This window comes from Ambystoma mexicanum, chromosome 5q (genome assembly GCF_040938575.1).
Source record: "Ambystoma mexicanum isolate Mex_15411 chromosome 5q, UKY_AmexF1_1, whole genome shotgun sequence".
Lineage (NCBI taxonomy): Eukaryota > Metazoa > Chordata > Amphibia > Caudata > Ambystomatidae > Ambystoma > Ambystoma mexicanum.
Window position 1 is genome coordinate 562,654,576 of NC_090933.1, and position 72,089 is coordinate 562,726,664.

Here is a 72,089-nt window from a genome sequence, read left to right on the forward strand (position 1 = left end):
GAATTTATATGAGAGCATCATAATTCAAACAGTGCACCCATTTCAAGCAATAATACGCCTCCAACCAAAAATAGCAAAATTACCTCCCTCTGAATTAGTCAAAGGCATTTGTGGGAAAGTAGTTTATTTGCCATTAGATCTCACAGAAAATGTACACACTCTACGAGTGCAACGGCCGATAGATCAATCTTTAATTGTCTTAGTAAATGGCATACCTACAAAAGACAAAAAAATGTGGCAACAACTCGTGGACTTACAAAAAGTTAGACAAGCCCTGCAATATCTAAAAAACAAGAATGAATACTACAAAAATAATTCAAGAATCAGCACAAACTGGCCAATTTGAACTTCTAAATCCTACTAGAGAATCCAATATTTTAGACCATTTTACAATTCATGCTTTACACTCTAAAGACGCTATAGATGATGCACTTCAAACGTACCAAATGCGACAAGCCAAAGGATCTCAAATCAGCATATGGGAAAAAAGTATAGGAGTACGGGCCTTTCCACTACTCTTTCCTACTGGAAAAGGAGGAAGGTACGATGATAGACCCACACAGATAACAGCATCAGAATATCGCTCTCTACGAATGTATTCTGTCGACCCCAGATTCAGACAAATTGTGCAATACATATTCCACCGTTTCTTTGAAAGTGAACTAGCAACTCTATGCTACGGAGTTGCACACACATTAAAATCAGGTACCCATTTCCAAAATATGTCAGCTATGCAATTATTACAAAAAGTGCAAGAAAAAGATGAGGTTTTACAGTCAAGTATTACAAATCTTTTAGCAAACATGAGTGATACAAAAGAATACTGTTCCAACGTCATGGAGAGATACGCTGTATGATAAGAAACCTTGGCCCACCCACTTGGTTTGTAACATTAAGTTGTGTAGAATATGCATGGGAAGATTTACACGATTTCCTACACATAGCAAACAAAAATAAAACAAACATAGATAGAAAAACACCGGGAGAACTCTACTCTCTAGATCCTGTAAATGTATCAAGCTATTTCCATCATCGCTTCATTGCTATGCTACACTTTATTTGTAATAGGACTGTTCCTCCCCTCTGAGAAGTTTAACACTTCTTTTGGAGAAAAGAATACCAAGTCAGAGGAGCACCACACATCCACATGCTATTATGGATTAAAGATGCTCCTAAATTTGGTCAGGACAGTGATGCCACTGTTCTGCAGTTCATCCAAAAATATGTCACTTGTGAAATCCCTTCACAAACAACACATAGTGACCTTCATGCACACATTTTACAATTTCAAAGACACAAATGTGGGAAATATTGCTGTCTCAAATATATATAAAAAAAGGGAAATACTACACCAAATGCCGCTTTGGTTTCCCTAGACCAGTTTCAGCAACAGGTCAAGTAAACAACTTCATGTCTTCAGTCAGACATAGTGTCAAAGGTAAATCACCTACGAACACATTACATAAAAAGAACAGAAGAATCAAAATACATCACTGATTACAATGCAATCATTGCCCTCCTATGGAATGCACGCATAGATGTGCAGTACATTGCAGACAATTCCATTGCAGTTGCACAATATATCACAGCCTACTTAACCAAAGCAGAGAAAACAGAGCTTCAGGACCTCAGGGATGACATATCATCTGACAAAACACTATCACAGAAATTGTACAGCTTAGGCATAAAAATGCTCTCTCATAGAGAATGTGGCTGCTATGAAGCTTCATACCGTTTAACGGGTACTGCCTTGTATGGAAAATCTGACAATATAGTATGGCTAAGTCTTGGTCCTGCTAAATCTAGAAAAAGAGTTCTCAAATTATATGAGGACATAGAAACAATAGCCAAAAATGATCCCAACAGCCAATACATTTTGAAAAATAATTTACTGGACACATACTACCCAAACAGGAGTACCACTTTGGAAACCATGTGTCTCTACCATGTAGCCCAAAACTCCACATACAAAAATAATGTTATACCAGATAAAAAGAAAGGTAGATACAGAGTGGTAAATTGAGAAGGCAGCTTAGTGAAACTTACCAAAAGCAGCTTAATTAATCATATCAAATTGTCATTAAAAACTCCTCAACATACAGAACTGTATTACATGTCCCTCCTACAACTTTTTAAACCATGGAGAAAAGAAGAAAAGTTATTGGATACATATGACTCCAATGAAGACGCTTTCAAAGCAAATGAAAGTACTATAACAGACATAAACTTTACACAGTACCAAACAATGTTGCACAATGAACAGCAACACGAAGAAGAACTCCAGGCCCAACTACAAATGGACACTCCCGACAGAAGTCAACCTTCTGTAACAGGAAGCCATGAACCACTTGGACAGCCACTAATAGCAAATGAGGCAGAATTAGCCATGACAGAAGTAGAAAATACCATGTATCAGTATGAACAAGCTACAGAAGACTTTGCTGTACTGAAATCACAAATGAACAATGAGCAGCTTAGTATTTTCCAAGAAATAACAAAACAAATTGAACATGGTGTGGAACATGTAAAGAAAAACTGTACCTGCCAAGACTACAAACCTATACTGCTATTCGTGAGTGGTGAAGCTGTTTCAGGCAAAACATTCTTAATCAAAATCATCAGCAAGTTCCTTCAACAATTGACAAACAACCAACTGTCAGCTGTTGTAACTGCCCCCACAGGTTTAGCTGCCTACAACATAGGCAGTGTCACTTTACACCGATTACTACTCCTTCCAGTAGAACACCAAAACAAATTACACTATTACAAACTTTCCACAGAAGCTTCAATGGAACTACGCAGAGTTTTCAAGCAAATGAAAATGCTGCTAATAGATGAGGTGAGCATGGTCTCCAACCTAATGTTGACTTTGATTCACCTTAGATTACAAGAGGTCCTCAAAACAGACTACGACCAGCTCTTTGCAGGAATACACATTATTGTTTTCAGAGATCTTCTTCAATTGACACGAGTGAAAGCTGAACCTATTTTTAAAACCTTAGGGCAGCATAGGAAATGTCAAACATTGGCAGCATTTCCAATACAGAGAATTAACTGAAAACATGTGCCAGTCTGCAGACCTCACATACGCCAACATTTTAAAAAGTATTAGAGTTGGTGTACTATCTCAAGAAGCAAATCAATATTAAAAACCAGGCACATCCATACACTCTATGGCCAAAATTCATGTGCTACTGATGTCATGCAACAATTAGCACACAGAAATGTCAATTGCATGTCCTTGAAGCCAACTCTTGCAAGCTGTTCCAAATTCAATGAACAAATGTTGAAAAAAGAAATGCAACCAATAATTGAAATTTGCTCCACAGATAAACTGGACATACATGGTAAGACACTACCAATGTGTCAACAAGCCACAACAAGACTAAATACCCTAGGAAACTCTATATCCAACACAGCTGGTTTGGCGAAAATATTAATATTATCTTTAAACTGTAGAGTAATGCTTAAACGTAACCTTGACGTGGAGCAAGGACTAGTTAATGGAGCACTTGGTACAGTTGTTGGCTTTCAAATATACCCACGTGACAGCAACATTCAATTTGTCAATATTCTCTTTGACAAACTATCAGAAGTTAAAAGGATAGGATGCTCAACAGCCCGCTTCCTTCTTTTGAAAGACATGTATGTACGCAGAGAACAATTTTCACTAACTCTAGCATAAGCAGTGACCATTCACAAATCACAAGGTCTTACCCTAGATAAAGCATTAATAGATATTGGTATCACAGTCTTTAAAGAAGGCATGAGCTACGTAGCACTATCACACTTACGTACACTTGACAGGCTATTTCTAATCAACTTTGATGCAAGTAAAGTAAATGCTTATGTTCCTGTTCACTCCACACCCCATCTGAAAACCTATCCTGTTCCTCCTGTTCCACAACAAGCAAAACGTTGTAAAAGAAAACTACTTTAAACTGAAATGATACAGGATATCACTACAATTCCTCCAAAGGAAAAAAAGGAAACTAATACTTCATCAAGTACCACAATCAAACAAGAATCTAGTGGTCAAAGTAACTCAACTACTTCTTCAAAGAAGCAGCACACACTCTAAACAAATGACTTCCACACAGAACTATCAGGTCCATTCAAATTTTCAAATGTAACTACTGTAAATTGCTATGCAAATGTAGCAATACATATTCTATTCCAATTGCCACCAATTATTGAGAACATTTACTTACACAGTACAGACCAATTGTGTTTGCAAATGTTAGTCCTTCATAGAAATGCAACCAAAAATCCTGACAACACTTACAGTGTTTATGGAATAAGACAGGAATTGAACTACTGTGCTGGAATTGTCAAATTCACTATAAACTCACAAGAAGATCCACAAGAATTTCTAATGTACTGGAAAACAAAAACATACCTATAAATGAAATCTTTCAGATTTCATACATGTGGAAACATACATGAACTCTCTGCAACCATGTGCCACAGGAAGAAGTCCCTATGAACGCTGTGTGTATGTATCCATACCTAACTGTGAATCCATTCCATTTCAGCAACTTGTACAAAATGCAAACCATGGCAGATTATGTACTACCTGCAATTCAGATAATCGCTCCACCTTACAAATACAGACACATAGTAAATACGCAATAGTAATGCTTTTATGTTACAATGCAGATGGTACCAAAAACAACTGTAAGATGACTGGATTCACACATGGTCAAGTATCACTTGGTAAGAAAACCTTCACAACAATAGGTATAGTCTACAACGCAGGAGCCACAACCAATGCAGGTCACTACACTGCATATACAAAAAAGAATTGTGGATAGTTCGAATGTAATAGTACCATTACTCTAAAGCAGAGATTGCCAGCAAATTTTATAAATGCTTACTTAATATTCTTAAAACCAAAATTTAATACGTAATCTGTGTATGAACATAAGCAAAACCTCAACTTCAAAACTGTGCAGTACAGCAACATGTATCTAACTGCCCCAAGATTCTGCAACAAGCAAACAGATAAATAAGTAGCACTAAAATGTAACAAGAAATACAGTTAGAATACACCAACAGGTATCTAACTGCCCCAAGATTCTGCAACAAGCAAACACATAAATACGACTAAAATCAAACAAGGAATATACAGTTAAAATAAACCAACAGGTTTCTAACTGCCCCAAAAATCTGCAACAAGCAAACGAATAAACAAATACTACTAAATTCAAACAAGAAATATAGAGTTAACACACACCAACAGATACCTAACTGCCCCAAAAAATCTGCAACAACCCAAAAGATAGATGAATAGCATAAAAGTAGAAATAAACTATTAGAATATGCCAACAGGTATCTAGTTGCCCCAACAATCTGCAACAGGCCAACAGATAGAAGACTACAAAGAAACAAGAAATAAACAGTAAAACAATGGAAGAAATATATTGTACCACAACATAGAAGTTTTAATCCAGCATGGATTTTTTTTACCACAGACCCAATGATTTAGAAAACAAACACAGAAATGGAGCAAATTTGTGCAGCACACTGGTTTGAAGCAAAATACTTGTAAAGTACTAAATATGAGGGTAAAAAAATACAGAAATTTCCATTATGCATTGCAACAACTCATTATGAACTACCTGCTCTAACATTTGATCTTTTCTTTTATCACAGAGATCGAAAAAGTATGTCTGGTCCAGTTACCCATGTCATGAAAAAACTGCATACAACCTTCCGCCATGCACCCAAGACTCTAGGTCCTGGCCACAACCACTGCAGCATAACAAACCTATAATACCAAACAGTTTGACTGTGGTATATGGGCTGCTTATAGATCATATCAATAATAATCAATGCTGTACTAACAACCCAAAACCAACATCATACTAAAGTAAAATAGCTAGTAGTGCATCCATTATATCCGCGGACAGCCGCTACGACCACGGGTATGGTGAACACATCAAGGCCACCTGCCACCTAAACAAATACCGTATTTTACCCATCTCTTTCTCCTCAACCCTCCCCAAGCACTCCTGCACACCAACACACTCCCCAAAATTGCATTTTGCCTCTGTTCGCCGCCACGCTGTCGGCAGATCCAAGATGGCGGGCGCATCAAAAGAATGTGACGCGCCTCACGCCTCGCCCCAGCCAATCGGCGAACACCTTGCATGTCTGCGGACATGACGTAAGCCGACTAGTGTAATAAAGTCTCTTATTAGTCACAAGGGACACACAGACCAGCTGTGGAGACTGATGTTGGTCCAGGTATGCTTTATTGGTACTTTATATACAGTTCCAGTTACTCTCAGGTATTTACAGTAGTCTGGATGACAGGACAAGGACAGGGACAGGTAGTACAGTACACATGAAGGAGAAGACCCACCGGCCATCCACTCACTCCAGCTCAGGCCCCCAACTGACTCACTCAGAACATTCATACACTGATGCACTCAACATTCTCCTAGCTGCATCATACATCACATTCTATGGCAATCACTCCAGGCCAGTGACAATGTACAAGACTATATATAACAACTAGCCAATCGGTGTCCTGTCCGTGAAGCGAACAGGGAAGTATATCCACGGAGCGGACATAGATATCACTAATATTTTTGCCTTACATTTTGGCCATTTGAAAAAAACTACTGGACAGATTTACACCAAATTAACAAAAGCACGCTTTTGGGACAAAACTGCTGCGCCTGCCGCAAATTTGGTGGAAATCCGTCCAGCGGTTTGAGCTGTAGGCATGCACAAAATGTTTTCCCATTATGTCTATGGGAAAAAAAAATATTTGGGACCCCCTCTATAACTTTCCCCCAGACCAAACCTCACTAAAATTTGCAAAACAATTCAGAGTGGGCCATATACTTTTTTTTGCAAATTTTGGTGAGGATTCGTCCAGGGGGAGCAAAGTTATAAGCCGCCCAAGATGTGCTCTTCCTATGGGATTAGCAACTTAACCATAACAACACAGACACTGCTGTGGCTGTGTAATGTGAGTAACATATTGATTTGTGTTATAGTTGAAAACATTGTCATATTTTGGAGCACAAGAGGAATTTGTATATGACCTTAGAGGAATATAGTGTAGTAATACAGTTGGAAGGAACACCATAAGAAAAGGTAAGTACTATTGGATGAAATAGGGAGATGAACCAAGAAAGGTTAGGTACCCGTGGACATGAGGAGTGTGTGAATCTCCTCATTGATTATTATCAAAGGAAAGAGGACCTAGTTGAGTACAAGTGAAAGGTAGTGAGGGATACAGTGGCTTAAAAATGATAGCATTTCTCCTAAGTAGAGCCTCGTAGGTATAGGTAAAGTATAGTATATGTATAAGTATGGGCATATCCATTGAAGAAGATAAAGGAGATCCCTAGATAAAAGAAGGTAGATTAACATGTTTATGATTATATCAATGTAAAGTATTGAAAATGTATATATGTTTAATGAGTGAAAAATATGTATTGGTTATGTGATATGTTTTAGTAAAGGATCAGAGAAATATCGTATTGTAAAAGAAAAGTGATAGGCAAAAACTCTATATACATATGTCACACTTGCCTGCACTTATTCAGAACATGCACTTATTTTAGCATCAAGCGTAGGTATATTAGAGTAGGAAGGGCAACAGAAAGTGTTAATTATAATTTGTCAGGATAAACACAGTAAAGAAAGAAGAGAGCATGGTCTGGCAACATCAGAAGAAGGACTACAAAATTAAAACACAAAGAAGATTTGCACCAAAATAAAGAAAGCTAAAAGCAGCCCTGCCCTCACGTTTACACAAAAAAGAAAAAGAACAGCACACCACAGCCACCATTTTAAAATGTTGAGGTAATGCTCTACCTGGCCAGGGACAAACACAGATGACACCAGCACTGTCACGTCAAGGAAATACACAGCGACACGGCCTATGATCTACATGCAAAAGAGGAAAAGAAAGATTTACTAAAAGGAAAGTGCGGTTACATTTGTTAGTATATCATGGCCTTTTCCTTCATTTGGTCTCTACAGGAAGCGAATAACATTTATCTATGGATGTGCCAAGAAGAAAGAAAAAGAGCAGCGGAAGTAGAAAAGAAAATTGTTCCTTTTTTATTGTTGTTTTCATCTTGTTATATGTTTTGTTTTTTATTTTATGGTTACAAAAGAAAGGGGATACTTTATCCCTAGTAGTATTAACAATGTAATAATTCACAATGAGTTTTATCAAAAGACAAAGGAGAGACCTTTCCTTTTCCAATTAATCAAAGCACTTGGAGAGGACCTTTGAGCTTAACACAACACCAAGTAGGACAAAGTGTGGTATGAACACGTGAAAGGGGGTGGCAGAAGAGGGCAAAGCAACATGTGTTGGGTTTGCTCTCTTGTCTCACGTCCCGAGGCACACCAGGTACAGCATAAATCAACAAAGTTGACACTAAAGTAGGCCAAGAAGGAGGAGGAGCAGCGATTCAATTAAATGAAAAAAGAAGAAATGTTAGTAGTAAGTGTTTAGGGTAGTAATATTTCAAAGAAACAATACCATTGACATAGTAATGTTCAGATTTTAGGAGGGAGTGATGATAATAAAATGTACTTATTTTTCAAGAAACTCGCCCAGTTTTTCTTATGTAACAGCTGGAGAGGGAATACCTATACTTCAAGTGACCCATGCACTCGAGCCTAGGAGCAGGGATGAAGGCCCTAACTGTCATAAAAGGGCTTAGGGAACCCAGCCAGATGCCCAGTTCCCACCGAACTGAAAGAAACAAACAAACAAGCCTCTTTATGTACCCCCCCGTCCTTGTGTCCCCAATTACAACAATGTCCCCTTGCCTGACTATCCTGCTCAAGAAGATAAAGAGTTCCAAAGCAGGGCCTTTTGTATGAGCTAAGTTCTGGGGGAAAGCAGCAAGAAAGATAATGGACTGGTGAAAGGTCCTTGGACTTGATGTGGAGAAAAACAAAGAAGCAGATGGAAGATGTGTCAACGAAAGTTGAGCAAGCTGATTGCCAGTCAGTTGATGAAAAGCAGCTGGAGAATGCGACAGGGGCAAGGAAACGTGGGGTTGAGAGAGAACAAAATATGCCTGTATGCATTGTTGATTAACTACTATTTAGAGGAAGAAAAGAAGAGAGTGAAAGTAAAAATGGGCTGATTGGTTCTCTCAAAGAGTATATAAATGTCATTTAACAATATAACCCAATTCTAGCAGTGTCAGGGTCACTCATTGTGCATGCTAATTAACATTTAGTTGGGTAAGAAGGGTAGGAACAAGATAGAAGTAAACAATTACACTTTCCGGGGATACATATATACACATAAATAATAAAAGAGGGCAAAATCTGCCACACCTCTGACAAAAAAGATACATATACTAAGAACAATACAACATGGTTGGAGACACTATTGGTCCTCTAGGAGTGTTTTCCATGACACTTCCCATATTGAGAAGAGCACTGAGTTGAGGGGGTTAACTGAGATAGAGATGTATAAGTATACCTCAGGTGCGGGATTGTAAACAATGAGGGTATGGTCGATATCTCGATCAGAGAGGGGAATGAAGGGGAGTAGACCAAAAGCGACTACATTTCCCCCTCAGGTGTTGGACAGGTGAAAATGTCACTGAAGGCCCATGCCCTGCCCTCCTGTCCAACATTGTAAAAATGAGAAGCATTATTCATAAGAGGCAGCCATGAAAGTGGCAGGAATAGGTCAAAGGAGTACATATGTACCCGTTTAAGAGATATGAAGAATAATACACTGCACTCATTCATGTATGAAAACACATATATAAAGAAATGCATACATTTGCATACAACATGATTAACATTTGGATATATTTTATTAACATACAAATGCTACAGCAAAAGGTATCCATCTTATTTAAAATGAGCACCATAGCATGCATTACAAATTAATCAGGCAGAGATGAGAAAGTAGAGAAAGGAAGGGTCTGCTCAAGCAGAGCCAGGCACATGAATTTGGCAATATTAAATAGTAGAATAAAGAGTTTTAGCAGTGTTGCTAAAGAGTTATTTTAATAAAGGAAATTGACATTAAAGTAGGAAATATATAAACTAGATAAATTGGCCAATGAGAATGCGACAGGAAGCGGTATGTCCTTGGCAGAGTCTGCTAGCGCCTGCATCATCTCAGAACCGCTTCCATCCAGCCTCTAAGTTGCAAAATGAGTTCTGTGATTCATTGACAATGGGAAAAAGATGTGTTATGCTGGTCAGCAGAGTATGAGGGCTTTGGAATAGGAAATAATGATGCATTTCAGGAAGCATTTGTACCCAATAAGAAAGGGCTATGTATTTACTCATAGAAACCTGACCAATTAGGTTTTAAGATTCATGTTAGAACAGAACTGATGTATGATGCTTTTCTTTCTATAAATATTTGTTAGATATAGGAGGACTTTGAGACTTTCCTCTGTTCAGCATATACTATAGTTGATTGAACAAACGCTGCTGGCTGGTTATGGGAAGACAAATAAATGTATCTTTTTTGTACATTGTGTGTTTACTTCCAAGGCTGGATACATTGTGTTATGTCTGAGGAATGACCCTATATCTACATACTCACATTGGAAGCCTTTGTTTTTGGCGCACAGGAAAGTCAGCGAGGCTCCTCTTTTGGGTAGCACAGGGGTCTGGTCAAATACTTCAGTCAAAGATAATCATCAGCATCCATCCTTCCTCTGGCTCTCCTTAATAATAGGGCCCAGTCAGCTTTTGACTTTCCCAGTTTTTGTCTCCCATGCAAGGTTAAGTCTCCCTCAATTGGAGGCCTTTACACCCCGGTAATATCAGGCAGCTGTGTCAGGAATCATCCAGATGGATTAGGGCAAGTCCCCTTCAAGATGTTTTGGCAGCTCTTCCTTAGATTTCTTTTTAGGCAAGTTCTGTCTCCTTCCCCATAGAGCAAGGGCTTTTTACCTTATAGGCCACACCTCCAAATATTACAATTAGAGGGTGCAAGTTTATTGTTTATGACTTTGCATTGGAAGTTAATCCCCTCTTCCTCGTCAAAAGGTCCAACCCCTCTTTGCCAATAGGCCCTTGGAGTTCTATGACGAGATACACACCTTCTGCTGTTTAAACTTTACTTGCATTTCAGCATTTGCACTCAAAATGTCCTGCATAGCAAAAATGTGTGATTTACCAATAAATGCCCCACTACACAGATATGAATGTTCCCCTTATCATGACAGATATGTGAAACATTTGTTCATTTCAGCAGGGTTTTTGCACGTACAAACTGTCCAACTTTCATAGTCATAACATTTTTGGGGAAGCTTGAAACACATTTTAGGTTGTAACTGTAATTCCCCTGATTGCATTTCAATCAGAATTACATCAATAGATGGGCCTGTTCAGCAGCTTTTTGGTGATACCTGAACCATTACGACGCGACTGATGATTCTTGAGAAAATGAATAAAATGTGGTTGCACAATACAACTCTACAGCAACCTAATCCCATATATATTTCAATGTTCACATTACATCTCTTCAAGCTTTAATTAGTGGTGCTAGGTTAGTGTTCCTGCCATACAGTCCATAAGCATTCTTGTAAGGTCATAGATGAGGGTGTAGTTCTGCTTATCTGAGAGGTCAGAGCAGAGGTCCAACCACCATACTCAGGTAAAATTCCTCCGGGAGCAAGCCTGCGATTGGTTTCTCTGAGCTGGCCACAATTTGAATTTAGAATCTTGAATTTTTAAAAGTGTTCAAAGTTCACCCCATTTAAGGGCTGGATGTCTGTTGACTCAGCTACCCCCAATAAAGCATACGTGAATGCAGCTCTTTGCTCTAATCCTGAATTCAAAGGAATGGTTTTTCAGATAGTCAGTAGAGCATAGCATGCAATGGGAAAGGTGGCTTTGAATCTTTGTGTTGAAGTCAGCCTCACTGACCAAAATACAGTACTTTGCATGTCACAATATTTAGCTTTAGATCTGAGGTCTTCCTATTATATGTTTGCACCTCACTGTTCATTTTATCATCCTGATGATTTCATTCTTAGCAACATTTTTCCCCATTTCCAAAATGCACACACCTTTCCATTTAACATGATTTCAGTTTCTGTGTTGAAAATTGGGCCTTAGTCACATGACATGAAAAATACTAACATGGATTTGAATTTTGCCTGCAAGGCCCAGTTTGTACTCTTAATTTTCAGGGTGCGTGGTATTTTGATGTGTGGCAGTTTCAATGAAAAATGCTGCATTTTGTCTCTCAACCAACAATGTTATGTGCCTTTCCCTTCTCCAATCTTTTTTTTACTTTTCAGCATACCCTTTGTTTCAACTGCAGAAGTATATGTATTTGAATTCACTATTGGCTATGTTAAGGTTTTGAGGCTGGCTTGTCACTTATCCAGTGTGCCTTTTCCATAGGAACAATGTATTTTGCATTACAGGTCTAACCTGGCCTTTCAATTATGACATTCTGGGACTGTCATTAAACACCACAGATCCCCTCTGTTATCTGGATCACTCATGGAAAAGAGCAGGGGAGAGTGAGGTTTTCCTCATGAGTCCTTTTTCGTTAAAGCATATTCTGCTCATTTTCATTTCTTAGAGAGCGTGCACACCAGCCTCCTCTTCAGTGTTTTTGTCGTTCCGGGGTATGGTCATGGAACCCCTTCCTTTCTTTGGTTTCCTTTTCCTTGGTCCCTGGGGTCCACCCAGGACTGCATTCCTCCTGTTCCCTGGACTGGTTGGGTAGAAGATTATTGTTCTATAGATAGGAATAAAAAGAGAGGTTCAGGATTTTGTACAAGACGTATTACCCCAGAAACGTTACAGAAAATTGGAGAAACAACTTTTAAGTGCAACATGGAACAATATTGAATAGAATTATAATACATGAATTACATTTTAAATAGACATTGTCAAGACCATTGTTTTATTTTTTATGCTTTTCATGGGTGTTAATTAAATTACTCCCTGTTATATATATTTTAGTCTCCATCTGGGGTTGTCATGCCTACCTCTCATTCCTCAGATGGTTCTTCAGCTCAAAATTCATTGGGCTCCTCAATCAATTGTAAAACTTGTCTGGGATGACAGCTTTTCAACTTATTGATATGGACCCACTCTCTTCCATCTGTTCTCCTTTTGGGATGTGGATCTTGTAGGCAACAGGTGGGATTTTATCTACAATATCAAAGCTATCACATCAAGACGGAAGACATTTCTGTTCCTTGGTCTGATTCCTCTGAAAATTGTACAGGTACACCTTGTCACCTACCTCGTACTCCTTCGTTGTGGTCTTTAGATCACAATATGTTTTCATTCCTTCAGCTCACTTTTCTAAATTTTGATGAGCATACGCAAAAGCATGCTGGCGGTGCTTCCTTACATTTTGAATGCACTCATAAGTGGTGGATGTATTTGTCAGTGTCTGCTCCTGAGTTCTATAGAGATGATGCCAAGGTAACACCATTTATTGTCCGGTCATAAGCTCAAATGGAGACATTTTAGTTTCAGAAGATGGTGTGCATATTATGGGCATCAGGACAAGCGGTATTCGAATGTCCCAACTCAGTTCAGAGTTGACCACAAATATCTTTAAGATGCTCACAACTGTCTTGTTGTATTTATCAACACCCACGCTCGAGGATGGGTGGTATGCAATGTGGAGCTTTCGTTTTACCCCTAGAATCACCTCACTGGTAAATGAATTCCTATGTCTGACTCTATCCTCTGTGGGAGGTCAAAATGAGAGAAGATGTGGTTGATCATTAGTTCGGCAGCTGTCTCCGCCTTACAATTCAGGGCAGGAAGACATTCTACCCACTTTGTGAACAAGCATGTTACAGTCAAAATGTACTTGTTTCCTCTAGAGGAGTGAATCACTGGCACGATGAAATTGACTTGCAAATTTGACTAAGGCAGTGGCATTCCCCTTTTCTGTAGGGGAGCTCTGTATGTGAGTGAACTGGGTTGAAATTGAGCACACACAAGATACCCCTTTAAATAAATGTCAAGGTCCTGGCCTGTGTGCGACCCATGTGCAATCTTAAACAAGGTTTCCAATGTTGTATGAAACCCCCTATTACCGGTAGGGCCGCGTCATGGGCGTGGTTCAACATCAGGCTTCGGAATGAGGTAGTTATCATCCATTGATCACATCCACATTGGGATCTCTGTACCAACAAACCGTCTTGGATTCTTGGAAAACTTCATCAACACCCAGAGATCCTCATTACTGGTACAATCCGATTCTGTTAGGGAAACTCATGTGGTCTACAATGTGTTGATGGAATTTTCCAATAACCGGGTCCTCTTTCTATGCAGTGATCAAATCTGCATCTGGGGTATATTCACTCCACTGGGCAGTCGAGAGTTCACTGTTGGCATGAATTTGTGACCTGGTGACAGCTGTGACTTGGATTTCACCCAGCAGGGATTCTGTATTTCTGCCCCTGCAGAGCTCTGGTTTTAGCCAACTGGTCAGTCAGGTCTTTCCCAGTTTTATCTGGCCCCTCTATTTTGGAATGACCTCTAATTTTATTCCAATAGATGGTCATCCCATTAGCAGTCACCAGATCATCAATTGACTCGATGAGTTTGCCATGATTTAAGGGTTTGTTTTTGGCACAAAGCATGTGTCTATTCTTCCAGTTAATATGGTGTTTGACTAACCCATTCCTGAAATAATCGGAGTCAGTGATTAGGACCAGTTCTTTGAGTTGGCGGTATACTGCAGTGAGGATAACTTGATAAACTTCAGGGACCTATCTTGTAACCAGCACAGGGCTCTGGGGTATCATTCACCCAGGCATTCGCTATGCCAGCCACTAGCAATTGTTCCCCATTATTACCAACATGGTAGAAGCATCCCTCCACATAAACTGTGGGTATCTCCTAGCACATGTCTTCTTCATAGACCCTGTTCAGGGAAGTTAAGTATGCCTCCATATTGCTTTTGGTCATTAGATTTTTGTCCTCAAGACAGTTTTCTTGAGCACAATCATGCAAGTCTGCTAATCCTTTCACTTGAGGTCTCTTCTTGTTTTGCCACATCTGACCTCCACAGGAAAGCTTTGCATGGACAGAATCCAGGAACTAATTATGGAATTACTGACATTCCCCACCTGGATTCTGTCAGTTTGAAAGAATTGAAAGGGTTGATGAGCAGTCTCTTTGATGTTGTGCTCCCCTGGGTAAACTGATGGTAGTTTTTCAATGCCCACAACATTGCCAGGGGTGCCTTTTCACAGTCATTACATTTTTCCTTCAAAGAGGACAAAGTTGTGTTTGTGTATGAGATATCTTTGTGAACCTTGTTGTGCTTTTGGTACAACACTGCTGTTATGCAGGTATCTGAGAACACTGTCTCCAAGAAGAACTCCTTATTCTTGATGGGGTAAGCCAAACAAGGAGCCTGCCACTATAATTAGTTAGTCCAGGAAGGCTTCTTAATTCTCGCAGAGTAGTAGGGTCTTTTGATTTCAATAAGGCTTCCACCTTCTTTGCCTGGGCATTGAGACCCTCAGGGGAGATTTTGCAGCCTGAGAAGTGCACTTGAGTCTTACACCATTGGGCCTTCTGAAAGGACAGTTTCACTCCGGCTTCCTGCAACTGGATCAGAACATTGCACATTTCTGCTATATGTTCCTCCACAGTTGAGCTCTTGATCAGAAGATCATCTAGATAGACCCAGTTTCCCCTTTCTCCCAAATTGGGCATGGCCTTATGCAGAAAGATGTTGAAGTCTTCTGGAGTTTATGGATCAAAAAGGGGTTAATGTCCACATGTTTTGCTGCTGCCCGAAGGTAAAGGCAAGTGTGCATTGCTCTTCTCTACTCATGGGTACTGTGCAGTAGCAGTTAGTCAAATCAATACTGGTGTATACCTTTGACCATTGGATCTGTGCCAGCCCTTGATCAATGTATGGAAGGGGCCAGCTTGACATATGGTCCTGTTTGTTCTACTCCCTCAGGTCTGCACATAGTCTCCATTGGCCGTCTGGTTTTAGTATCCCAACCACCAGGTTGTTAAAGGTACTGAGGACCTGATGAATTATCCCACGGGATTCTATGTTCTTAACAATCTCTGTGAGTGATTCCATGGACGTGAGAGGTAACCGGTATTGTTTCACAAATGCTGGAGCCATCTCTGGATCCGTGGGTGTGGCGGTTGAATGAATAGTTTTGTGTCCAAAATCATATGAGTTCACTGAAACGATATCCTGGTAGTCAAGGAATACCTCTTTCAGTTTTTGTTTTTGCTCCTCTGCCTCACCGGCATCAGCAAGGTTGATTTTTTGTTTGGCCATCTGCTTCAAACCAGAAAAGACCTTGGACTTGGTGTTAACCTGGACAGGAGGTTCCAGGGAATTGATATAGGTGTGCTTGACTCTGAATACTACCTCATCCTTCCTGATGTCACAGGTTACCTCTTCCACCAAGAAATTTCCCCCATGCCTGGTAAAAGTCTTTTCTGGAGGAATGCCATTGCTAGTGTTAAAAAAGTTGTTACATTGAGGGTGGCTTGTATACACCAATATTCAAATGGTGTTATGTTCTAGATCTAGGTGTCAGATTTAAATACAAACCTTTTTGTTGGAGATGGAAATTCATTTTATATATACGTCCTGATGTTTGAGGTTCTGTTCTTGCTTAATTTTGAGGGGAATTGTGAATTGTCGCACATGTCCTAAGATGATAACCTCTTCTCACACTTGAACTTCAACTGCATAGGGTATCAATAGCACTGACTGTAGTGCTTTTTCGGTGTAGTCAAAGCCCAAGGGGCTACCCCCCAGTCGTGACCAGACTTTATTATGAAAAAGGTCCAAATTGATTGTGAATCAGTTGAGAATGTCACAACCAAAATAAAAGGCGGAAGGGGTATCTCTCACGACCAAACAATTATGTTCTATGTTTTTGTTGCCAATGGACATTTTTAGGATACACCTGCTAGGCAGGAAATGTTTGGAAGTTGGGGTTTTTCCAAATCTATTTCCTAGTTATCAATCCATTTAAATGTGTGAATGTTCTGATCTTTTGGGGGTTGACTGAGTAATACTTAGCTGAATAAGTTTTTGCCATTATTAAGGCATGCTCTAGTGAGCACAGGCTCCTCCTCCTCATTTATCTGAATGGGTAAAAAAACAGTTTGTCCTTTTTCTGAATGTCCATCAGACTCTGAGCTAGTTCTTCATCGTCTCTTTTCATGGCGCTCAGTGTTTCTTCTGACTTTGGACTAGTGTAACATTTCAGTGTCGAATGACACTGAAACTGGGAAGAAAGTTGATTCTCAAGAATGGAGAAGGGTTCCCATCACCAACCTGTTCTCCTACAGAGATGACAGTGATGTCTGGGATTTTATTATTCAGGAAATGGAATTCCACTTTCTCGGACCGCCGTTCAATCAAATGGCAGGTAACATTCAAGCTGACATAATTAGTACTCATTTTTAGTTTTATAGGCCCGTTAGCCTCGGCCCAGAGGACCTTGTTTACACAGTCGATCAGAGGAAATCATTCCCAAGTAAACAAGGTGTGCCCTCTGGAGTCACAACTATCAACAGAGGTTTTTGTCACCCAATTATTATTTCCAGATCCGCAGTCCCTTCGACAGGAATGTCATTCCCGTCGAGATGTTGGTGTTGTCTGGGAAGAGATGTGGGGGGAATTTGGTGACCCTCCTAACTTCCTGATTTAAGTTGGTCAAAGGCCTTTTTGGACAGCAGTGCGGCTTGGGATCCACTATCCACCATCCACCTAGCTGATAATTCAGACTGACCCTGCACCTTGACCAGGGCATAAAATCTGCCTTCTTTCTCCTCAGCAGTGCAAAGAAAGTGTGAGTTATTTGCCAGCACAAAGGTAATTTAACTGCTATTGAACTCTGACACCATGTGATCTTGTCAATTTTCCATGTCGGAGATCAGGAATCTGTACGAAAATGTTTACATTTGGAATTATGTGGCATTGGGGGTTCTTTTCTGTCCCCATTTACCTGGAGACAGTTCTCAGGCCCTGTTCGGGGAGGAGACCTCCTCATTTTCAGTATTATCTGTATCATACGGTTGGGGTCTAAGAATCTCTTGATCTGGATAAATCTCCATACTTACCGTATCCAACTCAGGGTCGTTTGGGAATCCTTTTTCTTTAGGAGGTATCCCCTCATTCCAGAATGAGAAGATTTGCTTCCCTGAATCCTCCAGGGACTCTTCTATTTCAAAGGGGATTATCTTGAGTTCCTCCCAAAGCAGGTTCTTATTTGAGCTCTCCTACTTATTCTTTGCACTTTGGGTTCTAACTTCCTGGGGTTAGCAGAGTCGCTTTCAGGCTGAGAGGTGTCCAGGCGGTCTGTCCTGGTGAGAAAGTAAGCCTCCGCTAGGGCTAAGCATCTCCCCTCCACCCGGGCCCCCTCCTCAGGAACCTGTGGCTTGTCAGATGTTTCCTCCTGTCATTTCCCCCCTTTGGCATTAGACCTGGGTGTTGGGGAATTCTGGGAATCAGGGTTATGTTGAGGGTTTGACTGAGCCCTCAGCATGTGTTCCAGGTTGTTGGTCAGTTGCTGGACCTGTCGCTCCAGCTGTGAGACTTGTTATGTTTTGTAGGGAGGTCTCGATTCCTACCTCTGCTGCTCCTGAGAAGGGTAACTGTCCCTTCTCCCAGAGTAGCTTGGGTACTGGACATTTCCCCAATCCTGAGTCTCCCTCTTACCTGGTTCAGGGATCTATTGTCCTGGAACCGGGGAGAAAGAAGAGAATTATTCTGGAAGTTCTGAATCAGGGAGTACTTATGGAAAAGTTCAGGTTCGGAGGTGGAGTAGTACTTCTCTCCTGAAGTTTGCCAGGGAAGTATGATATGATATGATATGATGAGTCATTTATAACGCGCCTGTACACAAGTGTTTCTAGACATGACAATAGAAAGGAGGGGAGACAAAGGGAGGATGAAACAAACAATCGTACTAGGCCTTGTGTCATTCAGATTGTGCAAGTGCGATAATGCAAAGTGCAGGGGGCGAGAAGGGGGACGTGGCAGGGAGAGGGGGGAGTGCAATCAGGGTAACGTTGATCTGAGTACATGCAGCCAGGGCAGGGTGTCTCTGGGTAAGTGCAAGGAGGCTGGGGCATGTAGGGGTACAGCCCCTAGGTGTGCAATAGGCCAGGAGGCAGTACAGGGTTGACTGGTCATGGAGGAGCCTGGTATCCAGGGAGACTCTGAGGGTAGCCAGTTCACCAGTCAGCCAGGTAGGTCAGCAGGGGAGAGAGAGAGAGAGAGAGAGAGAAAGCAGAGGAGAAAAGGTCTTGAGCTGTTTCTGGAACATCAGGTGGTCCGGATCAAGTCTGCCATTCCAGAGGGAGGCACCTGCATAGGAGAGAGATCTACCCCCGATCTCTGTCTGGAGAAGCGTCTGGCCCTCATGAGCGAAGGGCTCGAGAAAAAAGGTGTTTTGGAAGACAGAGTTTAATGTAGTGCGGGCCCTGGCCCCAGAAGGCCTTGTGGATGAAGCAGAGGGTCTTGAACCCGATTCTTGCAGCCACTGGCAGAGAGTGCAGAGATTTCAGGGCAGGAGAGATACGGTCCCTCGACTTGAGGCCAAGGACAAGTCTTGCAGTCCTGTTCTGGATTAGTTGTAGAGGGCAGAGTGTAGAGGAAGCCAGATTGAGAAAGAGGCTGTTGCAGTAGTCCAGAGAACCAGGGCTCTGGAGACAGTAAACTTCTTGGGAAAAGTGAGAAAAGAAGAATCCCTCTGGGGAGGTGCAGCTGGTAGTGGGCATACTTGGACAGGTCTGTGATGTGAGGAAAGGAGAGAGTGGAGTTGAAGATGACACCAAGGTTTTTTGCCTCACAGGAAGGTGAAGGAAGAGGTCCCAAGGAAGGTGGCCAGAGTGAGAGAGGAAAAGCAGGAGCAGAGGTCCCAATGAGAAGAATCTCGGTCTTAGTGGCATTAAGGCATAGATTGTTGGAGGCACACCAACCCTGAATTGCGGATAGACAATCAGGAATGAGCGATAGAGGTGAGGAGGCTGAGGGGAGCCTGAAAGAGAGCTGAGAGTCATCCAGATAACACTGAAAGTTAGAGGAGAAGGTGGAGATCAGGTGGGCCAACAGGGTCACTCAGACATTGAAGAGCTAAGGTGAGAGGTTAGAGCTCTGGGGAACACATATGGAGAAAGAGGTGGTTGACAGAAATGACCCAAGTTGGACCTGGCAGGGTCGGTCCAGGAGGAAGGAGGTCATCCACTCCAGGGCCTGATCCGTGATGCCCAGGTTCTCACAGAGCCAATTGATCAGGATGGCCTGATTGACTGTGTCCAAAGCAGAAGAATGGTCAAGGAGGTTAAGGACTGAAGAAAGGCTTGAATCGAGATTAGTGAGTAGATATTCATGGGTGTTCAGGCGAGCAGTTTCTGTGCCTCTGGTTACGCTGAAGCCAGACTGATGGTCATGGAGACAACCAACAGATTCAGTGTGGAGAGTAAGCTGGGAGATGGACCGCTTTTCCCAGATTTTGGCCAGGAAAGGAGTGATCGAGATTGGGCAATAGTTTGCCGGACAGGTAGGATTGGCAGAAAGCTTTTTAAGGAGGGGTTGCACAAAGGAGTGCTTGAGGAGAGAGGGGAAAGTTCCAGTGGCAAAAAAGTGATTACAAGGGTGTCAATGTGGTCCTTGATGGTTCTGCAGGAGCAGGGAGCAGCTGTTTGGATGACACTTTCATAGATTGGACTTGTTTAGAGACATCATCAGGTGTAGTAGGCGAGAAAGAGGAGAAAGCAGGAGGAGAGCGAGTGGCGGCCAGAGGGGGGTCGAGAGAGATAGAGGGAGTGGAAGAGGAGAGAAAGGATAGGATGTACTTAGTTTTAGTGGTGAAATGAGAAGCCAGTGCCTTGAAAAGGGCCTGAGAGGGGTCAGGAGAGGTGGAGACTGCTGATGGATTGGGCGCTCCTTGAAGATTTTAAAGAGTTCGGCCATGTTGTTAGAGGCCGCAGAGACACAGGCTTGTATGTGGGCCCTCTTCTTTGACAGGACAGAGAGTCTGTGCTGCCCTTCGAGCAGGCAGCAGCCCAGTTTGTCAGAGGATGCACCCAAAGCCCTCCACTTCCTCTCATCAACCCTACACTTGTGTTTCAGTACGGCGACGTCAGAGTCATACCAAGAGTTGCACTTGGAGGTAGGCTTCAGATGGATTTTCATGACAGGGGCAAGGACATCCAGAGTGTTGGAGGTAGAAAAGTGCAGGTTAGAGAGGACTGTGTCAGAGTGGGAGGCAGCCACAGGCATAGGGGGGGCAGAGAAATTAGCGGCAAAGGCATCCACTAACACATGCTTCATGTGCTGGATGACAGAGAAGGCAAGTGGCAGAGCTGGGGTAGACTTAGCCTGGGGGACAGTGAGCTTCAAGTGAGAGGAGAGCAGAAAGTGCTCTTTCCAAGAGAGAGGAGTAATGGGAGGGTTCGGAAGGGGGATGTCTGTGGAGATGAGAACATCCAAGGTATGGTCAGCAGAGTGTGTTGGACCAGAGTGTAGAATGGAAAGAGAGACCATGTTGCAGAGGTTACGTAAGAGCCCTGTGGGGGGAATAGAAACATCCAGGTGGATGTTGAGGTCTTAGAGGAGGAGGAGTTGAGAGGTAAAGGCAAAGAGAGAAGAGGAGAGAGGTCCGCCCACTCTGAGAGGAAGAGGGTAACCTGGCCAGGTGACCTGTAGATGGTGGCCAAAGTCAGAGAGAGGCCATGAGAGATAGAGAGCCTGCAGACCATACAGTCAAAGGTGGAGTAGGTTGTGTAGGAATGACAGAAGCAGGGACCCACTCTGGAAAGATCAGAGCTTTTCCACCTATGGGACGGTTGGTTCTGGGTTCAGCGAGGATCTTGTAGCCATTAGGGAGGAGAGTGTCAAAACTTGTGACAGATCTGGCCGTGAACCATGTCTTGGTGAGTACGAGGACATCCAGGCCAAGATCCTGTAGCAGTTAAATAAGAAGGGAGAGATGGAAAGCACCATAGAGGGTGTGAGGAGGAAGCAGGAGGAGGAGGGAGCGAAAGAGAGAGAGGGACGCACAGCCCAGGATGCACATAGGGGGGTCAGCCATTGGGGAACACAAAGAAGGAGCAGACAGGTACACTCAACAGTACAACGCTGTAAAGACTGGTAGGGGGTGTCTGTACTTCTGCTCTCAATATGGTAGAGGAGAGGCACAGAGGACCCCAGCCAAGAGTCTCTATTATTGGTAACGTAGTCGAGCAATCAAGGCCTAGCTTCTCAGGAGGTGATGCAGGCTGGTTCTTAAGTACAGTGTAGTCCCCGAACCCCCACAAAGGAATGTCCACACACTGTATTACTGAAAACACAGTCTTTACATAATTAATATTCAAAGGTATGTACACAATCACAATAACGCAGTTTGTACTCGGAAGTCAATAATGATAAATATATACAATTCTAAAGTGGTACCACTAATGTTATCAAATCTCATTAAAGTGCATCAACTGTACGGTTAAAATGTCACACAGATCAATAACGAGTAAACCAGCAATAGAGATAGGCAGGAACGGAAGATGGTTGGAACAATAGGCAGAACACTGGCCCCTACCTCTAGGCGCAGTTCTGTGTGGAGATCCCCCCCACCTGGGCAACCTGTAAATAAAGATATATAGCACAAGCCCAGTCCATATAATGTTTGATAGTTTTACTTCTTCCTATTCAGATTTTACCCCCCCAATGTACCTGGGGGAGTAGAGATCTCCGATGATGCGTCGACCGATCCTTCTTGAGTGCCTCCTTTTAAGGCAGGAGTCACGGGTCGTCGAACGTCCGACGTTGAACAGGGTGAACTATAGCAGGGAAGTGGCCGCTTCGTTCCTAGCGGTGCTCGTTGACGACAAAGCGTTGGCATCCTGCAAGGAAGAGGCGTGCGGGGCACCTCAGTGACAATAGTTCTGGACCGCAAAGAGATGATGAAGAACTGTGGCCCAGCAAGGGCGTCGAGTCGTCAGCGTCTCTGCGGTCTGTAGGTGGCGGGAAACCCACCGGTGGATGCTCCTCGGCACGTTGATGGTCGGGCCTTCTCCGGCGGGAGACAAGCGGATGACGATGCAGACGAGAGCGTCCGATGATCAATGGAAGTTCTTAGGCAAACGGGAGCACGGCGGGTCCGGTCGGCGACGGCGGTCGTCGACAGTGGTGGAAAACAGTCCGAGTGCTTCTCCTTGGAGTTCCGCAGCAGTCCCCGTATCGGGTCGGCAGCCTGTCGTAGGTCTGTCTACCAGGGAGCGTTGGCAAAGATCAGCTGTGCACGATGGTCCCTGGTAGCTCGGGAAGAGGGCGCCTTACCAGGTCCTCTCTGGGTCAGTCCTTGGAGGCACAGCAGCTTTCAGATTGTGAAGGAGAGCAACAGCAATTTTTCTTGTCCAGCAGGGCTTCAAGGTCAAGCGTCAGTTAATCCAGTTACTCGTCGTAGTGGACTTCAGCTTCTGAACACGATTCCTAGCAGTGAGAGGTCCCCAGATATACTGTTGATCTCCCATTCATTCCGCTCGGTCACACTCAAGCATCCAATCACGACTACGGGCATTCATGCAGGCAGGCAGCCAATCAGGCACACGAGGTATTCAGGCCATTCACTTCTCTCTAGACACTCACAACAAGTTATGTGTATTGGGACAAGTACCGAGACATTCAACACTCCAAGCTGCATTCATACCGGTTTCGGGCAGGGTTGTCTCAGTCATTGGCCCTCATTACGACCCTTGCGGAAAGCGACTGACCGGAGCGCCACAGCGTAAATAGCGTTTCCGCCATTGTACGAAGGAGCAAAGTGCGGCCCATTCCGACCCATCGGGCACGAGCACCACGCCACGGCGGAAGTGCAAAGTCCGCGATGGCGGAAATGACCCCAAAACGGCCCACACCGCCGCCGTACGGCGCCCTAGGTGCAATACCGCCACCCCTCTTAGCGGTCACCGCAGTGTGCGCCTACCGGAAAGTACGGTGCCCGGAAATATACGGAAACGGAAGTTAAAACATGGGCCCGGAACGGGAAACATCCCGGCGTACACCTATAAAAACACCAAAACAACACAACCACTAAAACCACTACCCTGAAACACACCCCAACCCGTCAACCACCCTAGCGAAACCAAGAAAAATGGGAAAAGTAGCGAAGAAAGCGTGCGACCGCAAGCGGCAGGTCCACTTCTCCCGTGAGGAACTCACCGTGCTAACAGAGACCCTCCAGGAGAATGCTGCCGTCGTCTTCTCCACGCAAATGACCAGGACGGCACTTGCAAACAAGAAGGCCATATGGGCTCTGGTGGCACAGCGGGTAAGTGCGGTGGGGACCGCACCCCGCACCCCACAGCAATGCCGCAAGCGATGGGACGACCTGCGGATACGCGTCCGCAGCATACTCTCTGCCAACCGCAACATTGCCACAGCCACCGGGGGAGGTCCTGAATCACCCATCAAGTTGACCCCCTGGGAAGAAATCTGTGCCTCCACCATCGGAATGGAGAGCATAGAGGGAGTCGGAGGGATGGAGAAAGGAGTGCAGACATCCGAAGATTCAGGTAGGTGGGCCAGATAAAACAATGCCAAATCCACACAGTCCATCCATGTGAAGTACCATGCGTCCACATAGTGCAACAGAAACACATGTCCAGGAGAACGCCCACACACATCGGCCTGATAGCGCACGTTAAAACCCACAATAAATACATAAATAATTAAAAACCCCTAATACACGCACTACACGTGCAGCAGGCACACCCTAACTGCAGGCTGCCAAACAACTGCACCCTCACTCCACACACAAATCAAAGCACCTCCAAGACCCCGACCCAAATCACCCTCAGGTACCACCCCAATGCATGTGATACAATGCCATTCCAATTCCCACTGACCCATCAATAACCCTCGCCCTCCTTTACTCCACCACAGGGTCCGATCCAAACGACGAGCTACAGGACACCCCTACCAGCACACCTGCAAAGAGGGCCAAGACCAACGGCCAGAGACCCTCCACCTCAGCTGCACGCATCAAGACACGGCAGCAGCACAAATCAGGTGGCAGCACAGAGGAGGGAACATCAACAGGCACCCCAGCAGCCAGCATGGCCACAACACCACCACCACAGGTCCCCCCAATGGATGCCACAGAAGGCACTGCCTCTGGTGGCAGCAGCACCATAGGTGACACCCCATTGATGGCAGCATGCTCGGACACAGAAGACGGGGATGTCGAGGTCAGATCCATCCATGACCTGTCCCAATCCCCCTGTCTGTCCCCTCCCGTACAACATGAGGATACCACGCAGGTGCAGCCACAAGACGACGACTGGCCATCCCCCACAAGCCCTGTGGCAAGGCAACATGAGGACAACAGCCCCTCTGTGACACCACCGCAAATGGCCATGGCCCAGCAGAGGCAACAGTCCCTCGACAAGTTAATCGTCCAACAGCAGCAAATGGCCACACTCCTCAAGGGCCATGCCGATGAATGTGGGGGCACCAAGGCAGACATAGAAACATCAACAGAGACACTTAGGGCAGAAATGGAGAGAGGTACAGAGACGCTAAGGGCACAAATTGAGAGTAGCACCGAGAGCCTGAGAGTCCAAATGGAGAGTAGCACCGAGAGCCTGAGGGGGGAACTGCATGCGACGTCCAAAGACGTATGTGCCGAACTTGCCGCAGTGCGCCGTGTGCTCACTGAGCTCTCGCAAACCCTTAGGGACATGCATGGACGTGAGCAGGCAGACACATCATCCGTTGCAAGTTCCGTCCAGGGCAGCCCCCAACGTAGATCTGGAAGGAACCTGCGCTCCACAGGCAGGGGTGCCCCTGATACCCGCAGAGGGGGCATGCAATAGCGACAGCCCACTGACAATGAGCATCTTTGGACACTGGTGTTCGGGGGGGAGGTAGGAGGGTGGAGGGGGTGTGTTGGGCTCACTTGGGTGGCGGGTCGATAGGGTGTTCAACATGATATCACATATGCCATAAAAAGTGCACGATCAACCAATGAGAAGTGTGGACATTGATCTTTGTGTACTAGGCCATCATAGGCGTACAGTCCATATTGTGCATGTCCCAGACACACGCAGTGCCACGAGTCCCGTGTCCATGTATCAGCCACCAGGCGTGAGTGCTAGAAGCATACATCAATGAGATGCTGACGAATGTCACGGGCCTCCGGTGCCTCGCAGACTCCATGAGGTGCTGCCACATCCCCACCCTCATCATGACCATCATCAGGTGCTTGCAGTTCTGCGTCAGGGGGCATGGGCACATTTCTACGTACGCACATGTTGTGGAGCATGACACATGCCATCACCATCTTTGCAACCTTCTCATGGCGGTACAGGAGTGCCCCGCCAGACCTGCTGAGGCAGCGGAAACGGGTCTTCAGTAGGCCGAATGCCTGTTCAATGACTACACGGGTACGTGAGTGGGCATGGTTGTAGTCCTCCTCATGCTGGTCCCGTGGGTTCCGGACTGGTGTGAGGAGCCATCTCTTCAGTGGATATCCAGCATCACCTGTATGTGGACGAGAAACGTATGATGTGGAATGCCATTGATACGTACGCACACCCCCCCCCCCCTCCCTGGCAGGTCATTGACAATTCACATACCCCACATCATCATGCATGTAATGAGACTCACCGAGTAGCCAGGATCTGTTCCCTGCGTGTCGCTCCATGTAGCGTGGTATTGTAGAGTTCCTCAAGACCATAGAATCATGGGTTGATCCAGGGAATCGGGCACAACAATGTGTAATGATCCTGTTGGAGTCACACACCATCTGTACATTCAGGGAATGAAATTGTTTTCGGTTGCGGTACTGGGCCTCCATGGCATGTGGGACGACCAATTCAACATGGGTGCAGTCGATGGCACCAATGCAACCCGGTATGCCGGCAAGTGCATGGAATCCCACTTTTGTGTTGGTTATTTCCTGCTCCGAGCGTGGTAGAGAGATGTAGTCGTCTGCGTGCTTCAGGAGGGCATCGAGCACTTGCAATAGTGTCCGTGAGAACAGTGGCTGAGAAATGCCATGCAACTGTCCGACTGTGTGCTGGTAGGTGCCTGTGGCCAGGAAGTGGAGTACAGACACCACCTTCAGTAGGGGTGGGATGGCGGTTGGGCTATCTATCATGCTGACAAGGTCAGCCTGTGTCATGTCCACAATGGCGGCTATGGTGTCCCGGTCCAGACGGTAGAGGGTGTGGATCTGCTCATCAGTGAGGTTGAACGGATGTGCTCGGAGGCGTTGAATTGCGGGCTGCCTGCGTGGTGGTAGTGGCTGTGCTGGTGGGCCTTGCTGGCCCTGCCTTGGCCTCCTCCTCCTCCTGCGTCTCCTCCGTGCGGCTGGTTGTAGTTGGTGTTCGTCTACTTCTTGGAGTCGGAGCACTTGCAGTGCTATCAGGTCCCCCAGGGCCAACATCGCGAGTCCTGCCGGTAGCATTTCGGTGTGGTTGTGGGAGGAGACTGGCTGTGCAATTTATGTGTTTTCAGGCTGTATGGCCTCCACCTGTGGTGATTGATTCCACCTGTGCAAACTGCTCTCCCCTTTGGCCGAGCACGTCCCGCGCACAACGCTACAATTCGGGGAATTGTATCTTGCTATTGCAATCATGTATTTGTACCCGATGGCCGTGTAAGATTGGTTGATATGTTCATTCTGCTGTGGTCCCATTGTTTCACATACTATCTGTGCAGTCGCGAACAGACTTGTGAGGGGTCAGTGGGACGTAGTACTCGAGTAACGGTGGGCCCTCATGCATCACTGTACCGAGTTGCAACGACGGGCGGGGCGTCCCATTCGTGGGTGAAGGCAGTTGCCATTTTCACACACAGCCGCACTCGATGGAATAATTAGTGATTTCAAACGGCCACAGATGCCTTTTCGACGTGATGTTGCAAATGAGGAATTCGAAGGGCGGCGCTTTCGGTTTCCAGCTAGCGGCGAGGAGATGCCCACAGGTCTGACTGCAAATGTAACGTTCTATTGTTCTATGTCCTTGAGACAGGGCCCATGGCGAGGGAGCAATGATTGATATGAATAGTTTGGGATGCGCAATAGCTACGTGGGCGATGAGGCCGTCCGTTACCAAATACATGTTACTTCACAACACTGGAATTACGGGCTGGGGCACTGTGGATTTAGCAGGCTGCATAACGCACAGACTCAATGGATGTTTCTAATGTTATGTGAGTAATTATTCAGGCATTTTGATCCCGGGATGAGGGAATGATGGATGGATGCATGGGCAGGTGATTTGATACAGAGTTTGCCATGTACAGGGCTTCTTGGGATCTATCCGCCTCCCCTACGCTATGTGATGCAGGGCTGCCATAGTGGGACCATCGTCCATCTGGCCTTGTTGAGCCCTCCCTGTCTCGAGGCGCCCTCAGACACTCGTTTGTGATGGTGTTTGCACCTCGATATAGATGGTTATGAGTCGCAAGTGGTTTTGGGGTGGTGATGTTCCTTTGGAGTGGGCTAGCATGCATATGGCTGTGGATTTCGTGTGATCATTGAAGTGAGTTGTTGGTATGTAGTTCTGATGGCCATTCTGTTCTTTTTCTTTTCTTTTGGTTGACAGGTATCTCCTCCCCTTTTGCCACTGCCATCTGTATGCCACTCCTGCAGATGGATTTTACTCCCGACACCTGCTGCTTCGTGTTAATCAGTGGAGCAGCATTACGATCTTATGGGACGATCGCCAATGGGCCACATGCCCTTACGCAGTACTGGTGGCTCGGAGCAACATTTCGGCCTTTCAGCTGGACTAGTGCCTCCCCATTGGGACGGCCCTGCGGTTCTGTGCGCTTCCATGTTGCCTTTTCGTACGTGAATGTGGCTCTGTGTACCATGGGGGAACAGGGCGACACACAGGTAGTGGCTGGTCATTTCTTGCGGAAGCAGCCCACAATGGTGATTGGTGTTTTGGAGTTCATGGCCTGATGGCTGTATGTGCTTTGTGATTTTGATGTGCATAAAATTTCTATTCTGATTTGGCCCGTGTAGCGTTTTTCTTTGCAAGTGATGTGGCATATGCCTATTTGGGGGGCGATGTATTGTGAGGAGATCTGCATTGGGTTCCAGCTTCGGGGTTTAGTTGCGTGGTACTGTGCTGTGCGCGTTTGCCTACGAAGCCCAGTGAGGTCAGGGATGGGGGCTGCCAATATGCCAGTTTGAATGTTGTCATGCTCAGGGGCGGGGGATTGGGTTTTGTGTAACAGATGCCGGTCAGCCAGGTGGACTGGTTGAATGATGTGGTCTTCGGAATATTGCTGGTCACAGGTGCCTGTGTTTGCGTGCGTTTCTTGGTGGGGGACTGTGGTCATGTCCATTGGGATGGCTTCTGTATTCGTGCCATCTGTGCCCTGCAGCTCCCATTGGCCCCTCTTGTGTTTCTTTTGTTCGTTGGCATGCATGGGTGACTTGTACATTTCAATGGTTGCATTGTGGCTTCATTGCACCTACGGGGAGTTGTACTTTGTGGGCAGGGAGCGGTGTACAGGCACTCAGTGGGGCCGTTTACGGTTGATTCGCGATGCCGTACTTCTCGCCATGGCGGAATGGTACATTCCGCCATGCCTGATGGCGTTAGGTACATGTCCGCTAGGGTCGGAATTGGCGTACCGTTGCACCATGGTGGTGTTTGCGGTTTGGCATGGCGCGCGCGCGCGTGCTTGGTGCAGTTAGCGTTGGCGTTCACTACGGTGTCGCTAATGGCTTCGTACTTTGCGGTGACGGGTCATAGTCGCACCGAGCGCTATTCGATGGCGGTATTGCATTTCCGCCATCGTTTTTCGATTTCCGCCAGGGTCGTAATGAGGGCCATTGTGTTGACCACCAGATACTAGACACCCACAACACAGAATGCATATTCGTCACACACTCTATTCACCCAGGTCCCACCCACAGGAGGTACCCACAACATACATCACCGGGAAGGCTCCAGCTAGTCTGGCCGGGCCTTTGCAACAACACCATATATGGAATTGCCACCCAACAGCCAGTCAGGGGGAAGGGACAGAGTCAGGGCTTCCCAGGACTTTGGGAAAACAAGGTAATGGGTAATAGAAAGCAAGAGGCCACCGGGGCCATCTTGTTTTCCATCAGGAATCAACTGATCCCAATGGCAGGGCCGGGGTATCCCAAAATGGAGGATACTCCGCGCACCTGTCAATTCAGCATGGAGCTGCCACCAGCCCATACCCTGCTCTGTGGGCCACCCACAGGTGCCCAACAACATACACTAGGGGCACAGAGTTGTATCCCCCACCCATGGGTGCCGTAAGGGTATCCCAGAGGTCCGTTCACCAAACCAAAAGAAAGACAGCTGCACCGCCAGGAGTCCCACATGAACTCCTGCGCGGAAAACACGACAGAACACACAATAAAAAGAAGTAAAGGACAAGGATACAGAGGCCCTGTCCCTCCGATGCATTTCCAGCATCACAAACGCTACTTCCAACGGGAAGAGCCTAATGAGGCACAGTTAACAGTACCACAGTTACCACAAGTAAAACCAGATTTGACTTTCCAAAAAAGGGGAAAAGAGGGAAAAGGCTTAGTTTTTAAAAACAGCAGCAATGCAAAACAACCAGATTCAATTTTCCTAAAAAGAGGGAAAAAGGTCTAATTTTTAAACACAACAGCCAGCAATGCAAAAAGCAGAGATGTGAGGGAAGGGTAAACAGTACAATTTACTGAGATGCCATGTGTGGTGCGATAAACTATGTAGGAATGATTTAAGGGGGATGGATCAGTTTTTAGTGAGGTGCAGTGTGTGCTGGCCCTTCGGACCACCTACCTGCTTGGTTGCAGCAAGTTAACAGCCGCAGGATTCTTGCTTCCTTGGCTTAGACTGGTGGACACATTCTGGAGCTGCTTCAATAGGAGCTTCCCTTTCCCTTGGGGGCCCTTTGCCACAGAGGGGCTGCAATGGGCAGTGGAGCTGCCCTTTGAGCAAAGGTTAGGAAGGACCTAGTGCCCAATCAGGGTAGGGGGGAGGGCGCAGGGGGCAGGGAAGGACACAAAGGGGTGGGGAGGGGAAGACAAACACAAACAGGCCGGCAGAAGGATTATGCCCAAAAATCAATGTTTTAGCAGGAGATGGAGTTGCTGCTAGTGCAGGAACTGAGCTGAACAAGCTGACTTTCTCTCCATGTGCTCAAGCCAGCAGATGACAAGCTGTGCTGAGCACCATAGTAATCTTGAAACTACGAGGGGAAGCAGGCCACTGCCCAATCAGGTTAGGGGGTGGGCGGGCGGAGGGAGGGAACAGGGAAGGACACAAAGGGGTGGTGAGGGGAAGACAAAAATAAACAGGCTGTGGGGAGTCAGAAGGATTATGCCAAACATGAATGTTTCAGCAGCAGATGGAGTCGCTGCTAGTGCAGGGACAGAGCTAAAAAGCTCACCTTCTCTCTGTGTGCTCAGGCTAGCAGATGCTTACCTGGTTGCCCCCGCCCTTGTGCTGTGGTAGTGTACACATACCCCAGGATTGGTTTTGTACACTTATACCTAGGGCTTACATAGATGGCAGCGTCAGAGAGATCGTTGTTCTGAACTCTTGCCTGACTACCATTCAATTGGGCCAGGGTGTGGGGGGACCCTTCTGACTTCCATTCTGCTTGTTGCCAGGAGGGGTATTTTTAGGCCCCCCCTCTCCAGGACCAAAGCAGGGGTAGTTCTCACCTCCGCCACCTTTGGAGCGCCAGGTGTGGTAGATGGTTTGGGGGTTTTTGTGGAGGGTTTATTTTCTGTGGGATTCTGGACCTCATAGATCCTGGTGGCTTGCTCAATTACCCAATCCAGGGTCCTGCACATGTGGAAATCATGCACCAATTAAGTAATAATGTATTTGGGGAGTGCATGGAAATAGGTGGTCACAGACTCCCTACTATTTGTGTTCACCCACCTGGAACTATGCACACATGAGCGCTGCGTTTACTTTGGTTCTAATGCTGTTTGCTCGTGGCAAACTGGAATTGTGCATGCAGAAAGTGCATTCATGTACGTACAATTCTTCGCAATGGGGTCTTTTCCTTTTCTCCCTCCAACAACTTCCTCATGAACAAAGCAAGGTGAGGTGATTCAAAAGCGCTGCACTATAGCACCATACAGATTTTTTAATTCACTATGACAAACACAGTGATGTTTTTTTCATGGAAATTCATAATGTTTTAACTCCTGCATGAACTCCCTTGGTGCCTGATCTTCCCCACATTGCAGCCTTACAGTCCTCTTGTGGGTACCTACGTGTAGATGCATGTTTCAAAATGACCACCTTATAGGTGGACCATTTATAATGATCCTGGTCCTTCAGTCCTGCAAAGGAACTGGAGTACGCAGGAGAGAATGCCCATTTAGCAAATGCTATGCAACTTACATAATTTCTGATCTCGAAGGATGACATCATTTGCTCCTAAAGTTCCAAGTGCTCCCACACGGAATACTTGCCATTCTTAAGGTATGGGGCCAGGAAGCTCTTTATGGCCTTAGTTTGTCTGATTGGGTGTTTAACAAAACCCTTTCTCTGTTTTGCTATCTTTATTTTTCTCTGCACCTGAGTCCAGTCACTTTCTGACTCAGAGCTGTTATTTGGACTCCATTCCCTGTCCTCTAGGCACTCCCAATCTCCATAAGATTAGGAATTCCTCCTAGACTCATAGGATCTGGACTCCTCTCCCCTGGGCCGCAGTGAACTCTCAGGGTCACTTTCCCTGTTGTCACTTTTAGGCCGAGGCTAAAATACAATCTCTTCATCCCTCCTCCCAGATAGTCTGGGGAACCTCCCTCATTTAGTAGGAATTTAGTAGGAATTTCCTAAGATGAAGCTCTGGCTTTTCTCCTTCAGCAAAGCTGGCTAGGTGGTCTCTCTGTAATCTCATTGTCTGCCTGATTTTCTCACATAGGAGTTTTTCAGGGTGAGAAGTACTCACAGGATTATTTTTAGTCTGCCAGGACACACTGGTCTGGCCCCCTTCCCTTCTGTGTGGTAGAGATGAATACTCATCAATGTCAGACAAAGGCTGGCCTTCTGGATCAGTTTGTCTAATGCTGGGTAAGTCCAACTGCCTCATATTCACCTTTTCCTTTGAACATGGGAGGTTGTGCCTAACAGGCATGATGTCCCTGATATAAGGGGCATTTCATCTTTAACAGAGGGCCCCATCCCATACCCTGATTGGTTAGGGTGCCTCAAGACCTGTTTGTCTTTCTCAATTTCCGTTCTTAAACTCTCATACCTGCTTCTCTCTGTCCTTATTTCCTGTTGGTATTCAGAGATCAGGCTTTTTAACTCTGACGCCAAGGCATGACTGGTCTCAAGCACCATGCATTTCCCGTACTTCATCCTGAAATGCTTCATTTTCTCTCTGTGCATACTGTATTATACAAGCATATTCAAGGTGCTTTTCTTTCAAGAGACTAATCTCTTTCTCTTGAGCATCCCTACAATGCGCTGCCTGTGACAGGTCAGCTTCCACTTGCTTCACCCGCTCCACACACTCTATGTTCTCTTCCATAATTCTGGTCAGTCCCTGATAACCAGATTGACTCTTTCATGCATCCATTTTTGACTTTAACGCATCTTGGTCTTTAATCAGCTGTAATTTCTGTTGCTTCAGAACATTTAAATCCTGACACATTTTATCAAACTCCTATTGTGGGTCCACCCTTTGGTAATGAACTGAATGTTTTCCCTTTCACAGCCCTGTATTTGTTGTTTGAGTGCTGTAATGTCATCTAACAGCCCTCTATTGTGACCAGTCTGGTCATTCAAATTGGCAGTGGAGGTGACTGCACTTTCTTTGCATGTGTCTTGCAGCATGGCAAACTCTATTTCTCGCTCTGCATTGGTCTGTAGGTGGGGTTGCACCTCATTTTGATGTTGCTCAATGATGTTTTGTTGTTTTAATTCAACCATATGGCACTGCGGTCCTTTATCTTCTAACTGAGAAATTGCTTCCTGGGCCTTTTGCAGGACTGCAGTCTGATTCAGCATAGAGGCCTCACTATTTTGCAATTGCTCTTCCGCTAACTGCAAATGGAAATATAAATAGGCTGTGAGCTGAGCCATTTTAAAGAGCTCTTCACAAGTAGTTTGGGTCTTGTAAAATGCCTCTGCAGCTTTGTGTAATATCCCACCTACAAGTGAAATGTCAGTGCTTACTGAGGTAACCACCTGCACTATTCTAATATGCCAGCTCCCGGCTTCGTCCTCAAACCATTCTTCTTGAATGAACACCTTAGCTAGGAGATTCTCCCTGGCATCCTCAATTTATACAGTAGTCATTTTAAGAATGGCTTTTTGCACCCTGCTTTCTCTGCACAGCGGCAAAACTCACCCTATTCCTGCTTGAGTTCCACACTCAATACCAAATCAAAAATCAATTCAATTCAATTCAATTTACTTTTGCATTGGTACAATATTCTTTCTATATCTACCTCCCGGATAGTCAGGGGTAAAGTCCCTGTGGTACTTTAACAAAGCATAAACAACCTTCTATCCACCTCAATGTGGTTAAACCAGAATGAATAGTGTGTCACAATGCACTTGTCGTGAGTCAAAGACAGCAAGCTAAATCCCAGACGAGGCCCCACTCTTTAACGATACACTGGTAGACCACACTTAACATAGGGAGATCCTTGCCACCCCAATCAAGATGGCCCAAAATAAATAATTTATTTTGTTTCAGTTAGCCCTATCTATGACTCAAATAGAGCCACGTAGATCCCTCGCCCTGTGCCAACAATGAGCCAAGAACCAGGCTGGGATATGGAGAGAAAATATATGTATTTAAAGTATAGGTTCAATTATTATGTCTATGTGAATGTATTTTCTCTCAGGGACTTTGGGACTGGCAAGTGGGAGCTTTAGGTGCTGTACCCTGGGGAAGGGGATCTGCATGGGGAGGAAGGATAGCTCAGGGGCAACGTGTTTGCCTTCGAATCAAGACAACTCAGCGCAACACAGGTTTGAATCCCGATGCTGCACTTAGAGACCACTCACTGGTATTGAGCACATAATAAATGAACAATAAAATAATTAAAATATCTTTCTTCCAATGTATTATATTGTAAGGTTTCAGGTTCTTAAAGCAACAATCAGAAATTCCCAGATAAAATGTACATAGGCATTATTCTTCAGTGTCAGTATTTGGATAGTCTCCTATGCTCTAAGTTACATATTCGACAGGAGACACCCACCGGCCACCAGACTAAGTCACAGCTCAGCCCCAACTGAAACTCCTATGGAACCGTCATTTAAGCACTCGCTTTACATTCCACTAAAATGCACATAAATATTGTATTAATTAACATTCTATCTTTACACAACACCTCGTCCTTCCTCAGACTAAACACACAGCCAATGAAACATCTCAGCGGAAAAGCCCTATGGCAATACACAACCCATCCACATGCACACACATATCTCGACATTCAGCAACAAGGGGACTACATCAAAGACAAGAATTGGCAATTCCAACAGTTTTGGCTTTTGTATAGGCATGGGAAAGGCATTTCACATTCGCTGCTGTAGTGATATTAACTGGACATCGATGGTAGCAGCTGCAAAATGGTGCCATGCCCGGGCATGTAACAGCTGTGCCTAGTGAATGCCTAATACTTATACACAAGCCAACATTGTTGGCTTTTCAAATGCTTATTTTTGACAGTACCTAATTGAAGGACATGCATAGCATTTATAAATAGAGTGGTTAGAAGGCAGACTTGGGTAAGACATTATTATTACACCAGTAGCACATTTACAACTCCAATTCAGTCCTTAACTCTCAGAAGACTGCTTTGAAAAAACCCTGGCAGGCACTGTGAGTGCAGAGTTTGATGGTAAGACTTGCTTAAAGTGAGCTTAAAGAGTGCCCATGAGGAGGTGTTGTGGGTGGGAAGAGGCAGGAACTGGGTGAAATGACCACAGGCAGTCAATGGGTGAGTAAATAGCCAAACAACACATACAAGCGTTGTGTCCCTCATTTCTCCCTAGCTGTACTCCAATGCAATAGTACAAATAGAATATGCAAAAGTGTAATGTACTAAGCAAGTGGTGGGGGTGTTGTCGTAATCCAAACTCTAACCATAATAAACAAAAGGAGGACAAAGCTTTTTGTTATCCTAAACATTTAAATCTCTAAGTTTATGTGAGCATTGGAAACTGGGCAAGCACACAGACATCCTTAACCTGAAAACTGGCTTCCCCACTGATTTTCAGCCATTTTATCTTCATACATAAACACTGATGCTGTTAGATGGTTCAATAGAATTTAATGTTAGGCTGAGTGTTGTGAAAAATTAAATGTGAACAATGCCCAGTGTGTATTACAAATTATTGGTGATTCAATCCAAGAACACTTTTATCAGTGATACATCTGTCAAGATCTTTGCATACTTTTATATTCCAAAATTGCTCTTTAATTGTATGCAAAGCAGCACCCTCATTGGTGCTATTTGGCCTCTTCCCCTTTCTCATAGGTGTATTTTGAGGGGTAAAATAGAAGAGTACATCCCTCTACCATCTTGGAATGACATCCTTTAATCACAAAATAATGTATATGGTTGTTTGGGGTTTTGATAATGCGCTTTGCTCAACATGCCATTTGTAATGTGCTTACTATGACTACATTATGTATTGGGAGTGATCATTAGATATGAGCATTGTACAATCTTTAAAAAGAAACAGTTTACAGTGTTTCTCAAAACGTTCTTACCTCTTGGAAACGGGTGCACTCAGATTATAAACAAATTATCTGTTTCTTCTGTTAGCACCAAGGCAATGTTTCATTTAGTGCTGGCCACTGGGAAGTCCAGTTTTGCCCACACGTCTTTTACAATATCAGAAACACTAACAATTAACATAAAGTAGCAAATGAGATACATAGTTGTTGACCTTGCTGCATAGTCCTATGGTCCCTAAGTCTGTCAGAACCCTAGCAACCAGGCTCAGACTAGCCTATAGAGCAATAGGGCAATGCCCGAACCAAAAACACTAGTGTGGGCTAGTTGTTTTGGTCAAAGTGGGCCACTTTTTGTTGGCCCATGTGAGCCAGTTTGATAAGTTACTTCACCATGTGGCTAGTAGTTTGGACCAGTGTTACTAATTAATTTTTTTAAGATGCACAATTAGCATCATATTTTATCAAAAATCTCCCACTTGGGTACTCAGTCTGTCATAAAAGGAATTTACTGTCAATTGCTTCTGCGGGTCACTTTATCATTGGTGCAGAAACAATTTTATGTCCCAGTCCGACCCTGCTAGCAACCCCCCCCAAAACCTATCCATATCGCCCTCACAGCCTCCATACATGCAATACGCTCACAGTGTGATGGCAATATCCAATCATCGCACCTGCATTGACAACGTATGTCTCTAAACACCGGGCTGCTGCCAGCCTCTGCAGATCACTCTTTCGCTGTTTCTCACAGTTTACTTTTAACCAGTAAAACCTGTTATTTAAGTATTGGGGTCTTGGGATATCAACTTAGGGTGCCCTGCGCCTGTGGGGGTGTTGCATGCTTGTGAAGGTACAGAGAGCACCCCTTGCTCCGTTGTAGTTATACCAGTAAAAAGGAAAGGATTTCCCTCTTCACATGTTGCGCAGCGCCACAGTAAATCATGCAAACACTATTTTAACCAGTAAAAACATGTTTTTTCTATGTTTGCGCTGCTGTCACCAATGGCTTGGATGGCTCTTAAAAATCAGCTTCTCTTAACAGTGAGTGAAAGAGAGAGAAAGAAACACAGACAGTGACAACCAGAGATGACAGAATGAAAGAAACTGAGAGATAGAGGCAGGAAAGAGGGAGTGGGAAAGAGAAAGAAAGAGTGGAAGATGAAAAGAAAAAGAGAGAAAGAGAGAGATAAAGAGAAAGAAAGCATGAATTGTCGATTGGTGTACAATATAAGTACCTGGGTATCAAATAGCAGTGCCTGGCAAATGCCTAATACTTATACACAAGCCAAAACTGCTGGCTTTGCCAATGCTTGTTTTTAGCAGGACTTCAGTAAAGGACACACATAGTGCTTATAAATTCGAGTGACTGAAGACCAACCTGGTTAAGACATTTTTATTACACCAATAGAGCATTTACAACACAAATTAATTCATTAAGTCACAGAAGATTGCTTTGAAAAAAACATTGGCAGGCAGGCAGAGTCCAAGGTTTGATGGTTAAGTTTCATTGACGCAAACTCAAAGAGTTCCCTGTTATGCCAACACCTTGCCCGGGAATCCCACAGCTTGAGACTTTCCCTTTGGAATTTCTGAACCACTTAACCGTTGAGAAGTTCTTTCTGGGGTATAAGCACTTGGTGTTTGTGGTATGGCTCCACACACACTGCAAACTAAACCACTTCTTTTTTAAAAAAATAAATAAACCAGCATCTTTGCAGTTCTTGTGCACAAGTTGCAGTACACATTTCTCCCACCAGCTTATGTTAACACAGTCCCACTCGCAACCATCGCACTGTGACACACGAGGCAGAAAACCAGTCAGAACGAGTGCTGCACAAACACACTAGGGGTAACATAGTAAGATTTGTTAAACCACCTGCTATACAGCATTTCAGCACTCTTAGGCGGCCTCCTTTTGAAGGAACGCACAACCCACATGGACATATGTGCGCACAAAATCTGCGTCTGGGTACTTCCCTCCGCTAATCATCTTTAACTTGCAGAATGCCCAGTGCAAATTGTAAACACTTCGCGCACCTGATTTATCACCAGTACATTTTTTAAAACACTGCATCTGTGTCGCGAAAGAGAGAGAGAGGCGGGCACAAAGTGAGGATTGGCATAGAAGCGACCAGCTTTATCGTGTGGCTGCTCAACAGCCCTTTTCATTGCTACCTTTTTTTTTACACTATGGCCCAACCCGTTGTTTCTCAAGACGTGTATATCGGCTATTTTTCCTGGTGGTCATCATGGGGGCAGCCGGCTGGGAGGACGAGGAGCTGGACTTTCGGTTTATCTTCGGGGAAGAAGGCAGGCACATACCTTTTGGAATGGGGAGGGAGGACGAAAGTCAGAAATACCAGATGTGTGTGCAAGAGAAAAAGACAGGCATGCAGGAAAATCGAAAGAACCAAAGCGCGTGATGGGAAAAGAGGGGAACGTCAAATGCGTTTTTTAGTGATGATAGACAGAAGTGCTTAACAAGCATGATGGGGAAGGAGAGAGAACAATACGTAGGTGGTGGTTGTTGGGGGGCTCTATCGGCGCCCCCGATGCGGTCCCGCAAGCCCCGACACACATAGCACACGGAGACACGGTGTTGCTAGTTCGGGCTTCCCGGTCGCTCTGATGCAGCCGGGAACGCCCCCTTTATTTAAACAGCACGCGGCGGCGTGACGTGTCACGCCGCCGCGTTCGCCCGTCATCGGGCAACGCCACAGTGGTTAAAGCATGCGGAACGCGGCTGCCAAGGATTTAGAGAATGTTGTGTGTGCACAAGAAAGAGGGAACGAGAAGCAGCTGGCCGGCCTCCTGAGGCTCGCTGTAAAGACATCTGGTGGTCTGAACTCCATTCTAGAAAACCTCATCCAACATGGCAGCCCACACAATGCAAATGCAACGCCACACTCCTCCTTTTCCGGGAGGATCAACAAACAGCACAAACCTTTCAACTTTATTAACCCAATAACCACACTTATGAAAACTTCACTGCACACCCAGAAGAGCAGCACCCCTTTAATTGCAGCCACCCCCATTAGGATCCCCAAACTCACTGGCCATATGTCCAACAACATAGTCACTGAGGTAGGCGGGCTTCCCACGCCCAGATCGCTGGGGGTACCTCCGGCCTACCTCCGGCAATCGATGTCCATCGGTTGCTTCACCTCGGAGGGGAGACTCCGGCACCTCGTCCTGGAAGCTGTCGTTGAACGATGTGTAGGGAGGATCAGGTTCAGGGGGGGTTTCAATTCGCGAATCCCCCAACTTCTTGAAGAAGCTGACGTTCCGGGTGACGGCCGACCTGCCATCAGAGGCCGTGACCATAGAACCTTTCACCGCCACCACATCCAATGGTTCGGGTTCGTAGGGTAGTGAGAGTTTGCCCTGGGGATGTCTATTCCGGATCAGAACCTCATCCCCTGGTTCAAGCCTCTGAGGTTGAAGGCCCCGTCGAAGATTTTCCTGCTCAATCCGAAGCCGTCTCTCAACCTCAACTCGCTGATCATCAATGACCCCTGGTTCCCTGTCCCCCGCTTCCGGCAGCAGTCCTCGGGGGCATCTCCGGAACAGCACCTCCGCCGGGGCCACTCCGGTGGCGGCATGTGGAGTGGTACGGTACACACGGAGAAATTGATAAAGGGCCCGCTGTAGGGATTGGCCTTGTCCCTGAGCAATTCGGAATGTTTTATTCAACGTCCGCATCAGTCTCTCGGCATCTCCATTTGCCCGGGGCCACAGTGGGGACACCTTCCTATGATGTACTCCACAGCTCTCCATCAGCTCAGAGAATCTCTCGCTTTGAAACGGCGAACCATTGTCGGAACAGAGTGTGTGTGGAAAACCATGGGCCGCAAAGATCTTCTCAACAGCGATCACCACATGCTCGAATGCCACGGACTCCACAAACTCAACCTCTGGATATCTGGAGTATTCATCTATTATCACCAGGAAATGAGTCCCCACTGACGTCGAGCCAAAGTCCGCATGAACTATCTCCCACGGCCTCGTGCCCCTAGGCATGGCCTCGATGGCAGGCTCCCGTTGGAGAGGGGAGGCCGCTTGACACCACACACATGCTGCCACGAACTCGTCGACCTTTCTCTCCAGTTCGGGAAACCAAACCTTCGAGCGGAGTCGCGCCTTTGTCTTGGCGGCCCCTTGGTGTCCGTGGTGGGCGAGACTGATCACCTCGAGGACCTTTGATTGTGGAACAACAATGCGGTCCCCCCGGAGCAGCAGCCCGGAGTTAGAGAATGATAACTCTTCCTTGACCTTCCACAACTGTTCCAGCGATGCTCTAGCTTCTGGTGTGCGTCCGGCCACTGCCTCCAGAATGGACTTCCAGGATCCGTTGTGCATCGATTGTTTCAATATCTGAAAACACTCATCTCCTGCTGCTGCCACCTCCAGTTCCTCTATGGACATCGCATTTGGTGTTGCCGCCTCCACAACCATGCTTATATGACTGTCCGCTTCCTCTTCACAGGTATCATACCCCTCTCCCCCACTCGCTCCAGGATGGCGGGATAAGTAGTCCGCCGCATTGTTGGCTCCCGGTCTGTAGACAAGGGTGACGGAGTATTCAAGTAGGGCAAGCATCCATCTCTCGATTCTTGCCGGGGGTTTAGATGAGGACCCTGCCAGTATAGGAATCAGTGGTTTATGGTCTGTGACCACGGTCACCGGGTGCCCCAACACGTAGAGCCGGAAGTGGCGGCAGCCCCATAACACCGCCAAAGCCTCCCGTTCAATTTGGGAGTATCTCTGTTCCGTGTCTGTGAGAGCCTTGCTGGCATACGCCACCGGTCGAATGGTCCCCGTGATGTCTATTTGGGTCAACACAGCACCCAGCCCGAAAGGGCTCGCATCGACCACAATTTCCGACTCCAGCGCTGGGTCGAAGAATGCCATAGTGTCCTCCATGGTGAGAGCACCTTTGATGTCTTCGAAGGCAGCTTGTTCCAGGGGGCCCCAGTGCCACAGCGTATCCTTCTTAGTGAGCGCCCGAAGAGGTTCCGACCTTGCGGCCAGATTCTGGATGAAACGCCCACAGTAAGTGACCATCCCTAGGAAACTCCTCACCTCCGTTACCGACTCAGGTGCTTTCGCCGCCTTAATGTCTTGGACCTTCTTCGGATCTGGCGACACCCCGCCCTCCTTAAAAATGAACCCAAAGAACTCGATAGACGAGCGCAGGAACTCACATTTCTCCCTGTGAAGGGTGAGGCCCAGCGACAGAAGGCGGTCTAGAGTCTTTCCCAGTCTCTGCATATGGTCCCCCTCGGTCTTGGCAAACACCAGAATATCATCGCTGATGTTAAGGACGCCTTCCAGATCTGCCAGGGCGCCCCTGATGATATTCTGGAATACCTCGGCGGCCGACGACACTCCAAAGCTCAGCCGCTTGTACCGATACAACCCCCGATGAGTAGTGAAGGTTGTAATGTACCGGGACTCAGGGTGGAGTACGACCTGATGATAGCCAGCTCGGAGGTCCAGCTTGGAGAACACACGAGCCCCTTGGACCTCAGCAATAATGTCATCGATGGTCGGTGTGAGGTGCCGCTCCCTCCGGATGGCTTTATTGGGGAGCCTCATGTCCACACAGATGCGTACTGAGTCTGGTTGCTTAGGTTTTCTGGCAACCACAATCGGGACACCCAGGGTGTCGGGCCCTCCACTTTCTCGATGATATCGAGGTGCACCAAATTGTCCAGTTCTTTGTCCACCAGTTCTCTTAGATGGAAGGGCACTCTGCGGTGTTTCAGCGCAACAGGTTGCACGGACTCATCAATATGCAGTCGGATCGGTTCTCCTGTCATCTTACCGATCCCATTGAAGAGTTTAGCGTAACGGTCAAGGAGGTCATTTATGTCCTCTCGGTGCACGGCGTATGCAAATCTTACGATCCCCAAAGCTTCCGCAGCCGCACAACTGAGCAGGGTATTGCTACTGACTGGGGTTACGTAAAATCGAGCCTTGATGTGCGACCCATCATGCTCCACCTTCGCTACAAACGCCCCATCCAGTGGTATGGGATCTTGACCACCGAACGCAAATATACGGGCTCTCGGCGTTACCAAACTTGGGGGGGGTCTAAGAGAGTCATAATGTTCCCTGGCCATCACATTAACAGAGGCACCTGTGTCCACCAGGACTGGGACCGGGGCGTTGTTGATCTCAACGATACACCGTGGCTGCCTTCTGCTCTTCCCTTTGAGCATCTCCACACTCGAGACAAAAAATATGTTTTCCTCGTCCTCTTCATCAGCCACCTCCGCCTGAGGATCACCCTCACCCTGTTCCACCTGGGCTACGCTGGGCTGCTGGTATTGGCGAGGGGCCCATATCCGAGCCTGACCTCTCGGTACCATCACGGGCAGGGCTGCACGGCACACCCTCGAGAAGTGGTCTGCCAGTCCACACCTCCCACAGACCTTTCCAGCCGCCGGGCACTCCGCTGCGTGAGGGAGGTCATAGCCGCACTTTTGGCATGACTCACCGGCTCTTCCTGCCCTGTCTCGGGGCCCTCCGCCCGGACGCCTCGCTCCTCGGCCACCTCGCCACACGACGCACACCTCCTCCGACCTCACTGGACGAGACCCAGACTCCATCTTGACAGCCCGGGCTTCAGCTACCTCATGGCACCGGCCTAGCTCCAATATGCGTGGCAGCGTGATGCCAGGCTCCCTGAGGACTTGTCTCCTGAGTTTCCCCGACGAACATGCTTGAATGAGCATGGTGCGGATCATGTCGTCCGCATCCCCCCATGCACATCCCAGAGAAAGACGGCGTAGGCGACCATAGAAAGTGTCCAGCGCCTCCTCCTCCTTTTGCTTGGCCGAGAGCATGACAAACCTCTCATAGTCCGCGTTCGCAAGAGGGAGGAAATGAGTAAGGAGTGCCGCCTTGGCCGCATCATACGTGTTGTTGGCAGGCGTAAGGGACTCAAAAATGTCTTGGACTGCGGATCCAGCCGAATACAGCATAGTGGCGATTCTGCTGTCATCATCCGTCACGTGTGCCGCTCTGAAGTACATATCAAGACGACTCACCCATCTCCTCCATCGAGGCCCCATGCTTGAGGGTGGACCTGACGCGTCAAACTCTGGAATGGTCTGCAGAGCTGCGTGAGCGGTGGGCACTGGTTGTTGAGCCATGATGGGGGGTGCAGGCTGGCCCAGCAGCAGACCTGGAGGAGCCTGAGTCCCTGGGGGTGCAACAGCCGGCTGTTGGGCGGTCCGCGGGGCAGCCCCCTGGCCACGATCCTGGGGTTGCGACTTTGATGAAGTGTCGTCGTCTGAACCGTCAGATCCGTCCATGGACTTGAGCGCACAGGCACCCCCACCTACTGCGTTGGGGGCCGCAACTCAAACCCGCGACCGTTCAGGCATTCGTGCAGCAGCCTCAATCTGGTCACCCCAGCACACCACCAGTCCCCATGGGGTAAATCCGGCAAGACCCACCACGCCAGGTGTACCTGATGATGAAGGAGATGAAGAAGGAGATGCACCGCACCCTGATGATGAAGGTGATGAAGAAGGTGACATGCAACCACTATTGACTGTCCATCCCATTTTAGGAAGTTCCAAAAATTAAGCCTGGAGCATGGACTGGTTTCAGGCAAGCCCAGTCATACCAATCCTTCTCCGAGCTTCCACACGACGTATGAGTCCCAGAAAAACTCAAAAATCCATAACAAGGATATGGGCGTGCAGATTGAGCCACCCGCTCTTAATGTTTCCAAAAATTAGGCTCATAAAACGTTTCTGCTCCAAACCGGAGCCTGAGAAAGATTTATGGCCTCGAGACAAAATGGCCGCCGGCCGCGTGTGCGTCCTCGCGACCCGGCCTTGATCGGAGCGAATCTTCGATCCGCTCCGTTACGAAAAATATTGTGAATTCATTCACCGCCGGGCCCGGGTCTCCTCTACACCTCGTCGCCACTGTTGGGGGGCTCTATCGGCGCCCCCGATGCGGTCCCGCAAGCCCCGACACACATAGCACACTGAGACACGGTGTTGCTAGTTCGGGCTTCCCGGTCGCTCTGATGCGGCTGGGAACGCCCCCTTTATTTAAACAGCACGCGGCGGCGTGACGTGTCACGCCGCCGCGTTCGCCCGTCATCGGGCAACGCCACAGTGGTTAAAGCATGCGGAACGCGGCTGCCAAGGATTTAGAGAATGTTGTGTGTGCACAAGAAAGAGGGAACGAGAAGCAGCTGGCCGGCCTCCTGAGGCTCGCTGTAAAGACATCTGGTGGTCTGAACTCCATTCTAGAAAACCTCATCCAACATGGCAGCCCACACAATGCAAATGCAAGCAAAGAGTGCAAAAAGGGGTGTAGTTTTGGGTGGGAACATGTGGGAATGGGTGGAAAAGCACATATATTTCACTTACCAATGGTGTTAAATGCCTGGACACATGATCAAACTACACTGTATACATCCTCATATGTCAACTACATTGGAATGTATTACAGACTTACAGTTTCTCGTTCTTAGAACCACTTTGAAGCTTTTATTTTAATGACAATACTTTTCACATGTTTGGCGCCACCTAATAGCCAAAACTAAAAAAGCGGACATACATGCACACCACAAGACAGATGGACAGGGGGGATGCCACCCTCTTAGAACAAGGTGGAGACAGGCTCCATGCATAAAACAAACACAATACAATAAATAGCAAGCACACCACGTACATTCTTACACCACCTGTGGACCTGGCGAAAAACCACCTCTGTAACTGACCCCCCCTCCCTACCCCCAACAAGGAAAGGACCTCTGTCCAGCTCACCATTCCCACGTATGGGGAAAAGAAGAAAAGACTAATCAGACCACCATTAGACCTGCACAGACAGGCTCCAAAAGTGCCCACACTAGAGTTAAAAAAAAACTCCACTTGTCCAAGCCGCCCTTGAGCCTGCCACTCCCGAGCACAAGCCACACTCTGCAACACAGAGCAACCATCACAATATACCCGCCGTTCAACCAACAAAAAGCATCATCTTGACAAAGATCCAACGAACAATAAACATCATCATCACAAAATTCCAGAACATTCTTTTACTGGCCACACACATTCTACACCCCAAACCTGAATGGCTTGAAATTCAGACCAGAGTAACCATGCATTTGTGGTAACAACGTGGATGCACAACTCAGTGCCCACTAAGCAATCTATCTGCTCCAGTCACACCAGAACCTGGAGTGCACCACACAGTGCATCATGCACACATATGTCACAGATAACATTAGCCTTGAGTTAGCATTGGCAAAGACAAGTACAATTGTAGAGAAAGCAGTGAAGTCGCAACAGCAAAGGCAATGCACGGGGGCTCACTCTATGTTAAGCAGACTAAATTCAGTAAGATACTATGAATCATTCCCTACATTGAATATCATTACATTACAGTCCACCCCACCCAATGCTAACGATGGGTTGTGACACATACCGTCATAATAATGCCACACCGGCTACCAAACTCATCTAATAAACTAAATTAGACTTTGTCATGGAAGATGGCAACTAAACTAGAACGTGCGGGCACCTAAAGCAAGTACAATCACCACACCACAAACACATACCCTCTTAGTCTTACCTAATATAAATGCTACACTAAGCTGCAGCTAAAATAAATCCTCAAATGAAACTTGCAAAACAAAAAACTAAATATCTACAGCTGGAGTCAGTAAAATCACACAATGTGGAGAAAGAATAGCGAATTGTGTATATGTCACCTAAGGGTCAAGCCCATAACTATATAACTCATGCGTAAGTGAAAAGTTAGCATCTTCTGATCATGGCAGTGATCATGTGCCTGATGAGGCTACCAAAGCGAAACATGACAGGAATCACACGTTGCAGGGGTTGGCAAAGTTGATTATAAAATGAGCTGTAACTCCTGCTTTAGCAAGGGACTTTTCCACAGAGTGACTTAATGAAAAAAGTGTTTCCTGTCATTAAATAATAGTGCACTCACCTTGACAAAGAACGCAGCAAGGAAAGTCTGATTTCCTCTTCCCGTCATTTTAAAACCATTGTGTGGTAGATTCATATTTTCTAGATTGAACATGCCATCAATGAAATAGTATACTTTAAAATGAGCAACCTTCCTGCCGGCATTGAAATCTGGTCGGAGGGTTGTTGGAGCTATATGATGGTTTATGCACATTTAAGCTACTTCTGGAGTCTGTGGAAATGTAGCCCATTTAGGGAACATCAGGATTGGTGAAAAATTGGCAAAACACTGAACAAAGTGGGATTGCTAGAGGAAATCAGCATTTACCATGGCTGGAAATGGACTAGCAGTGGTAGATGGCTCCAAATCTCCACCCTTTGCAAAATCAAACCCTTCATCCCTCCACAGGACTTCCAGACTGCAGAGTGGGTGCTTGTGGTCTCACACTTCGATGGGGAAATGCCCTCCTGTTAGGGCTCCAAGCCGCTCACTTTGCTCCCCTAAAAGTAGTCCACCACGCTGTAGCAAATCTTAATTTGAATGGACAGAACTTCGACTGAATCACACCCATCCTACGTGAACTACATTGGCTTCCCTTCTAAGCCAGCATACTGTTCAAGACTGCATGTACCATCTACAAAGCATTCACGAGCTTCACGCCAGATATCTGGTGGCTAAGCTCCACATAGCTAATAGCACATGCTCCTCGCACAGTAAATCGATCAACTGGCTCGAATCACAACTCGGCCGCAAAGAGAGGATCGCAAAGAATCCTTATCTTGTCACGCACTCACCTTCTGGAACTCGATTCCAGTATCGACTCAGAATGCACCCACAATTCTCCAGCTTTGCAAATCTTTCAACATCACCTGATCATGGACTAATCCCAATGGATGCACAGATCACTAGTCACAGTACTGCACTCCTGTTAAAAGATGCCAGTCCAAAGGCTGGCTGCCTTCACCCTGTACAGCACTCTGCTGCACTCGAGCTAAGTCCATTTCTTTAAACAATGAAATAATAAAAAATAATGTTCAAGTGGAAACAGCAAGCAAGAGGGCTACAGAGAATACAAATGAAGCAAAAGTTGCAAAATATTGCTCTAACAAAATATAAAAAAGCAGGGGACAATGAAAATAAGCAAGACACTGACAAACTACTTGTAAATAATACAAACTAGATCAATTGTGTTTCGCACACTGAGTCAAATATACAGAGCACACACACATTATGCTACAAATACTGTATCAAGTTCTACTTGTAACAAGCATTGACAATACCAACAGTTTGTGCTTTTGTGTAGACATGTGAAAGGCACTGGTCAGGCATTGCTGTAGTCGTGTTAACTGGCCATTGATGGTAGCAGGTATAAATGGTGTGACTACCTGGGCATCTAATAGCAAAGATTGGCAAATGCCTAGAACTTATACAGAAGCCAAAACGTTTGGTTCTGCTAATGCTTGTTTTCAGCTGGACTTCAGTGAAGGACATGCATAGTGCTTATTCATCAAGTGGCTAAAAGCAGACCTGGTGTAGACATTTTTATTACACCAGTAGCATGTTCACAGTGCCAATTAAGTCATTAACTCGAAGACTGCTTTGAAAAATTCACTAGCAGGCATTGCAAGTGCAACATTTGATGATAAGGCTTGATTACAGTGAGCTCATAGAGTTTCCGTGAGGTGGTGTTCTAGGAGTGCAGGGCCGGAAATGGGTGTGAATGGCCTTATGGATGGGCAAATAACAAAACAACATATTTGTATCCCTCCTCATATTCCATGTTTCCTATCAGTTCTCTAATACAATATTTATGACTTGTAGGTCTCTCTGCCACCTAGTAGCTGTCATGATGCCTACACCCCGGGCATCCGGATCAAGCCCATCAGCCCCAGGAGAAGGCATCCAGACATTTACAAAAACCCCAGCAGCCCCAGCTAGGGGCCGTCTGGGTTCAGTCCTGGCGCCGTAGGCGCCAGGCTCATAATAAAAATCAGTCCAGGCTCATAGACATTACTTACCTCATGCTGCAAATAAATCCAAGCCAACGTGAGGCCTGGATGGGACTATTTTACTACAGGGACTATTTTTTACTCGGGTGTGGTCCTGGGGAACTTCTTTCCTGGGACTACTTTGGAGGCTATTTAAACCACGCCTGAACAGCAGCACATGCTTCGTGTTATTCTGCATCCAGCAGCGTGACTCTCACCGTGCCTGCAGCCAGCATCCAGTCTTCTGCCACGCCCGCGTGCCTGCAGCCAGCATCCAGTCTTCTGCCACGCCCGCCTCGAATCCGGAGCTCCTAGAATAAAGAAGAAGGAAAGGACAAGGTTAGAAAACAAACTTATTTCAAATTCCTCATCTGATTCCAGATCCATTTCATCTCTCGACCTGGAAAGTACATCAGTCCTGCATGCGTCGCTTCGCCAGCTCCAGCACGGCGCCATACTCACCAGTTCTCACAGCATCTTTCGATCCGGCACTGTCTCCATCATTTCTTCGCCGTACTCCGGCACCTAGGGGCACAAGAATAACAAGGTGAGCCAAGGGAATCAACAAATACCTCTTAGCACCATAGACTTACCTGATTTACCACCAGCGGTATTGTTCTCCATATCTTCATATGCCGCATCTGTAAAGAGGGAGAAAAACAACACGTTAACGCATGCAATAGTTACCGGACAGCGTTGGGTAACACAGACTCTTACCTGGACGCCAGCAGCAGCTATGAGACCTTCTTCTCACAAACTCAGTTGCAACTTAAGGAAGGAAGGGGACAAGAGTGAACATCGGGCACATTGAACTCTTTGAACTTGATACTTACCAATCCCACCTGGGACTTCAGAGTCAATGCTTACCGGAACTCTCCCAACGTCTTCAAACCAGTGAAGTAACTGGTATCTATGCGCCCCTGCAAGACACGCAGGATGGAGAGCTCATCTTTTACAAACATAAGATGAGGTTACTAAGGGGATATCGGAGGTGATTAGTGGGGGAGAGCGAGAACAGTTGGGAGGCCATCACTAGAACCCACAGGTGGCTAATCCCTGTCTCCACTTGCAGGAAAATACTTCTTCGGGTCCAGCAGACAAGACAAGTGGGCCAGTCCAGACAGTCATCTCTGCACTACGCATCACGTTGACGGAGACCGCAGCTGTCCGGGTCCGATCGACACCCCTGTGGGGTCCAGGTGAGCGTAACAGAACACAAAGTCTTTCTAAAAATACCCACCCGGGTGTTATGGAAACCTCAGAAACCGACCAACTGGCCCAATTATTAGGGGAACTTAGGGCGGAAGTACATGCCGCTCACCAAGAGACTAATGCCCTCAGGAGAGAACTGATTGTCTCAAAGGAGCACACTGATGATCTGGCTAGGCAACTACTGCAAAACCAAGCTGGGCAAACGCCCCTACCTGGATATGGGGGAAAACCAACCCCCGTTTCATCAAGCAATCCTGTGCAAGTGGTTTTACCAGGAAATATTTCGTTAGCTCCACACGAATGCTTTGCTGGGGACCCCAAAAGGTTTGCCGTGTTTATGAACCAATGCCGCTTGCACTTTTTATGCAGACCGGGAGCCTTTCCAAATGACCAAGCCAAAGTAGCCTTTGTATTGTCATATCTTAGTGGCAGCGCAGCGGATTGGTCCATTCCGTTAGTCAACCAGGATGATCCTCTTCTCCGGGATTTTCAGGGTTTTCAAAGGAGCATGGAAAAACTATTCGCCAGACACTCACAGGGTCAAGCCCTGGACAACTAACTTTTATCCTTACGACAGGGTAACCAGGATCTGCTAACCTATATTGCAACCTTCAATAGGTTGGTGGTGGAAACCGGGTGGCCGGAGGAAAAACGAATTACATTGTTTCATCGTGGACTTCGGGGAGAACTCAAAGACGTCTTGGCTCAAGTTGTGAACCCACCTCAGGATTGCACAGAATTTATAGACTTAGTGGTCCAGCTAGACCACCGACTTCAGAACCGAAAGACTGATCGAGCTAAGTTCGAGAATCGGGTATTGGTTAAACCCAACATTGCCCCCAAAGGAACAGATGCATCTGAACCTATGCAGATCGGGGGGGTTAAAGGACCCTTAACTCAAAAGCAAAGAGAAAGAAGATGACAGATGCAGTTGTTTCTGTACTCTGGAACCTCAGGACATTTTCTACGGGATTGCCCTACAAAACCACCCAAGAAGGTGGTAGGAGTTGCTGATAAAAGCCACACAGAGCCTGATTCGGGAAACGACCACGCCCGACAAGCGTAGAGGTCTGCTTGCCGAGCTTAAAGAAGGACACTCAGACCTCGCATCTGATCATCCCAATGGTCCTACTTGATCCCAGGCAGCCATCACGTATGCACGCAGTAAGGGCATACATAGATAGCGGGGCTGTAGGAAACTATATGGGCCATGAATTGGTGTCTAGGATGAATCTACCTCTTTGCAAAAAGACCACTTCGGATGTCATCACCACAGTTGATGGAACTGAGATTGCCTCGGGGCCTGTAACTCATTCCACTACAGAGATGACACTGTTGAGTCAAGATGGGCATCGAGAGACTATTGTGTTTGATCTAATCAAAGCCCCACAGATCCAGATAATACTGGGGATGCCATGGTTGGAAACACATAATCCTTGTATAGAATGGCGAGAGAAGAGAATAACCTTCCCGGATTGTGCACACACCTGTTACCCGGAGAAAACTTTGAACAAAGGCCTGGCTACATTCGTTAACCCAATCGTGCAGTTACCTCAGGAATACCAAGAATTTCAGGATGTTTTTCATAAACAACAGGCCAATACATTACCTCCTCACAGATCATACGATTGTCAAATCGACCTCCTACCCGGTGCACAACCCCCATGCAGTCGAATCTACGCCCTCACGGAACCTGAAAATCTTCACCTACGGCAATACTTGGACCAATACCTTGATAATGGCTTTATTCGTCCTTCCAAGTCTCCTGCATCCTGCAGCTTTATTCTTCGTGCCAAAAAAGGAAGGTGACTTTAGAACGTGCATAGATTACCGTGCATGAAATCAGATTACGGTAAAAAAATTATACCCATTGCCTCTGATCCCCGAATTACTAGACCAAGTAAAGGATGCTTGTATCTACACTAAGTTAGATCTCCGAGGGGCATATCATCTGGTACGTGTCAAGGAAGGCGACGAATGGAAGACTGCCTTTCGCACCAAGTACGGATTATTCGAATATCAGGTGATGCCCTTCGGGTTGTGCAATGCACCAGCAGCCTTCCAGTATTTTATGAACGATGTCCTTCGTGAACTCATTGACGCCTGTGTCGTCGTATACATAGATGATATTCTAGTGTACTCCTCCTCAGAATCAGACCATGTTAAGCATGTGCGTGCAGTCCTTGAGAAACTACGCCAGCACAAGTTATATGCAAAATTGGAAAAATGTGTTTTTCCTGCTACGGAAGTTGAATTTCTTGGATTTATCCTGACTCCAAAGGGAGTCCGAATGGACTCTCGAAAGGTGGATGCAATTCTCAAGTGGCCATCACCCAGTTCAGTCAAAGGGGTACAAAGCATGCTCGGATTTGCTAATTTCTACCGCAGATTAATTCCGGACTTCTGCCATGTTGTACACCCCATCACAGCACTTTTGCGAAAAAACAAACGCTTCTTGTGGACCGAAGAGGCTGAAAAGGCCTTCCAAGAGCTGAAAGCGAAATTCACATCAGCACCTGTCTTAAAGCATCCACGCCCTGAACTTCCATACATAGTAGAAACTGATGCATCCAGTTTAGCCATGGGAGCTGTCCTGTCCCAGAAGGATCCTGAAACCGGTCAACTTCATCCAGTAGCGTTTTGGTCCAGAAAGTTCTCAGCACCTGAGTTAAACTATGCGATTACCGATAAAGAGCTATTAGCTATCAAATCCGCCTTTAAGGCTTGGTGGCACTACCTTCTTGGTGCCAGGCATACCATTACCGTAATCACTGATCACCAGAACCTGCAGTATTTAAAAACAGCCAAAGCCCAATCATCGCAACAACTTCGATGGGCATTGTTCTTTGCCGAAATCGATTTCGCGATCACTTATCAACCAGGCCGCAAAAATGGCAAAGCAGATGCCTTATCCTGAATAGGGATGGGAGAAGCATATGGAAACCCCTCAACCGGGGCCAATCATTCCCGAGCAAAGAATTCTTGGCATAACTACTCAACAGACACTTGAAGATATTCATTCAAAAATCCAACAACTCTTCAATCCAGCAACCCTGCAGGACTGGGTAAAGAAAGGCCCGGACTACTCAGTCGTCAATGACCTACCTTACTATCAAGGACGACTATTTCTACCACACAAGGAAATACAAGAACTAGCCATCTCCAATTACCATGACACCCTGATGGAAGGGTACCCAGGTATCGCAAAAACTGAAGCGAAAATTAAGAGACAGTTCTGGTGGCCCTCTTGGTGAAAAGACGTAAAGTCATTTGTGATGTCTTGTGGCATTTGCGCCCAAAACAAAAGCCAGAAGAAAAAACCAGCTGGCCTTTTACAACCTTTGGATATTCCACCTACACCATGGCACACCTTGTCTTTAGACTTTATTACAGATCTACCTCCATGTAATGGATTTAACACCATCCTAGTTATTGTGGATCTTTTTTTCCAAGATGGCCCACTTTATTCCTTTAAAAGGATTACCTTCCGCTTCAATTTTGGCCAAGGAGTTCCACGAAAACATTGTTCGTATACACGGATTTCCTTCCGTATTGGTCTCTGACCGAGGCAGTCAATTCATTTCACAATTTTGGAAGAAATGTTGTCAATTGGCACAAATTGACATGAGGTTATCAACCAGTCACCATCCCCAGACCGATGGTCAGACGGAGAGGACCAACCAGACCCTTGAACAGTACCTACGTTGCATGCTGCACCAGACCGAAAGCAATTGGAAGAATATTTTATGGATTTCCGAATATGCATACAATAACTCAGTACATTTTGGAACCGGACAAAGCCCCTTCTATACCATATACGGACATCACCCTCGAACCTCCTAACTCGATTCGCCTCAGCACTTAGAAATGCCTGCAGTTAGTCATTTACACTCTACTATTACACAAGCCTTTAAGGAGGCAACAGAACATTTGAAACAAGCGAAAGAAAAATATAAGAAAAATGCTGATCAACATAGAAACGATGCTCCATGATATCAGATTGGGGACCAAGTTTGGCTGGCTACAAAACACATACCTCTAAAAGGAACTCGGACTTTTAATCCTAGGTATTTGGGACCTTACACTATTAAGGCCATTATCAACCCGGTGGCCGTCAAGTTGGAATTACCCTCTAATATGCGGATCCATCCTGTCTTTCATGTTTCACTTCTGAAACCAGTTCAACCCGGGACAAGACTTGCCAAACCACCTGACCCCATCCTAATAGATGGAGAACCTGAATTCGAGGTAAAGAATATCCTGAACTCTAAGTTGGTTAAATCAATACTTTTTTATTTAATCGACTGGAAAGGTTACGGACCACAGGAAAGGTCATTGGAGCCTAGTGACCACGTTCATGCACCTCGGTTGGTGAAGAAATTCCATCGGAACTTCCCAGACAAACCAGGGCCAAGGGGAAGAACAACTTTAGGAGGGGCCTTGGGGGGGAGTGCTGTCATGATGCCTACCCCCGGGAATCCGGATCAAGCCCATCAGCCCCGGGAGCAGGCATCCAGACATTTACAAAAACCGCAGCAGCCCCAGCTAGGGGCTGTCTGGGTTCAGTCCTGGCGCCGTAGGCACCAGGCTCATAATAAAAATCAGTCCTGTGCCATAGGCGCCAGGCTCATAGACATTACTTACCTCATGCAGACCATACTGCAAATAAATCCAAGCCAACGTGAGGCCTGGATGGGACTATTTTGCTACAGGGACTATTTTTTACTCGGGTGTGGTCCTGGGGAACTTCTTTCCTGGGACTACTTTGGAGGCTATTTAAACCACGCCCGAACAGCAGCACATGCTTCGTGTTATTCTGCATCCAGCAGCGTGACTCTCACCGTGCCTGCAGCCAGCATCCAGTCTTCTGCCACGCCCGCGTGCCTGCAGCCAGCATCCAGTCTTCTGCCACGCCCGCCTCGAATCCGGAGCTCCTAGAATAAAGAGGAAGAAAAGGACAAGGTTAGAAAACAAACTTATTTCAAATTCCTCACCTGATTCTGGATCCATTTCATCTCCCGACCTGGAAAGTACATCAGTCCTGCACACATCGCTTTGCCAGCTCCAGCACAGTGCCATACTCACCAGTTCTCACAGCATCTTTCGATCCGGCACTGTCTCCATCATTTCTTTGCCGTACTCCGGCACCTAGGGGCACAAGAATAACAAGGTGAGCCAAGGGAATCAACAAATACCTCTTACCACCATAGACTTACCTGATTTACCACCGGCGGTATTATTCTCCATATCTTCATATGCCGCATCTGTAAAGAGGGAGAAAAACAACACGTTAACGCATGCAATAGTTACCGGACAGCGTTGGGTAACACAGACTCTTACCTGAACGCGAGTAGCAGCTACGAGACCTTCTTCTCATGAACTCAGTTGCAACTTAAGGAAGGAAGGGGACAAGAGTGAACATCGGGCACATTGAACTCTTTGAACTTGATACTTACCAATCCCGCCTGGGACTTCAGAGTCAATGCTTACCGGAACTCTCCCAACGCCTTCAAACCAGTGAAGTAACTGGTATCTACGCGCCCCTGCAAGACACGCAGGATGGAGAGCTCATCTTTTACAAACATAAGGTGAGGTTACTAAGGGGACATCGGAGATGATTAGTGGGGGAGAGCAAGAACAGTTGGGAGGCCATCACTAAAACCCACAGGTGGTTAATCCCTGTCTCCACTTGCAGGAAAATACTTCTTCGGGTCCAGCAGACAAGACTAGGTGGACCAGTCCAGACAGTCATCTCTGCACTACGCATCACGTTGACGGAAACCGCAGCTGTCCGGGTCCGATCGACACCCCTGTGGGGTCCAGGTGAGCGTAACAGTAGCCCAAACTAATAACGGAACTATGGGTATATTTTAATAGGAGACCAGTGGGGCTTTAACAAACTGATTTATCACCAACGCAACACATGAGCGCTGCGTTTACTTTGGTTCTAATGCTGTTTGCTCATGGCAAACTGGAATTGTGCATGCAGAAAGTGCATTCATGTATGTACAATTCTCCGCAATTACATCATTGGGGTCTTTTAGTTTTCTCCCTCCAACAACTTCCTCATGAAAAAAGCAAGGTGAGGTGATTCAAAAGCGCTGCACTATAGCACCCTACAGATTTTTTAATTCACTATGACAAACACAGTCATGTTTTTTTCACAGAAATTCATAATTTTTAAGTAGTATCTAAGCAGGATTATACTAGTTGTCCGATGGAAGGTCGTGAAAGGGCTTAATGCCTTGATAAGTGCAAACATGGTACCTAACCACCAGCAACTAATGAACATGCATGTGCCAGGGCAAAAGAGCAGCGTCACATCCTATCCATTTAAACCTAACTTTGCTGGCCGCCCTGCATCGTCTATGACTCGGGCTGGATCACATAAGCCATGGGGTGTCGATCTATTTTGTACCAACCGATCAGGTCAAAAATAACATTTGGACTGACCGTTCTGACCAATGCAAAAAAGTGCAGCTGCACCACCTGAGCAATGGTTTATGCTTTAGGAAACTGGGTCATGAGAACAGTATCATTAAGGTAATGGGAATTCCTACCACCGGGCTGTAGAGGTAACGGATCGGGTGGGGGCGAGGGGGGAGAAGAGGGGGAGCAGGAGGGGGAGACTGCGGGAGGGAAATATGTACCTGATATAACCAGCCAACTGTGGCTGGGCATCCCTACCTTTTCATACGGGACTCAAGTCCGTATATCAGACACCTACTACCAAGTTCATTTCTCCACAATCCTTCCCAAAAATGGCACTTTACACCAGGACGCCAAGGCACCAACAGGAAAACATCTTATGTTCAGGCACCAGAAAGATCCTTAGGATTCAAGACCCAATCTGCCAGCATTTTTATGCCAGCAGTTTTATTGCGCAGTTTCAGTATTTGCTGTAAGGAATGTTTTGCAGTGTGCCCCATAATTGTAAAATGAATTAATGATGGCAATGAAAACTTTTCTATTTGCTCCTGTATGGACTCAAAGTAATTTCCCGTTTAAGATAGCTGATGCCCAATCAGTCCTTGCCTAAAGATCAAAATAGGGGCATATTTAAGACTGTAGTTTGTAAGCTTTGTAGATCAGCAACGGATGCTCATGAAACACAAAATACAGTTTGCCACACAACATAATTGTATACACCATGGGCAATAGGTAGCATATGGGAGCCATCACTGCACTATTAAAAATGTAGATTTCTAAAATGTTACAAGTGCTAAGGACGAGTGTGCGCGTTCTTTTTGCATAGAGTTTTGCTCAGCAGTTGGGTTCAAATATAAAAGTCTCATAACAACGGATCCATTATCACAGACAGTTTAAATACTTATCCAACTCCCAGAGAAGGTTTAAGGGTTTTTATTGAATTTTTCAGATGGGGGTGTTAAGTATTTCAATCAGGCGATACACCCTGGTCTCAGCCTGGTATGCAGAGCACAGTTGAAATGCTTATTTTATTATATATATAGGTTCAATATTTTGAGTGATATACCACTCATATCACACCCCTTATTCAAATACCCTGGGTCACAATGAATGAGCACTCATTTCACACCCCTTATTCAAATACCATGGGTCACAACTGCAAAAACCCAAGCAAAGAACTCCACAAAATCATCTCCGAATTCACCAATCCGGCTTGCACCACGACCGTCCCGACCCCCTCACAATCACTGTGCGACTCACTCTCCCTCCACTTTTACACCATGGCTCTCGAAAGAACAAATACTCTAGCCACCAAACTGGCTCTCTTACACCCACCAGGCAATACTTCCCCCATACCGGGCAGCCCACCAGCTGTGACCATTACGCAACCAATGTTCGAATCCTTTAGTCCAATATCACCAGAGCAATTTCTCGAACTTCTATCTGCCCGCAAACCATCTGGCTCTCCCCTGGACCCTTGCCCAGCCACAACCCTCAAAGAAATGATCGCTTCCACCTAAGCAGGAGAACACGAAAGATCCATGAGAAATGCCTCCCTTTCCTCTGGTATCTTTCCCGATGCATTCAAAACGGTTCATGTCAAACCTCTTATTAAAAAACCTTCCCTCAACCCTCTCGAGCCCAAAAACTACCACCCCATCTCAAACACCAGGTTCCTTGCCAAACTCATTGACCGAACCGCCTACTCCCAACTAAATGCCTTTGTCGAAGCCAACAATCTCCTAGACCCTGCACAAACTGGTTTCAGAGCCCGTCACAGAACTGAAACCACCCTAACCTCAATTTAGGATGACCTTAAAATGATGGCAGACTCCGCGGGATGCGCCGCACTAATCCTTCTTGACCTATCCGCCGCCTTTGACACAATTAATCACTCAATCCTCCTAGACCGCCTCCACTCCCTAGGAATTTGTAGAACCGCTCTTAAATGGATAGCTTAATTCCTCAAAGATAGGTACCAAATAATGATACTCTCCACCTATACCTCCCAAGCCCGACCAGTCGACACGAGAGTCCCACAAGGAGCATGCCTATCTGCCCTCCTGTTCAATCTCTACTTGATCACCCTCCCACGAATAATTTGTTCACACAACATCCTGTGTTACAACTACGCCGACGACATTCAACTAATTCTAAAACTCCTGAACTCAAAACCCAACTCCCAACCTGACCTGGCCTCCTGCCTCCTTGACATAGAACTCTGGATGACCCAAAGCCACCTCTTGTTAAACCCCTCCAAAACGGAAATCATGCTATGTGGCAACTCCGAACTTCTTCTGCACCCACTACCCTAGCCATCCGCCATGGGCAACTCACCAACCCCCTCCAACTCAGTGAAAAATCTTGGATGCACCCTTGACTCTGACCTAACACTCTTGCGCCAAGTCAGCAACATCTCAAAGTCCTGCCACTACCACCTTAAATTCATTAGGCGCATCTTTTCATATCTCTCCTTCCCCAACAGACTCTCTGCGGTCCAATCAATCGTTATATCAAGACTTGACTACGCAAACCCCCTATACCTCGGAGTCCACGCGTATCAACTGAATAAACTCCAAAGGGCACAAAACGCGGCAGCCAAAATGCTACTTGTGCTCGGCCCAAGAGACCGCATCTCCCCAGTCCTTAAGACACTGCACTGGCTTCCAGTAGCCCGAGGGGTGACTTTCAAAACCTTATGCATCTCCCATCGAGCACTGCATAAATCTGGACCTCAATATCTTCAAGACAAGCTAAAAACCTATCACCCCCCATGCACCCTAAGATCAAGCTCAGCCGGCCTCCTAGTCATACCTAAGACAAACTCAGTCAGGTAAGGCGGATCATCATTCTCCGCCTTGGCCCCCACCCTGTGGAACTCACTCCCACCCCACATCCGCCTAACTGAGTATTTAACATCTTTCCACAAACTGCTGAAAACCTGGCTCTTCCCCTAAAACCAACCCGTACCAAACTAACCCAAACAGGTTAACAGCATCTCAATGACACCAATCCAACAAACTACCTCATTTGAGAAATTGACACCTAATAACCCCTAATATAAACTAGAAGGACAAACTGAATAAACAAGTAAAGTAGATCAAAGCAGGGAAGTGGTTAATAAGAATAAATCATACGGAAACAGTAAAGAGATTTAAACTCCTGAAATGGGCATACTGCATGAGGAGTGAACAAAGTGAATGGCGTAGATGAAATATTAGAATGGATTCGTGTGGAACAGATGAATGCGCTGAGTGGAAGAATGCATGAGTGGAAGCACATATGACTATATAGTTCGAATGAGTGTGTAAATCGAATGAGTACGTAGATCGGGTGAGTGTATAGAATGGATGAACATGTTGAGCGGATGAGTGTGTAGAGTGGTTGGGTGCATAGAGCGGACGAGCGTGTAGAGTGGATGAGTGCGTGAATAACAGAGAAATGAGTAGAACGCAGGAGTGCGTAGAACAGATGAATCTGCAGAATGGATGAGCGTAAACCGGATGAGTGTGTAGAACAGATGAGTATGTAGAGCAGATGAGTATATAGAGTGCAGGAGTGTGGATAGCGGATGAGTACGGAAGTGCGGAGAGTGTGTAGATCGCTGGAGCAGATGAATGTGCTGACCTGGCGAATGTATAGGGCGGATGAGTGTATAGAGGGGATGAGTGTATAGAGCGAATGGCTGTATAGAGCGGATGGCTATATAGAGCGGATGACTGCATAGAGCGGATGAGTGCACAGAGCGGATGAGTGCATAGAGTGGATGAGTGCATAGAGTGGATGAGGTTATAGAGCAGATGAGGGTATAGAGCAGATGAATATATAGAACATGATTACTGCGTATTAGCGAATTACTCTATAAGGCTGATGGGTGCACATTGCGGTTGAATGCGTGGAAAGCACAAGTGCATAAAACAGATGAGTGCATAGAGTGGATGAGTGCGGGGAGCGGATGAGTGCGGGGAGCGGATGAGCGCGGGGAGCGGATGAGTGCGGAGGGCGGATGAGTGTGGGGTGCGGATGAGTGTGGAGAGCGGATTAGTGCGGAGAGCGGATGAGTGCGGAGAGCGGATGAGTACAGAGAGCGGACGAGTGCAGAGAGCGTATGAGTGCAGAGAGCGGATGAGTGTGGAGTGCGGATGAGTGTGGAGTGCGGATGAAGGTGTAGTACATGCGAGGGGACAAAGCAGACAAATGGATAGAACGAATGATATATATGAATGGAATTGATCACATATATAGATCAAACGAGTGTCGGACGTGGATTGAACGGGTGCCGTACGTGGATGGAACGACTGACATATATGAATAGAACGGGTGCCGTATATGGATGGATCGGGTGCCCTAGGTGGATGGATCGGGTGCCGTATGTGGATGAAACGGGTGATGTAAGTGGATGAAATGTGTGAAATAGGTGGATGGAAAGGATGAAGTATGAAGATGTTACGGGCGAAATATTTGGATGGAGTGCATAAAACAACTTAGAACACACAAAACGGATCGGAGTAAATAGAGTGCATTTGAATGCGTGTGGTGGACAGGAGTACGTGTGACGGACAGGAGTGCGTGTGGCTGACAGGAGAGCATGCATGAGGCTGACAGGAGTGCATGCATGAGGCTGACATGAGTGAATGCATAGGGCTGACAGTAGTGCATGCATGGGGCTGACAGGAGTGCATGCATGGGGCAGACTGGAGTGCATGCGTGGGGCAGACTAGAGTACGTGGGGCAGACTGGAGCACGCGGGGCAGACTGGAGCACGCAAGGCGGACTGGAGTGCATGAGTGCATCGAGCAGACCGGAGTGTGTGGAGCAGACTGGGGTGCATGGAGTGGATAGGAGTGCATGGAACGGACCGGAGAACATATAATTGTGTGACATATATAGTATGGTTTGGAATGCAGAGAACATTTGAAAGAGCATATAACCCATCATATCCCACCACCACGCTTACTCTCTCCTTTACACCACCACTCAACTAGAACACAGAGATGCTATGACACCATTCGGTATAACTGTTCTCATACCAACATCCGCTGCACACTCCCCATCATTCTAAGTAAACACTGCTGGTTACACACCCCCCAGCCAGGCGTTCTCCTCAGGCCTAACGCAGCCACTCTCGGTCTGGATAAATCCTGCCAGAACGAACACATACTCCTGATCTCTCAACCACCACACCTACCGCTAAGAAGCAGCTATTAAACGAATACCGCACCAGCTGCACACATACCTGGTGCTCATACGCACCTTTGACTCTCTCTACTCTCTCTACTGATCTGAACTTCGGTTCCCAAGGGTGTTCAACCTACCAGCGCCTTCAGACCATACCAATGGTATATAAGGCGCTATATAAATGCAAAATAACATAACATAACATTGCAAGGCCTTTTTAATTACAGTGGTTCATCAGAAATTGATGCATTTAGCAACAAGCAGCACTTTTAAGGTTGAGAAATTGTCATTTTATGGAGGCATTTTGGGTTTTCAGCAAAATAATGCTGCCTCTCTCACTTCACTCCATGTTAAATGTTGCAGAGCACACTGGCACATTCTTGCAGTGAATACTCTGTTCCACCCCACCTGAAATGTGTGTGGCAGGGTGGTGCAGCCATTTGATGGTTGTTGCAAAAACGCAGTTTAAAGATCTTGGCGCGCACAGGGGTCAGTGCGGACATTTTGTGCTGTTTCTTGCACCAATGCAGCAAAGTGATGTAATATAACACAGCTGAGTGGGTCAACATATCCCACAGATTCCCCCCCCGACTTCATCTGGACTTCCAGTCGTGGGGTGGTCAGGCAAGTGGGATTTTTCTTTTCTTGAAAAAGCAGTTTCAGTCCGTTATGAGTCCTTCTTCCATCAGCGAAGGATGCAACATGCTCCCCTCGCTGAATGGTTGGAATGTGGAAATATACCCCCAGCCTTCTCTCAGGTTTTCTTTTCTGGTGTGGAGGGACACTCCGGATTTCCTTGGGTTTCTCTGTCCGGGTCCCCGAGGAGGTCCTCCTTGGTAATGATGGTATAATCAGTGCAAATCTACAAAATAAAACACAAACCGGTTATAACAATTTTCCCACTAACTGTGCTCCAATCGGGATGACAGCAGTGGGATATGCATGCATTCAGAGACAATTGAAATATTCCTATGCTTCAGAAGTATCTCCCACTGGGTTTTCTGTAGGCTCAATCTATTTGCTGCAAAGTGTGCCTGGGTTGGCAACTATTTAGCTCATTGATGTGCACCTACTTTCCTTCTGTCAAGTCGCCCTTGGGGATGCAGATTCTGTAGGCGACTGGTGAGATTTTGTCCACCATTTTAAAAGGTCCCCGCCAACTAGGCAAAACATTTTCGCTCTTTGGTTTGGTTGATGGTTGTTTGTTGGTTGTCTCCTACTTGATATTCCTTTTTGGTTGTCTTTAGATCATAGTGGGTCTTCATGTTGTCTGCAGATCTTTCTAGATTCCACTGAGCATACGCAAAAGCATGTTGAAGGTGTTTCCTCAGATTCTCAACATATTCATGAGTTCTGGAGGCATTTAATAGTGTCTGCTCTTGTGTTCTGTAGAGCAGATGCTGGGGTAGCACCATCCTTCGTCCAGTCATCAGCTCAAATGGAGACATCTTAGTGCAGAAGAAGGTGTAGATGTGATGGCCATCAGGACAAGTGGTAATCGAATATCCCAAATTGGCCCAGAGTCTGCCACACACTTTTTCAGTATGCTCACAATGGTTTTATTGTACCTCTCAACTCCACCACTAGAGGACTGGAGGTATGCAATGTGTAGTTTCCTTTTTACCGCAAGTATCTCCCACATCTTTGTCATCACTTCACTGGTGAAATGACTACCTCTGTCTGACTCAATCCTTTGGGGTAGTCCAAAATGCGAGAAGATGTGATTGATCATCAGGGCAGCTGCTGTTTCTGCCTTGCAATTTGCGGCCAGGAGACATTCCACCCACTTAGCAAATAAGCATGTTACGGTTAACATGTACTTGCTCCCCTTAGAAGAGCGAATCACGGGCCCGATGAAATCTACTTGTAAATCTGACCAAGCCAGTGTCATCCCCCTCTTTTGGAGGGGAGCTAAGTGTGTGAGTGATGTTGGCTGAAATTGTGCACACACAAGACACCCCTTCAAGTATTGGTCAAGGTCCTGCCCCTTGTGTGGCCAGTATGCAACCTCTCGCAAGATTTCAAATGTAGTATGAAACCCTGATGACCCACTGGTCACAGCCAGATATGGATCTCCTCACCAACAAACCGTCTTGGATTCAGAACATTTTTGACATTTCATCAACACTCTGAGGTCCTCTTTCCCAATGCAATCGGTATCCGTCAGGGGGAATTTCTCGGGGTACTCAATGTGTTGATAAAACTTACCAATGATTGGATCCTCTGTTTGAGCCATGATTAAACCAGCATCTGGGGTCTCCTTACTCCACTGGGCAGTTGAGAGTTCATTGTGAGCATTTGTCTGGTACCTATTGATAGCAGTGACCTGGATTACCCCCAACAGGGACTCGATCTCAAGGAGATCCCCTTGGATGGCTCCAGTTTTGGCCAGCTGATCAGCTAGGCCATTTCCAGTTTTGTCTGGTCCCTCTATTCTGGAATGACCCTTGATCTTTTTCCAGTAGATGGTCATCCCACTAGAGGTGACCAGATAATCAACATTTTGTATTAGCTTGCCATGCTTGAGTGGTTTGTTGTAAGCACATAGCATGCCTCTGGTTTTCCAATTAACCAGGTGCTCCACGAACCCGTTCCGGACATAATCTGAATCAGTGATTATGACCAGTTTGTGGAGTTGATGTTGGAAGGCAGTGAGGATGGCTTAATGAACTGCCATCAGCTCTGCCACCTGACTACCAAGGGGACCAATTCTGTACCAAGAGGAGGGTTCCGGGGCATCCTTCACCCAGGCATTCCAAACGCCAGGCAACTAGTTCCTTTTCCCCGTTGTTGTCAACATGGTAGGAGCACCCATCCACATAAACAGTGGGCATTCCCGCGCACTTGTCTTCTTCATAGACTTTGTGTGGGGAATTCAGGTACGCCTCCATGTTGTCTTGGGTGTTAAGACTTTTGTCCTCGAGACAGTTTTCTCTGGCACAATCACGCAAGTCAGCCAGACCTTGCGTGAGGGGGCTCTTGTTTTGGCCGTATCTGACCTGCACAGGAAAGCTTTGCATTGACAGAATCCAGGAAGTAATTCTCGAATTACTCACATTTCCAGCCCAGATTCTGTCACTTTGGAGATATTGCAAAGGCTGGTGTGGAGTCTCCACTAAGATGTGTTCCCCCTGGATGAACGGGCAGCAATTTTTCAATGCCCACACCGTTGCCAGGATTGCCTTCTCACAATCGTTGAATTTTACCTTCACAGAGGATAAAGTCTTACTTGCATAGGAGATTATTTTATTGACCTTGTCATTCTTTTGATATAATACTGCGGTCAAGCATGTATTTGAGAACCCTGTCTCCAAGAAGAACTCCTTGTTTTTGACAGGGTAAGCTAGACAAGGTGCTTGTGATAGGCTTCTTTTGAGTTGCTTTGCTGCCTCGGCTTGTTCTGGACCCCACTCCCACTTGACCCCCCTTTAACAGATGGATCAGGGGTCTTGTGATCTCTGCGTAATCCTCAAGAACTTTCTACTGTAATTAGTCAGTCCAAGGGGGCTCCTTAGCTCACGCAGAGTTGTGGGGTCTTTTCGTTTCAGGAGTGCTTCAACTTTCTTTTCCTGGGGACAGAGACCCTCAGGAGTTATCTCATGCCCCAAGAAATTGACATGGGTCCTGCATCACTGTGCCTTTTGGAAGGATTATTTTGCTCTGGCAGCCCTCAACTGGGTAAGAACATAACAGATTTCGCTATGTGTTCCTCCACAGTTGGGCTTTTGATCAGAACATCATCTAGATAGGCCAGGTTACCCCTTACACCCAAGTCGGGCATGGCCTTGTGTAAGAATATGTTAAATTAATTGCCACAGTTGATGTATCTGAAGGGAGTCCGGGTCCAAGTGTATTGCTGCCACCCGAAGGTACAGGCCAGCTTGTATTGGTCCTCCCTACTGACAGGTACATTCCAGTACCCGTTGGTCAGGTCAATGGCAGTGTATAACTTTGACCCCTGGATCTGGGCCAGCCCCTGGTAAATGTAGGGGAGGGGCCATTGGGACATATGGACCCGTTTGTTTAGCTCCATTAGGTCAGCACAGAGTCTTCACTGGCCGTTGGGTTTGAAAATCCCCAGCACCGGATTATTAAAGGTACTGTGGACTGGACGAATTATCCCCCGGGACTCAAGGTTTTTGATTATTTTTGTGAGGGTCTCCTTGATGCGAGAGGCAATTGGTATTGCTTCACAAACACTGGAGTCATACCAGGGTCCATGGGAATTGTTGTTGTATGGATTTCAGTGTGACCACAGTCCTATGAGTCCAGCGCAAAGAGATCCTGAAAATCTAAGAAAACTTGTTTCAACTTTTGCTTTTGCTCCAGAGTCTCACAGGCATCAGCTAGGTTGACTCTCTCTTCAACCATTTGCCTGAAGCCCGGAAAGACTTCTGGTTTGGCTATTTCAGCGGCCTCCTCCAGCTGGGTTGAGAGGTCCCTGGTTAAAGTACTGACCTGGACAGAGGGTTTCAGGCAAAGAAGGCAGTCCTTGTGCACCTGGAAGATCACTTCAACCCTCCTGATGTCACAGGTCACCTCTTCCTTGCCATTGTCGCTATCACTGTCAAAACAGTCATTGGTGATTGGTCCTATCAGTTCATTACCTAAATCTATGGAAAAATGTCAGTCATCAACCGCCATTCCAATAATGGTGCCTGCGCTCAGAGTGATACTCCTAAGGTCGCTGTTATCCATCAATATTGGAATGGTGTTGTGTTCTATATTGACTAATGGTGTTGAGTTTAACCCTAACCCTTGCTGTTGGAGATGGGCGTTGAGGTGAACATATGCGTCAGGATTTTGAAGTTTCTGTCCTCTTTTAATTTTTAAAACAAGTGGGAATAGTCATGACTTCCTCTCCAAATTGAACTTCAACTGCATACGGCAGCAATTGGGCTGACTGAAATGCTTTTTCTGAATCATCAAAGTCCATGTGATTACCCCCTAATCGGGACCAGGCTTTGTAGTTTATCAGGTCCAAATTAATGGCAAAGCGATTGAGAATGTCACTGCCTAAATCGAATGCAGCAGGGACATCTTGAACAACCCAACAATTATGTACTATGCTTTTGTTGCCTATAGAGATTTTGAGCATATGCCTGCTAGGCAAGAGATGTTTGGAATTGGGAGGTTCCAGGTCCATTTCTCATTTGTCAATCAATTTAAATGTGGGAATGGCTGGATCTTTTGGGAGTTTTCGGAACATGGCTTCGCTGATGAAGCTCTAACCATTGTTCACACACACACGGGCGAGAACAGATTCCTTCCCCTCATTTAACTGAATAGGGATGAATAACTGTCCTCTAATTTTCTGAATGTCAGCTAAACTTTGAGCTGGTTTTTCATCACTCTTGACTATGGAGTTGGGATTTTCCGATTGTGAATTAGTATAGAATTTCAGAGTATTTCCTTCCAGTGTGGAATGCCTCTTGAAACTGGAAGGAAGGTTGATTTTCAGAAATAGAGAGGAGTTCCCATCACCAGTTTATTGTCCTACAACAATTACTGTCACGTCAGTTATTTGCTAGTTTTGAAAATAGAACTCAATATGATCCTGTTTTTGTTCAACCATGTGGCATGTGCCATTTAAACTAACATGGTTGACACTATGTTTTAATTTTATTGGTCGGTTGGTCTGGGTCCAGAGGACCTTGTTTACACAGTCTATTAGGGGGGACAAACTTCGCAGGACGTCATTCCCCAGTAGACTGGGTGTGCCCTCCAGAGTCAAGACTATGACCAGGTGTTTCACCTTGTGTTGCCCAATTTTAATTTCCAAATCCGTAGTGCCCTCGACATGAATTTCATTCCCATCGAAGTTCTGAAGTTGTCCATGAAGAGGGGTACGAGGGATCTGTTATCTCCCCCCTTCCTGAATTCAGCTGATCAAAGGCCGTCTTTGACAGAAGAGTTGCTTGGGATCCAGTGTCCACCAGTGCCGACACTGTACACTGCCCTTGTATTTGGACTGAGGCACAAAATCTTCCCTCCTTCTCCTCAAGGGGGCAGAGATAATGTGCATTTTGGGCCAGTTGGTTGGTCAATTTCTTGATTCTTGATTCTGATACTGGGGTAGTTAGGGCATGATTCTGTGTGGGAGCTTGGGGATCTGCAAGAAAAATGTGACAGTTGGATATTTGGGGAGTTTTGGGCTCCCCTGGTCCTGATTCTGGGCTGTCCCCCTTTTTGGCGGCAGTCACCAAAATAGGTTTGGGCAGTGTGGTTTTTTTTATTATCATTCTGGAGTTCAGTGATGGGTGAGTCTAACTCAGTCCCCACATTCACCCAGTCTTCATTAAGATCTCCTGGGACCCATTTTTCTTTGGGAGGACTTCCCCCGTCCCTGAAGGAGAAGATCTTTTTCTCAGAATCCTCTAAGGATCCTTCCCCTTCAAATTGGAGGATACTAACCTCCTCCACAAAATGTGTCTTTTTTTCTCCTACCCACCCTCTGTTCCTTGGGTTGCAGACTTTCGGCGGCAGGAGATTTTGGTTCCGGTTCCTGTGTGTCCAGGGACTTTTCACGGGTGGGGAAGGAAGCTTCCTCCATGGTTTTACACCTCCGTGCCTCCTCCTCTGGAACCAGTGAGTTGTCGGGGTTCTCTCCCCGTTATAGTTCTGGAGTACCAGAACCTTGTTTCGTGGGGTTCTGAGCCACCATGTTCACCTCAGGGTTCTGCTGAGCCCTCAACTTGCGACCCAGATCCTGGGGCAGGTCCTGGACCTGGCGCTCCAGTTGAGACACCCGTTCCGGCTGGTACGGGGGTCTCTGGTCAATCCTAGGTGAATCACGGGAAGGGTAACTAGTCCTTTTCCCATAGTACCCTGAGTTTGGAAAATTTGGATAACCCTCCACACTTGGCCTCCCCTCTACCGGATTGGACTGTCTGGGCTCTGGAAAGTGGGTCAAGAAAGGAGGGTTGTTCTGTAGGTTGAAGCTTTGAGGGTACCGGGGAAAGAAACTCAACCAGGCATTTGGGGGATTACTGCCCTCCTGTGGAAAGTTAGGAGGGAAGTTTCCTGTGGTGGTACCTACCTGGTTGGATCCCCCCCTTGGGCTGGGGGAGTTCACACATACCCCAGGATGGGTTTGTTACCCTTGTATTGGGGGCTGATGGAGTTAGGGGTCCCATTTGTGGGATTACCTCCCTGACTACCACCTGTCTGGGATTGGCCCGAGGGCCTTCTGGTTCTCTGGCTGGATGGATTTTGTACAGGTATATTTTTAGGCCCCCCATCTCCAGATCTAAAATGGAGACAACCTTCACCCCCGCCACCTTAGCAGTAGCAGGGTTTTTGGCTGGCTTGGGGTTTTTGTTTGTGTTCTTGTTATCTACAAGTTTTTGTACCTCATAAATACGGGTCACCTGTTCTATAACCCAGCCAAGTGATCTCTTCTCATGAAAGTCCCTCACCTGCTGGGTCATTATATATTTGGGGAGTGCATGGAAGAAAGTGGTGATGAACTCCCGACTATCTGTGTGCACCCTACTGGTGGTCTACGCAAAGGCACGTTTGAGCTCCTGCACACATTTTTGTGGGGCCTGATCTTCCCTGCACTGCAGATTGTAGGCCGCCTTGTGGGCCTCTTGGGGGTTTCTATGTGCAGAGAAATGTTTTAAGATGGCCGCCCTGTAGGTGGACCATCCTGAGTGGTTCTGATCCTCCAGTCCCGCAAAGAAACTGGGGTATTCAGGAGAGAATGTCCAGTTCAAATACTGTATGCAATTCTGGCTGTCCCTCAGATGAAAAGTGTCCATCATCTGTTCATATCTTTCTTGGTGTTCGCAGACAGAATACTTTGCATTTTATGATATGGAGTTATAACACTCCTAATGGCCTTGATCTGCTTAAGGTGATCGTTTTGTATAGCTCTCTCAGAGGCACTGCTACTGAAGGTGGCTTTGTGATCCTCTAGGCACTCCCTGATTCTGCAAGCTTGAGAAGGACTTGCAGAATGTTTGGGCGTAGTTTATCTATTCCTGTGGTGCTCAGAAGGGTCTTCTGACTCTCCCTTGCTCCCAGGATTGTCGGAGTACCCCCTGCAATGCCCTAACTGGGCAGAGGTCTTCAGGATACTCTTTTTGGGCTTTATTTTCTGGAGTTTCTGACCAAATTTCACAAACTGATATTTTGGAAGGCGGTATTTTTGTGGATCCAGTTCCCTGACTCTCCCCTCATAGGAGTCTTCCTGGTCAGAGATATTAGCCCTGGCATTTGGGGATCTGTACAGGGATGCCCGTCCATCAATTTCTGAGGGGCGCTGATCTGTCAGTCCCATTTTCCCAAGTCTATTGAATTCTACCATCCCTGTGGCCCCTGGTTCATATGAGCCAGTAGACATGTAGCTGGAAGAGTTCATGGTATTGAAGGGGTTAGAGTCCCTGAGTAGAGAGGTCTTTATGTTATGATCAGGGGTTGCTCTGTCCCTCTTGACCTTTTCGTTTTCAGCCCCTATTTCCTGGTGATAAGCAGAAATCTGAGCCTTTCGTTCCTCTATCAAGGCCTTACTGGTCTCAATGATTCACTCTTGCCTTGCTACTTGTTGGTGGAGTTCATCATTCTTTTCACAGAGAGCCTCATTGTCTCTCTGCGCTTCCTGCATGTTTTGGGAATACTGGGCCAATTTCTGCTGCAGCTGCAGGAGACTCACCTCCTGAGTTTTAGCATCTTTGGTCTGGGTGTTCTCTTCCAAAGCACCTTCTACCCGTCTGGTGTGCTCTAGTAGCTTCCTATATTCTGCCTTTAATTCATTGAACTCCTGGAGGGCCAGCTTTCTTCACTTTAACTCGGTTTTTAAGGCGTCTCTCTCCTGACTTAGAATGCCCCTCTGTTCAGCCAGGTCTTCTCTTTGTTTTTTGATGGCATTGGATTACTGGCGCTCCTCGTCAAATTCTGTTTGAGAGTGTCGATCTCTCATAATGAATTTATTATTTTCCTCTTTCAAGGTTTCCATCTGGTTTTGTAGGGTAACTATCTGTTCTGCGCAGACTCTATTATTATTTAATTGTTGCACCAGTTTCTGTTGACTCTGTTGCAGAGAGTCAACCCTTTCCTGACACTCCTCTTTTAGTGTCTGTAATTGGGTGTCCTGATCTGCATTTTCATTCTGTAGGAGAGCCAGATCTTCTTTCAATTTTGTGACATAATCTCTAGATTCTGCCTCCAATTCTTGGCTCTTCAGTAGCCTTTGTTCTGCAGAGTCTAGATCATTCTTGATTCTCTCTAGTGATTCAATTTGTTTCTGTGCCAGAACTATGTTTTCAGTGTGCTTTTCCTGCATCATTCCTATGTGGATGTATAGGTAGGCTGCAATTCAGGCAATTATGCTTTGCTCCTCTTTAAATTTTGGGGCCATGTACAATTCACTAAGAGCTTGGTGTAATGGGCCATTGTCCTGCCATGTATCTAGATCCATGGCAGTGACCTGTTCTGTGATTTCCTGCAGCCAGACATGTTCATTCTGTTCTGGCCACTCACCCCTGACAAAAAGCTTGTGCAGGAAGTGCTCCCTAGCCATTTTGATTTCTACAGAAACAGCCATTTTGGAAATATCAATTTCTTCATTAATTATTTTAGGGTTGATTTACTTTTACTTTTTACACACCTGCCTGGTCTTGGAGTATTTGTTTTAGGATGCGCTTGTACAGTGTAGCACAGTACACCAACCAAGCAAAGTGTCACTACCATGTGGGTTAGTCTGCTGTGCTAGACTGTCACGGGTGTTAACTCAAACTCAAAATCACACATTTTCCACCCTAGCCCAGGTACCCGTAAACCCCACATTAGGATATAGAGATTATTAACCTTTACTGTCTATTCTCTACTACACCGGCATATTCTCTACTTAGTCACCCACCTTTAACAGACACATTCCACTTACCTTTTACACTCCCTCTAACACACTCACTCACACACCTTGCACACATACTCATCACACAGTACCGCTCGCTCTCATCAACCTCACATACCTCACCTGTTCTTTAAATTGCCCATACCTTCCAGTCCACCATCCTTCCTCCTGCTGGTCTCTTGGTGCATCACTACCTACTCCTCTGACATCACCCAAGCAACCTAGTTTCCTGTTTCCTCGTATCCTCCCACTCTTTCTCACATTGTCTTGCTGCCCCTAACCAATCTGGTCTTATCTTCCCCACCCGCAGGGGTTATAATCATTATTTTTTAGAGGGTTAAGCCCCAACCCTTTTCTCCACACGGGGCTGCCATGCTGCAACAGTGTTGGTCCTCCTTGCAGTGTTCCAGTTCATGTTAGGGGGCCGTGTAGCAATAATCTCCGGCATAGATACAAAATATTTAGGCAAAAGCCATTCCATGGCAAGTTCGTGTTATGATGCTTTTTGTTAGGTCTGGCAAAGCTGTTAGGGTGCCAAATGTGCCAGTGCTGGGGAGCGGTGTATGGCATGCCTGTTGGCTGTGCAGGCTCTCCGTTCCTTCAGTTGCAGGCTCTCTCTCTCCCCGCTGGTTCTGTTGCTTAGTTGACTGGATGTGTTCAACAGGAGGCGCTGGTGGTTTGCTGTCCTGGGCATGGTCTTTACATACTTCAGCTTCCTCGTTTCTGGTTCTACAAAAAAAGGAGAGAAACTGGACAGAATGGTTTTCAAGGGGCACCAAGTGATGCAAGATGGTACTGT